Source organism: Camelus dromedarius, chromosome 1, assembly GCF_036321535.1.
Source record: "Camelus dromedarius isolate mCamDro1 chromosome 1, mCamDro1.pat, whole genome shotgun sequence".
NCBI lineage: Eukaryota > Metazoa > Chordata > Mammalia > Artiodactyla > Camelidae > Camelus > Camelus dromedarius.
The window spans coordinates 68,911,107-68,983,195 of record NC_087436.1 but is presented as its reverse complement, the minus strand read 5'-3'; the positions used below and the strand labels follow the sequence as shown (position 1 = coordinate 68,983,195).

Here is a 72,089-nt window from a genome sequence, read left to right as displayed (position 1 = left end):
CTGAAGAGCACCCTTTAAACCAGCCTAATAAGAAGTTGAACTTTGATTTCAGGAAACTAATCAATTTCAGTTAGGGAGTGAAATGATGAAAGAATTTAAATGAAAAGACATAGGTATTCAACTGCTATTGCACACCACCCAGGGCAAAGGAGCATCAGGGCAAAGACGCCATCTTTGACAGAAAAGAAAATTAACCATATTTCTTTGCATATCTATATGTAGGGAGTAACTGTTGATCTCAGTACGTCTTCTAAAATAGATAAATGAAGAATGGAGGAAAATACCTAGAGCTGAATCTCAAGCCACAGTCTCTCCTTGCACCTGCCATCTCTATTCAATTATATTTATGACATATCTCTAAGTTAATACTAGCACCATCTACTAGATAGAACAAAATCAAGGACAATAATGAGTAGATACACATAGAACTCAATATTGTATAAGCATCATTTCTCAATGGGAAATTAGTCCACATCTTTTGATCATGAACACAGAAAAAACAAACTGAAAGAAATAATTTCAGATCTAAGAAAGCAAGCATCTAAAATATGAATGAAGAGGATTAGTAACTATTTTGAACCATTTTTGATTTTTATTTTAATTTTTCATAAACATTAAAATAATTATAACAATATCACTTGATCATAAATTTTCTTTATAAACCCAAAAGTCTTGAGATAGCCATTTTACAAAACAAATATTATTTTGTAAATAAGGTTTTTTATATACTTAGAAAAAGCACAATTAATACCTGATTTAGACTAATTATTATTTTAGTATCTGTTTTATAGGTTATAGAATCTAAACTACTGAAGAAATAAAGAAGATAAATGATTTAACAGGATGTAAGGAAAATTGAAATAAGATTTTCAAACTTGCAGCTATAAGTTCTAGAAATCTAATATAGTTATTAACTAAATTATGAAATAGATATTTATCTGTAAGTATTAGCATAGCCAGAATTATCCAAGAATATTTATTATGTTCTAATAGACACAAAATTGTGCCAACTGCTATTTAAAGTTAATTTGAATAGACACAATTTCAACAAACCCAGCCAAGTGGATTCCTTTCCCTGAACTTCAGATGATTATCTGTCTTTCCTTTCTGTTACGGAAAATTATATGAGGACTGTGGTTTTCTCTCTGGTGTCACCTTCATCAGGATTTTATTTTCTCTTTTCTTTTAAAAAATATGTTCAAAATTAGAAGTTGCAAGAATATTAAAAGAACTTTCTTTTCTCTGTACCATTTGTAACATGCAGTCATCATGTCCAATCACCCCAATGTACGTACTGTAACGTGTACTTCCTACAAACCAGGGCATTGTTCTGGTACAGTAAAACCACCAACATCAGGAAACTAACATCAATACATTACTACCTCTCAATCCAAATATCCCATTCAAGTCTCAATTATCCTAACCACATTCATTATAGCCAAGGTACCCAGAATCACATGCTGCATTTAGTTATTTAGACTCATTCAATCTAGAAGAGTTCTCCAGTTTTCCTTTGACTTTCATGATCTTGATATTTTTGAAGACTATAGGTCACCTTTTTTCACAGGCTATTTCTCCATGTTAGCTTTTGCTTTTTTGAATATTATGAACAACTGATCACGCATCCACAAAAGGGGGAAGAGGGTAGAATGTGTGGATTCAGATGAAGGCAAGTTACTAGATAAGTGTGGAAAATTCACTTCTGATTCACTTCTATTTCTTCAGTAAAATAAGTAATAAGACCAACAGCTGAGTGAGAATGAGGAGGAGGTATTTGGAAAGAACAGGTCTGAAATAATTCTGAGAAGAGTGAATAGGAATTAAATAGAGGCATATAGTATGATTATTAAACAGCACTCTGGGGCCATGTGACGATAGCATCATGAATTTAAAGAGAGAAGAGAGTAGAGAATGTATGCAGGAGAGTGCTTATAAAGAAGGACCATGTAATCTAAATTGGGTGACAGAGGAAATGTGGACTTGATATGGGTGAGAAACCATGAAAAGGGAACAGAATCAATGGATTAGTGGGACGCTAGTGGGATCCAAGAAGTGTTGGACTCAAATAATTAGAGGGAGTGAACTGGACAGAGGTAGTAAATGCTTGATAATGTCTTCATTTCTCTCTCCTCCTTAAATAATCATATATATAGAAAATGGAGTCCTAGTTTCTACCTAATTTTCTTATATTCTTGAAGATATTGCTCTATTCTCTTTTTACAACCTCTGTTTAGAAAGGGTAAGCTGTATTTTTATATGTTTGATTTGTTAATTTTCCCCCTACTTATTGGTATTGAAATATTTGATAGATGAGGACTTTTAAAAACTCTTTATCCTATTTTAAACTCTTTAGGTCCTCCAAACTGCAGATTCATATCTTCAGTTCTTAGAAATTCTTGGTTATTATTTATTCCAATGTTGTCTCATTCCATTATTTTCTTTTAAGACTCCTGTGGAGTATGTTTTTCATCTTTTTCTGTGCTTTTATAGGTGTTTCATAAGAGCATAAAGATAATAATCTTGCCATTTGTAAATAAGAAATCCTTGGACAGAGAACTTTATCATTGTTAAATGAGCCTGTTTGTTCTAGGTATTTATCAGTAGCAATAGATGGAGGTATTCTTTAGGGATGTTTTAAAGACACAAAAATTACTTAATAAGGCTAGTTTTTTAAATTACTATTATAAAATATTTTTATAATATATAATGAATTATATTTAGCTCATTAAAAGTTACCTAGTCAGAGGTTCAATATACAAACAGGCAATGGCTAGATCATATATGAAGGTGTAACTCTGACCCATTGCCTTCAGGAACTATCCCAGAAAGCCAACGCACTATCTATAACAACCAGTCCGAGAGTCCAAACAACAAGTAATCAGCCCCAAATGACTAGGACTTGATTAATAATTTGATTATTAACTGATAACTTTCTTAATATTTCCCTCCGCTTTCAATTTAGGACTAATCAGAGAAACCTAAATATATGCATGCCCTATCCAACCAAATATTATGCTTTGCTTCTAGCTAGCCCTCCTACAGCTTTCCCATGCTAACAGCCTCCAATCAGGGTATACCTGAAGACTTTTTTTTTTTTTAACTATAAAGCTTTCCCCCATTCTGCCTACCTTTGAGTTCCTGCCAAATACAAATGATAGTGGCTAACTCCCTTGCTATATAGCAAGCTTTGAATAAACAGCCATTATTTGTTGTCACTTGGTTGGCCTTTGTTTAATTGTATACTAGAGTTTTATATATACATATATATATATATGTATATATACACACATATATATATAAAAATATAAATTTACAAATATTATGTAGTATAGTTCCAGCAGTAAATTCCACTGCTTTATTATTAAAGAATTGCTTAAACATTGGTCACTAATAGAGCTAGTGAAACTGTCTCAAAAATTAGATATTATATGCAGTGTTTATGTACAAGATCTTTATGAATGAATAATTGATTAACTCATTACATCAACAATATTCACAAGTATATGCTAAGGACTGTTGTTAGCACTAGAAAGGCAATAATCTACATTTTCATTCTACTAATAAATTGATAATTTAATATATATGTATGTACACATATGTATAATACATACATAGAGGGAAACATAGATAACAAGCTATAAATGCTAAGAAAAAGAAGTAGAGGTTGAAGATAGAAGGTGATGGGGTCACTATTTTAGACAACATGGTCAGAGAAGGCCCTTCTGAGCAGAAATGTGAAAGAAATGAAAGAGCAAAACTTGAAAGTATTTGCAGCAAGAGTTTCAAAGGGGAGAGAATAGAAATTACAAACATTGAGGACAACATGGCTGGAACTGAGTGAAGGTGCAGTTGGAAATATCAGAGAAGTGCAAGATTGCATATGATCTGTATGCCAAGATAAGACTTTGAATTTAATTCTGACTGTGCTGAAAAGGCATTTGAGGTTTTTATGCAGCAACATAATCTGACTAATATTTCCATAATACCACTCTGATTGTTGTATACAGAATGGGGTCAGTTATGGAACCAGTGATGAAGTTAGGAGATAATGCAGTATTTCAGATGACTGATTATCTGATCATTGATTAGGTGGTATTAGTGAAGATGGTGACAAGTGGTTAGATGTGAATATATATTTTCATGGTAGAGACTGTAGGATTTTCTAATGGATTGGATGTAAAGTGGAGTCTAGGGTGACTTCAAGGTTTTTGTCATGACCAACTGGGTGGAGAATGGTGCAACTTACTGAGATTAGGAAGACTTAGAAGAAGCAGCTATGAGGGTTAGGGAGATTAACTGTTAAATTTTGAACATGTTAAGCATAAAATGCTTACGTGAAATACAAGTGAGTATGCTGAGTAGAGATTTAGATATGTAAGTCTGGTGTTCAGAGAAGAGGTAAGGATTGGAAGTGTAAGTTTGAGAATTATGAACATACAGTGTATCTGAAATGAAGTAGCTGAGTCAGAAAGTAAGTGAGATAGCGAAGATATCTGAGGGCTGAGCCCTGAGAACGTGCAAAATTTAGTAGCTGGGAAGAGGCAGAGGATTCAGCAAACAGTTTCTGAGTTGTTGTCCTCTAATGAGCATTTTTAAGGAGTCATGTAACTCTTGGTTGACTCATGTTTCAAGTATTAGATACAATCTACTACTACCGAATTGCACTAGTAGCTGCACTATTAGCGTAGTACACAGTAGTTTGAACATATCTCCTTTGTTAATTAGCAACAGTGTAAAGCCAAATGTAGCTACAAATTAATTACTTGGAGGTATTTACTCAATAACCTTTTGAATTAGATGTTTTAATCAAGTACTAAAGATACTATGAATAATTTAATTTATGTAATGATAAATGTCTGCTCAATCCTTTAATTCTTGAGTGCCTAAAAGCATGTCCTGCAAAAGTAGGAACTGAATAAATATTAGTTCCATGCTGTAATGTTTTATCAGTAGATACTTAATAATCACAAAGCCACTTTATGTACTAGCAAAGGACATAAAATTATTACTAAAAATATTACTAAAAACTATCTAAAAATTATTACTGTAGGGTATATTTTCCATTCATTTTCTCCAGCAGCATAAAGTGATACACATGATTAAAAACAGGTATTTCTTGAAATAAGGGTCCCATGTCCAAGCTCTTTCATCAGTATTTTTAGTTCTGACTTACTATAAGGCTTTGGTCAAACTGCATTATCCTTGTATAGAGTAGGCACAATATTTTCTTTCTACATGTTGGAAGCTGTAGGACCTGATGGGATATATGCTGTCCTCAGAGCTCTCTGGAAGAGAGTCAGGGATAATGATAGTGATGATTATAGGTGTGTTAGAAAATACCTCAATTGACCAACTGTTGTTTTTAGCATCACCTTATGATTGGCTAAAGAAAGATGGCACGTGATTAGCTTCAGACTGTCAAGAACTCTTTTGAAACCGTGGCCCATGCCTGAGTCAGATTTAAAAGCCAGGTCCTGGGAAAAGGAGGTTAACTCTGCACTGTCTGTCATGTATTTTGGATTTCAGAAGAAAGATTCCAGAGTTTCATTCTCAAATCATTTTCAATAGCTGCTAGCCAAAGAAGCAGATGCCAGTGATCACTTCAAGATCATAAACTACAAGGTATGGAAGACAATATTTAGTGGGATTAATGCATACTTTAAAATCTATGTTTTCCTCCTTATGCTCTGTTATAGTTTCCTATGCATGATCTTTCTTAAATTTACTTCTGTGTTTACATCTTAAATCTGTCCTGTTCAAATTTTATTTTCTCTACTTGAAACTTGAATGTTGAGGCATTTTCAATGTATTGCTTAGAAGTGTACTTCTAGTCAATTAAAAAATATCTTTGGAGGTTTATAATGACATCTGTTTGGTTTGAAAAGGTTAATTCAGTGTTTCTTAAAGTGCATACCAAGGATTCTTGGGTATCCCTGAGATTCTAATGGACTATTGACTTCAAAATTAAGTATCACTGTGGTTTCTCTGTGTTGACATTCGTACTGATAAAGTAAAAGCAATAATGATTAAAACTATTAACACCTTAGTGCTAATCAAGGCACTGGCACCAAACTGTACCAGGACACATTATAATTTTTGCTTTTAAGCACTCTGGAAAAAAAAATTTCCAGTTTCACTTAAGAATGTTCTTGATAAAACAATAAAAATTAATTTTATTATATCTTGACCATTGGGTATAGATGCTCCTTAATATGCTAGGTAACAAAATGAAAAGCATACATAAACACATGCTGCATACTAAAGGACAATGGTGGTCTTGAGGAAAGTTCTTGGACATTTGAGTTGAAAGCTGAAATAGCTGCTATCTAACACATGGCACCATTTTTACTTGAAAGAGCAAGTGACATACAAAATCATGGTTATTTAGACTTAGTTCTTTTGCAGACAATTTATTAAAATTAGTAAAGTAAGCCTGTTACTTCAAGGAAAATAATAATGTGTTTGTGATAAAATTCAAACTCTCAAGTGAAAATTAGAATTTTGGAAAACTTACATAATCCCCTAAAAACTGAGTTTCACAATACTTAATACTTTTTATAATGAAGTTGGTATTGATATTGTATAATGGAATATGTCAGCATTTGGGAGATCTGCATGACTAGGTGAACTAAGTGAATCAATACTTTATAAATAGCCAACGCATGATATTACAAAATCATACACATGAAAAGATCCACTTGTCAGGTGACAGAGATAGATGGATTTTAACATCACAAAGTACAACAATTTCATCCATATGGCTTCAGATTCTACATTGCAACAACTAACCTCTAAGAAACTACCACTTTTCCAGATTTGGTGTAGAATCAAAGAATATCCACAATTATTTGAAAAGGCTATCAAAATACTCCTCCTTCTTTCCAACTATATCTCTGTGTGAGACAGAATTTTCCTAAAACACTTCAATCAAAACAATCCATTGCAATGCAGCAAGTTCAAAGCAGATAGACATGAGAGTCACAATTTTTAAAATATAATTTAAAAAATTAAAATTTTATTTTAAATAGCTGGTTATTTTTATTTTATATTAATAAATAAATATTTTAATTTTCTTAGTTTTAATTTTAATACAGCAAATACTGATAGACCGCCCAGATAAACAGTATCTGTTTAGCATTCTCAGTCATTTTAAAGGGTATTTAGGGGTCATGAGAACAAAATGTCTTGAGTACCTTTGGTTTAATTCCTTGCAAGGGAGAAGTCAGCCATAACAGAACCATGTAATGATAGGGTGTTAATTTACTAGCCTTGAAGCTAGATTTTAAAAATATATAAACCCGTAAAAAATGTTATCTGCTATTTTACTAGTTTAGTGACTCAGTACATCACACATTTAACATAGTGATTATGCATCTGATGACTGTGCAGGTCAGAAGCTTTAAAAGTATAATGCTAGTGCTCTAGGTAGTATTTTTTGTTTGTTTGTTTGTTTTAATGCTTATCTCCTGGTCCCAGGCATGTAACACAATCATTTCCACAATCACACTGAGGATCTCTAAAATACACATGTATTTTGATGATCCGAACTCTGTGTGACCCTGCTACAAATCCTCTTAGGTTTGTCATAGGTCACATGATTGAAATCATGGAAGCATAATTGTTTTGGAATATAAAGAGACATCAAAGATGATATAGTTCAAACTTTTTTTGGCAGAGATGGAAACAGGCCCCGAGATGGTTAGATAGCAAACAAGGTTATAATGTGACTAATTCTGGAACTAAAATCTGGTTTCCTAGTTGAATACTCTTTTCACTATATTGCTATTTATTCTATCCAGATCTACACTTTCTGATATGTGAAATCTTTGATCTTGAGTACAAAATATTGAATTACAATGCTGCAACAATTTCATAGACCTAAACTGGTGACCTTTGAAACTTTCACCCATTCCTTCAGTCCACTAGGAGGACTCAATTTTATTATTACTGTTTCAAGATATTAAGTGTGGTGGTGGAAGGTTCAAAGTTGAAAATTCAATTTGGAACTTCAGCTTAATTTTCCAGGTAGTACTGTCCTAGTTGCTGCTACCCTATCTGTTTAAAAAAAAATTTTTTTTTTCACTGTGCTTATTTGGGTAACATTGCTAAACTGGAGCGTCTAAGAGCTATAGATAAAAAGTATTTGAAGAGCTGTGATCTGAGGACATTCTGAAGTTTATACCTAAAGGAACATTTGAGCATTGTAATCTTCAGAATTTCCTATTTTCCTTCTCTCATTTTCTTTCTTTTTTTTATTGTTTTCTGCCCATTTTTTTCTCTTCTCTACTCCTTCCCTTCCCCATCCACAAACCTAAAATGAATTAACAATTTAAAAAATTGTTACATTTATTCAATAGCTGTATGTTGCCAGTTTTCACATATTAAAATCATCTTAGTCTGATATAAATGTATCTCTTTTGTAATATTTTTGTGCATATCTTTGCAGTAATTTTTCTTTAAAATGTATATAGCTTTCTCTACAAGGATCTTGCACATTTCTTAAGCCTATTACTAGTTATATTGCAGAATCTTTGCTTTTGTAAAAGAAATAATTTTATTATTATTTACAGGTGACTAATACTGATAGATGGATTTATTAATTTTGGTATATTTATGTTTTGAATCAAGTCACTTTGAAATCTTTTATTAATTTAGCAATTTTCCACAGCCTTAGCTTAGATTTTTCTACATAGAAATGGTATTCTTACCTACTAGCCTTTCAATAGTTAAATGTCCTTTTACAATTTCCTGCCATATTATATCATGAACATATAGAAAACTGTCAAATAATATTTAAATCCTTCATTTTAACAATAAGAAAAATCCTGACTCATAGGAAATAATAACCTATGTTAATACTAGCTCATAAAGTAGTATGCATGTTAATCTGTAATCAGTTCCTGTAATTTCTATTGAAATAGGTTTAAGGTCATCTTCTCACTTGCTACAAAATAACTGAATTCATGTAGAACTAAGAATAAATCATCCTCTTTTAAATCTTTATCAGTATATTTGATAAAATTTTAGTTATTTATAACACACTTCTGGAAATGTATAATAATGATTAAATCCTCATTTACAACTGGTCTCTATCCTAAACCAGGGTAGATAAGAAAGAATAATTTGTAATCTTTGAGATATGTCATTAAGCATAAACTTCTAATCTTGCAGTTAATGAGGCATCTAATTATAGATTTCATGAGGAAATCCTGGCCAGTCAATATTGCATCATGACTGATTGCATTCATAAATTATAGGCATAAAGAAGCTCTTCCAGTAAGAAGTACCTGAATAATGCATAGTGAGAGAGATAACTAAGGGAGTAGTACACTCACTAGAAAGGAATGAAGCAAAACACATGGTTTAGAAAGATGTGGAGGTTAATAAGCTTCAGTATTCTGTGAATTTGGAATGAAATAAGAAATTGGCCAGAGCTGAATGAGAATAATTAGGGTATATTATTAGATGAGGAGTAAGAGTTGGGCAGAAATTGAGAAATGTTACTCAGATCAGGGCCAGACTTGGGAATAGAATCTTCAAGGAGAAAAAGTGAGGAGTCTTTAGGTGATACCCACCCCTCAGCCTGGATACTGGCTTTGATGTACCATTATCCCTGTTCTCTGTGACTAATAGTGTAGAGGCCAAAAAAGGTAAATCAGCTCCTTAAATTTTATTTTCACCCATCAATGTCACAAGTCTAGTTTAGCTCCAATTTTATATTATATCTAGTTCACAGGACCCCAGGGGAGCTACTGAATTCATTCTAAAACAGTTCCTTGGTAGTTCTAATTTGGATAGCTAAGGATCAAATTGGAGAGATATTTTTCAAAATCAGTGCCATTACCTGTTAGTAGTAAAGTTGACTGTTTAGTGAAACATATGTATGTGTGTGGGTACTTTGCTGTCATATAAAATGTATTTTTACTATAGAACATATTAAAAATTTGGCAAGGGGGAAGCTGCACTAAAATGTATCAGAATCCTCACTATTGACCAGGAAAAAATTTAATGTCTACAAAGATAACTTTAGAACATAATGTAAGAGGTACAGTAGGGTGGAGGCATTAGTGGGAGTAGTCAACCCTCCAGTAGGGAGGAATATTTTTATCAATGATGTTGCTTAGATTTTGTGGTGCATGGTGACAATAATAACCACACCAACTTTAATCAGTTTTCTATTGTTTTAAAATTCATTATTAGACAATGCACCCCCCCTCATTTCCTGTATGCAGAATAGACAGCTTCTACAACCCTGATTCCAACCTTGCTGTACCACTGCTCAAGCAGCAATGGAAGTTCCAAGTTATTATATACCAGAGTCAGAGTCTTACCAAGTTATCAATAAAAATTATAAGCCTCTTATGAATAAGATGTATTCACTGCAAAACCTAAATCAGCCAAGAAAGTGTTTAGAGGAAATGGCTATCTGGATTTTCTCTTAAGTATAACTTATTAGAATATTCCAGTTAAGGAAGACAGGGAGTTATTAGAGTTCTGGAAAGCTAACATTTTTCACGCACACAGTATTTTTTACTTTCACCTTCGAAGTAAAAAGAGAAAAATGATCGCAGTTCCAACTCCCAGGAGTAATGTAGAAGGTAAAAACGAATTGTAGTTTGGAATGGAATGAGACAAATCAGTCAGTGAGTGTTAACTGACCACCTACTATGGGCCTATACCAAAGACTAGAAGATATCACAGAAGCAAAAGATCCAGGTTTTGGTCTTTAGGGGTTAATATCCAAAATATATCAACAGCTTATATAACTCAGTATCAAAAAAACAAACAACCCAATTAAAAAATGAGCAGAAGATCTCAGTAGCAGATCTCAGTAGACATTTTTCCAAAGAAGACATACATATGGCCACAGGCACATGAAAATATGCTCAGCATTGCAAATCCTCAGGGAGATGCAAATCAAAACCTCAATGAATAGCACAGCTAACTATATTCAGTATCTTGTAGTAACTTATGGTGAAAAAGAAAATGAAAATGAATAAATGTTATGTTCATGTATGACTGAAGCATTATGCTGTACACCAGAAATTGACACATTATAAACTGACTATACTGCAATAAAAAAGTGTGTGTGTGTCTATATATATATATATATATATATATATATATTATACTACAATAAAAAAGTGTGTGTGTCTATATTTATATATATATAAAAAACCTTAATGAGATATCATCTCACACCTGTCAGAATGGCTATCATCAAAAAGAACAAATAACAAATGGTGAAGAAAGGCAGAGAGGGGCAAAATAGGGGTAGGGGATTAAGAGGTACAAATTACTATGTATAAAATAAATAAGCTACAATAAGCTACAAGAATATATCGTACAGCACAGGAAATATATAGCCAATACTTTATAATAACTTTAAATAGAATATAACCTATAAAATATTGAATCATTCTGCTGTAATCTGAAACTAGTATTATAATTCAATTATACTACAATAAAAATAAAATAACATGAAAGTTAGAGGCTATTTTCATTTCTCTTTTATAGGTGAAGAAATTGAGGCACAAGAGAGAATAAGTGCCTTAATCAAGGTCACAAAGTTAGTGGTAGAACAAAATTCAGAATCAAAGTAGTCAGCACCCAGGAACTGCATCTTAAACTATCTTAAACTGTTAGAGATTTGATTAAGGAGGTAGTAATTGGGCTGGGCTTTTACAAGGTGTTCATCTTTAAGTCAGAGACAAGAATAGGGTGAACACCCCAGTGGGAAGGATGGTGTGATGATAGAAGAGAAACTACAAAGTCATGATGTGATATATTACAGAAATAAAGTTGGGATGAATTTGATTCTTAGAGGATTTTGAATTTCATTGAGTAAATTCTTCATGAGATGGAAAATAGGGAGCCATTAAAAGATTTTTTTTAATAGTCACATGATGAAAGCCATATTTATAGACAATTAGTCTTTAATGAGCATGAAGGTGAACTGAAAGGTGAAAAGACTAAGAGTCATGGAGTTCAGTTGGAAAGCTGTTGTAACAGTCTAAGTAAGCTAGGCTAGGAAGAGAAAGGAATATACAGGCCAAAGAAACAATTTGAAAGAATAATTTTCAAAATCATTAGCTGGATACAGAGAATGGAATTGAGTCAAGGATACATTTCAAATTTTTAGTGTAGATTATTGAGGCATTGTGTTATGTCACTGAAAAAGACAAAGAAGTTTGGAGGCACAAAGATTTGTTGAGTTTGAGATGACTGACTAGACTGTAAAACTCTCTGAGAGCAAGATAGTGTTAATTATTTTGTCTTAGTCTTACCAACATGATAGGCACAGTGCCTAGCACATAGCAGATTGTTAATAAGTATTTTTTAAATATATGATTGCATGTGGTCATGTAAGATAATGAAACAAAACTTAGTAGGCATCTATAAGACTACAATTTCAGCAAGGGAATAAAGTGGAGATACAGATTTAGGTGTTGACTGAATAGAGGAGAGTTCTATAAAGTCATGAGAATAGACTAATTCTTGAAAGAGAGATTTTTTTTTTGAAAAACAAAATTCAGAAGACCTAGTATAGGAACCTTCTACTTGAGGTCTTAAAGGACTTCCTTCAACTTAAAAATTAAGGAAAAAAATGCTTATTTATTGTTTGTGTCACAAGTCTTTTTGGATTAAATTCTGCCTGTGGAGCTTATGGTATGTTGATTAGTTTGACACATTTTTTCTTTCAGTGTAAGCCACTGAGGTACAGCTAATATGTAAGAATGTAAAGTGGGCTAGTCTGTCTTACTCAGATCCAGTATCATTTGATAAAAAACATCTCAGCCTGCTTTGTTTCAAATGAGAAACACCTAATGATTACTTCATTATACTATTACATAGCTGGAAAACAGAAACCTCCAAAACCATGAGGAGACCACCTATAGAATGCTCTGTAAGGTAGTTTTTGAAGTCTCACTGCACTACTTAAAACTGATCAATTGTTTTAGCTACCAACAGAATATTTATCAGCAAGCACAGTATTGTGGTAATTTATATCTGAATGATAATAGACTATGTATACAACTTTGAAGCTGGTTATAATGAAGTAATTAAACTATTTGTATTGAAATACAATAATTTATCCTATTTCTAAAATATGTATTTTGCCTAAAAGTTTTTCAAACAAAACAATTAGGATCTGAGAAAAAAAAATTACTGACTTGAACACTGGTGTGAACAACTCTAAGATCTACTCTTTGAGATTAAAAAAATAAACATATATTATGTTTTGATCTTCTCAGTTCCATAATTTAACGAGTACATGGAAATGATCCATGGAGATGAGTTGATCTTAGAGTGAGTGTTCCCAGTTTTTGTCCTAAGTTGTCTGGATAAATAATGTCTACTAATTCTTATGCTGTATTAGAGAAAGGCTACTGAATTTGGTCTCCTTTTCCTTCAGCCAGTGATGCATTTATTCTAACCCACAGGACTTGTTATCTCCCTTGAGGTGGTCTCTTTCTTCCATGTTATCACTCTTTGGTAGTGCTTGCACTTGGCAAGGTGTGATCCTCCACTAAATCCCCTTTATGCTCTTTCTTCAATGGTAAAGTAATACATTGATTGCCTTAGTAAGTGCAAGGTAAAACTTAAGGTCAGCCCTCAAACCCTAGGCTATTAGTAAGTATGAGGTTAAATTATTTATTTGCAATGACTTTATTTATTAAGTTCATAAATTTAATTAATTTATTTTAAAATCTGAAATTACAGAGAAATGTACACAAATCTTTTATAGAATCTATTCTAAATCTAATCTATTTTTTTATTTTTTTATTTTGGACACTGAAGAAACATGATCAATTTGGGAGTATCTTAACTTTCTCCTTGATGTCTTGGTGTAATATCCTATTGTTAATTTTTCCTGTTGATGCTTTGCCTCATACACTCGTTGTCTTTTGACTGATAATAAATCAATCAACAGCACAGTAATAGAAACAAGTGTGGTGCCTGCCCACATGAAGCAACGTGCACTAAGGTGCTGAGAAAGCAATGAGATCAAATTCATATGTAGTAATTCACTTTTATAGTGCATGTTACTAATGCCTGCCAGCCTTCCGAATTAGCTGATAGAGTTATTCAGCCTTAGAATGAACATTCATTGAAAAATCTTCATATGCTACATTAATTAGAACCTAATACATAAATGTCTTTATTTAATACAATTAAAGCAAAGAACTAGAGAATTATGTTGCTAAAATGAGAACCATACAGACAAAAGAGTTTGGAAAACACCCCTTTTGAACTCTATTGAAAACAATTAGCAATACAGTGCTAATCCTAGGGAAAAAAATGGATTTGAGAGAAAGTACAATACTTAATACTTCTGGGCTTTATTATGGGCCAGACACTTTGTTCAGTCCCTTATACTTATTATCTTGTTTAAACTATGTACAAGTATTATCCTAATTTTCTGGGGTGGGAGGGGGTGGGGACTGGGATATAGAAAGGTTAAGAATGTTCCCAAGTTCACATGGTTAGTTGATAGACACAGCATACTGGTGTACCGCCATCCACCATGAGAAAGTCATTACCTCAGAGAATAAAGGGATTATTTTACATATTCACTAAAAGCAGAAGGGAAAAAATAAAAATAATCAAAGAAACAGAACTTTTAAAATCAAACAGATGATAATTTGAGAGAATGGTGTAGCAGGAAAGGTTCCTGAGAAAGACAATTAAATGTCTATTTTTGAGCTTTTAAAAATAAGATAGCTTCTATTGTGATCTCTGACTGTTTAAATATTACTCTATCTCTTAATTCTCACCCCCAAGTCCTATAATTCAATATGAAAATGCTGATTTTCTTAAAATAAGAAATATGTACATACTGCATGTTTCATTCCAGAACCCTCAAAGCTGGTTCTTAACTTACTTGGACATGCTTTTTGTAAGGCAAAATTTCCTCCACTTAAGCCAAAGAGTTTATTTTCTACTGTATTATTAATTATAAATATAAAGAGCTGAGAATATTTTTATGAATTTAAACAAATATCAATTATTAAAATATTAATTCATTAGTGAGAAATATTTTAATGTAAACATTAAAATCATTTAAAAGCATATTTGTACAATGTTAATTTCAAGTTAGCACAGTATTACCATATAGAAAATCAAAATAATAATGTTATAGCAGATACTAAAATTAAGAAAATTTTTCTATACCAGTTTTGTTAGATTTAAAAAATTTTTCCTTTTGGAAAAAATCACATCCCCAGAGAATGAAAGTTATTATTCCTAAGTTAAGCTATAATTTTCAATATAGTTAAAGTGACTTGATAAGTTCCTGTGAACTATTTATTCAGAATTCTTTATTCCTTCTCAAAATTATATTGTCACATGTCTCTTTGTCACATTGTTTATAACTATACAAACTGACAATCTACCTCAGTTCTTCTATTTGTAAAATGTCATGGGAAATGTATTTTATATTAATACTTTATATAATTAATATAATTAATACATTAATTATATTAATGTCTTAGTGGAATATTATAATGATAGTGTTAAGATAAGATTCATATTGTTATTTGTAGCATCTTAGATAAACGTATTCTGTATGAATAACAAAGATGCATGTTTAAATCTTTTTTTTCCCCTTTAATATCTCCTGGCTCTGATCCTTTAAAAACAGCTCTTAAAATTGTAATATTCTTCCTGCAACTTTACTTATCTTCATTACAAGTTCATGTATTCAGATTAAAAGCTCTGTGGATGAATTATCTAAAGTGACTATTTATAAATATTGAGGAATTCACATGCACTAAAATAGACTAAACTATTCCTAATGATAAGAAAGGAGAAAAAGTTTTTTAAAAATTTTTTTGGATCTTTTTGGTGGTAAATAAATTATATCAATAAAATCTGTTATCTTTAGAGCTCAAATGGACAGTATTAGAAAAGGTAATGCAGTCCCAACACTTTACTTATGAGGAAAATAAATCCCAATGAGCTAAACAGCAAGCCCATTATCATACCACCGAAGCAAAGACAAGCATCTTGGCACAGAGCCCAGGTCTGTTCCACATCGCCACACCTGATGATTCCCTCAAAGGGGAGAAGATATAATCATTTTAATGAAGTACAGAGCACCCAATGTACTCTAATGTTTTGCTGGTTTATTTTTTTTAAAACAAATTGAGGCCACACCTCAATGCTGATCATACCTTCCCAATCGGAAAAGTGTGGCCCTCTGAATCATCACCAGTTGCATGTGGTCTGCCCTCTCTGCTTGGAGCTTCTCTACAAAGGTATTGACAATTCCTCCACCTGCGGAACCAGCAGGCACAAAGTTGATCATATTCGTATCAGGCTATTTCCAGGCTGCAGACCTCGGTCATTAAACCAGTCAGACTTGTTTCTTTTCTTGTTGCCAATGACTCTCATTATTTTCCAGCCTCCCAGCTCTGACCTGGCTGATAAAGATCAGATGGTGCCTGAATAGAAGGTGCCCCAGTTCTGGGTCCATGATGTACGGGTAAGTACTCAGCTTTTCTTGGTCAAAGTTATCAGTGGTGATAGAGGTTTATGATTCCTGAGACAGGCAGGACAGATGTTGGCAGGTGGAGACTGCTTTAAAAATAAGAATTTCTCATGTGTGTTATTGTATTTTGTGTTAAAGTTTTCTTTTGTTGTTGTCTTTAAACGTAAGAATTTTTTTAAACAAAGGTGGTCTTTTCTTTCTAAATGGTAGAAATAGAAATAACGTGCAGTAATATATTATATTACACATAAACATTTAGAAAAATCTATGCTTCAAAATTAAAATATTTAATATGGTTTATTTAGTTTCTTTAGAATGATCAATAGCTTGGTATAAATTTTTGTCTTACTTTGCTCATTGAAGTATATTCTGGAAAAAGTTGAAATATAAATGTAAGAGGAGAGTCTATTAGAGTTTTTATTTCTTTAACTCTAAATAATATAAAGTATCATAGCAATAGGATTATTGCATCTATCATATGAATGAAATGATGAAATTAAAAATTATTGAATTAACAAAATCCAGACTCTATATGACATTTGAAATAATTGAACTCCAAAATAATTAATTAATGAATTTAAGGTAAATAAATTGTATTTATATTTATGTTTAGGTAACTTCAGGCTATTGTTTTTTACAGACTCAGAAATGAATAACTGATATTTGATGAGAGTGATTTAGTTCAAATTCCTATTTAGTCTAACCTTGCTTCTCAGAGGTTCTTAATCTCTCTACAGACACCAATTTCCTAAATGTTCTGCACTGACTAATGTTTCAAACTTAATCATGATTTTGTGATAATTATAATTGTGCAATCATTTGATTTTTGTCTTCAATTAAATATAGTACTTTAAGCCTGTAGGCATTAATACTGAAACAATGAGTGTTCTTGCCCTCCCTAATTTACTGTTAAATAATAGCACGAGCCTGAGGAAGACTGTCCATTTCATTCATTTAGCTTATCCCCGTGGACCCTTTCACAACAGCATGATGTAGCATATCCTCTGTATTTCTTATTAAATATGAAAAAGTGTATTTCTTATTTACCAAGATAAAGTTAGGATAAGACAAAATGTACAGGAGAAAAAACTTACTTTGATATTTAACAAGCTTCCTATAAATATATGTTAACAATTTCAGTTTTAAAAAATTAGCAAAGGGCTTGAAGTTCTCTCATTCTTTTTTTTTTTTTTTTTCCAGAAGTCTGTGGTATAGCTTTTCTATCAGCCTGGTTCTCTTCTTCCCAATTTTTGGCCTTGTTCTACTCACTCACTTTTCCAATCTGAAAGTATTGTTGCAGACATGAAACTTCTGTATTGAAGCCTCATCAGCTTTGATCCAGAGCTTATTGTTCTGGGGATTTAAAGTATCTTTCTAATTGGGATCCCAGATCAGTATTATTTTTAACACAGATATTTTAGACAGAATTCTAAAAATACAAATTGTGCCATAGAAGTAAGATAAGAAGGTTAGGCAGTGGTTCATTTAATTCATTTGTAAAGGTATTTTGTGCAAGGGATCTAGTCTCTCAAAGAGTGAATAAGCTAAATATATGATGGCTTCTTAGCAGAAGTTCTTTGTCATTGATGTGGTGGAAAGAATACTAGCATGAACTTTAGATGTGTTCTAGATCCAGCTTTGTGCTTATTTGTCTGGAAAAGTCACTTACCTCTCAAGACCTCACTTTTATCCATAAACTATAGGGAGAGTTTACACTAAAATAGATGGGTAGAGTGCTATCACTATTAATGGGACTTGAAATATTTTTTGTGGATAAGCATGAAGCTATTTTTGGTTTATTGATTCATAATTTGAGTATTTTGGTAGTAAGTTCACTTTGATTTTTTTCTTTGTTGTATTAAAAAATAAATAATATCTGATATATTGTTTTACTATATCATATATAGTAAGTGTATTATATTGTGGAGCTGTTATTTTAAATATATGATTGTGTATCACACCCCATTGTGATGTAGAACATTTCTTACATGGGTCATGGTCAAAAATATTTTTAAAAACACCCCATTACATAGCCGTAAAGTCTTTTTGAATACTTAAATTCTATGATTTCAAAAAGTTAATAGCTAATTAATATGGAGAATGTTAACCTTCTGAAGGCCTTAGAGAACCACTTAAATTATCCTAGAGTGCTGATTATTTTTTCCCTAGTCCCTATATCCGGTGTGTCTACAAGTGAGACAGGGATAAGAGATGTTACTGGCAAGTAGGCTTAGAGGCAAGAGGCAAATCAACATGCCACACAGTGATGGCGTAATCTGATAAATGTTTTTTAAAAAAGTATAAACAAGGTATTATGGGGGTTCCCACTCAACCTCATAAAAGCTTCTCTGAGTATACAGTGATTGAGTTTTCTTTTTAAAATCAAGTAAGAATTAGCTGTAGGAGAAAGAAGGAGGTATTTCTGGGATGAGAGAACACAACCCTTGTAAAAACCCAAGACTTGACATACACTCACAAATAGATGCTGGAAGTTATCAAATGAAACTGATTAGTCAGACTATGAAGGGCCTTTTATACCAGATTAAAATCTTTGAACTTTATTGAAGAGTTGAGTAAAGATTGAAATAAGAGAAAGAAATGATGACATTTGCAATTTAGAAATGTTACAGTAGAACACCAAAGCAGTGTGGTTCTACTATCTTTTTGGTACAGTTGCAGAACTAAATGAAAGGAGTGCCAAGGAGACCATCTATGGGCATGTTGTTTCTCCTGCCAATAATCAGTGTTCCTTCTCACATTAGGTGAGACCCTATAGCCTTCCTGCCATTGTGTCTTACACCTTATTTACTCCTGAAGCACAGCAATCCTATCTAAACTTGCATAATATATGGTATATACTTCCTCCTTTTGCACTTCTCTGTATGATTATTTGTTTACAATCATGTCTCCTTAGTTAAACAGAGCTGTCTGTATTCCCAGTGACAAACACATTGCTTGGCCCATTGTAGACTGTTAATAGTCTACAATGTGGTGACTTACATACATCTAAAGTCAAAGAACAGATACTAAGAATGTAGGAAAGGCCAGGAGTAAACAAAAATTTCAAATTTGCTTTTCATTATATATTTATTCAAGAAGAGCTATGAGATACTTGAGATATACTAATTCAGAAGGTAAATAAAAAGCTGAACAATAAAAAGAATTCATTCCAAGAAAACTTACGTTGTTGGTGCTAATGAGGATTTACTGTTGAAGACGGGAAAGCATCAGACACATGCTTATGGAATAGATTTTATAGTTGCATTTATTTGGTAATTCAACAAATACTTATGATTTTAGCTTATAGTGTACTAGTAGTACACTATATATACATGCTGTATGTGCATATCTGCATACACTATTTACATTATATATACATGATATGTGTTGTGCATATGTATCATGTGTAGATACATACACATACCACATGCACATAAACAAATGCACACATAGACACATATATGAATGAAACAAACATATTCTCTCCTTTTATGGTGTTCACAATCTAAAAGAGGAGACCGGATAAAGTTGAAGTAAAGGTTTTGTATTTTTTTCCAATAATTTTCTCTAATCACTTCATTTATCTTATAATTCCTGGATTTGATGATAATGCTGATGATAATAATTGCCAGCTCTTTTAAAAAATAGATTTTCAATTCATACGATAACACTCTACAGTCGACTTTTGTGTATATTTATATAAATGAAAGCTAAATTTGTGAAGTACATTTTGAAAACAATAAATATTGAAAAAAAATTCCTATTGTGCTTAAAGAAGCCTTGTAAAGATCTAAATTGGATCTCTCAACATTATTCAACAAATGTAGGAAGACAACACGGAAACCAATATCTTGACCAAGAAGACAAGTCTGTGTTGCATTGGGCAGTTATTTGCAGTAGTCTTTGAAAAGGATATTGTGTCATTGGAATTCTATGGGTTTGGGTTAGAGTAATGGGTAAATATTTAGGAATGAGAAAGTTTTTCACACTCTTGAATCATGTAATCATTATATGGTCTCATTATTTATTGTAAGGCATTTGAACCTTTAGCATTTCAGGAAGCTTAATATTCAAAATCCAGCTTCAAAAGCCAATTCAAAGACAAATCAGAAATGTTTGCGTTTGTTGTTTTAGATTCTGTACAATATATTTTCTTCTAATAGTGTATAAGACTAAACTCTGACTCTTAACTGATTTCCTGTAGTTGCCAGTATTTAAAATGTACTGACTTTTCTTTAAATTATTTTATAAAGTTCTTAAGACTTTATAATTAATTGTTTATTACTGCTCAGAATTGAAAACAGGGCACTTTGAGTCATTCAACAATTTGTATTATCATTGGGTGAAGAGAGCAGCCCACATTTTAGGTATTTTATACAAAATAAAAAATGAATTAATCTAAAATATAAATTAGAAAATGTACAGTAGTATGATCTACTAGTGGAAACCATATGAAATTGCCCTTTTTATAGGTTAAAAATGACTGAATACCAGAAATTTCTTATGGTTAAAATTTGTCTAATCTATTCCAGGTCTTGTTTTACTTATCCTAGAATGTAATAAATGGAATGACTAAATGCAACTTTAAAAGCTTTTATAAACTATCACGGCAATGTTTGAAAAATCCTTCATACTACCTAAAAAATACTGGCTTAAATACTAGAATGTCAAATACTCTTGAGCCACACATCTCCACAGGTGAGATAAAATGAGCAAGTTGGCAAGAATTAAGGTCTGAAAATAGAAAAAGTAAAATCTAGTGCAAAACAGAGTGTAAGGTTTGTCTAGAACCTATGGTAAACAAAAAAGGGAAAATAGCCCAGATAATCATTTAATCTACAAAATGTGAAATAGTTGCCTTAAGTCTTGTATCTCCCCTTCTCACACCTATTGAGAAATTTTTGTACTTGCTCTGCCCTGCTTCTTCTCATAATCAACTAAACTTGAATAGGCAGAAGGACCTAAAGTGAATGAGGCCTTTGTATAATATGGCAGTGTCAAATCATAAGAGAAGCTATACAAAGTAAGAACTGACAGTTGCATCTTTGTTAAATGTTTTTAAAAATAGATTTAACAATCAAGTCAGTTATGTTACTCCCATACTGAACTCACTGGTACTTTCACACATACTTTCACACTGAACTCATGATTTCAGCCATATGCATAGACCTGAATAAGTTGTAGGGGCCTGTTAGGATTGAGCTTGAAATATTAGCATAGATACCACCTTGAAAGGTATCTTAGCTCTCCTGTCTACTAAGTCAGTGAGGCATTATGACCCTACTACCTCTTTTCCCTTTTATCATTCATCCTTCCATAGTCATCTTTCTTCTTGGTGGTTACTACCCTCTGTTTATACCTTTATTTCTAATCTCAAACTTCAGTTGCTTTAGGTGGTACTGTTCACCATTTCTGTTATTGGTAAGGTAGAGGAAAGATCAATTCATTTTTTCTTTACTTATGTATCATATCACTTTTAAGAACATATTAACTCATGGGATAAAATGCTTGAGACAAGTACCTTCACCTTTTCACATTTTCAGTAAAGTTAACTCAAGAAATATGTCCTAAATTTTTTTTTCTCTTTGAAGGAAAGCAGACTTAGATCCCTTGCCTTTTATGACTATCTTTTTGGGGGCAACTGCTTCTTGCTTAGGACTGTTCCTATGTTCTTTACCCTTTGGCCCAATAAGAACAGCAAAAATTAAGTGAGTATTTAATATTTCTTTTAAGTTGGTAAAACCATTCATTTCTCTTTGTTTGAATTTATTTAGCTGGTCAACTGCCATCTCCTTCTCACTGACAACAGCTTTTAAAAGAATATTAAATATTCCTCATAACTGCTCTATGTCAATATGGAAGATATGACTTATTAGCCAAGAGCTTACTCATTCACAAATCTATGGACTTCAGATTTTTTAATAGTGTTATGTATATCTATTTGTGTTGTGGGGATCTCTTTGTCTTGACTCTCTCAGGACCCTCCATTAGTTGGAAATTTGGATGGCTGATGTAGAGCTGCAGTTTATTATCAAGGGACATAGTAAGGCCAGCTGTTAGTATATTCTTACCTTACTCGAATAAGCTGAGCCAGGTACTACTGCTGATATTTGTAAGCCAGAGTTCAGATTTAAGCATCAATCTACATTCCCTCAAATTTAAAAAAAAAAAAGTTTAATTCTTCCCAATTTTTTAAGTGGATTAGTAATCAAGAGTACTAATGTGCATATCTCTAAACTAATGAGGATAAAAGTTACTCTATACAACATTGTCTTTCTGGAAGTGATCTAATAAATTTTAAATGAGATTAACTTTCATTCAACAGGCTATGTACTAAGATTTGTTCTAGATGCTTGAAACCGGATTATCTACTTTAATTACATGTTTTCCATTCATTAGAATAAGTGAAATAAACATTATTTAAAATGGATTCTCCATAGTAGAATTGTATTTTCTTTGATTCATGTTGCATTTGCTAATGCTAATGTTACATTTATAATGCATAACTGCTTAATTACATAGGAGAAACTACATGGAAACTAGATTTCAAATGCTGCAGATATACTTAATGAAATATGACTATTATTATGCATACAGCTATGCAATAAGCTTTTTTTCCCTGGATATAATTCCTTTTCAGAGTTTTCTCTATAGTCAGATATAATATTATAATAAGTTAATTAATGAATTTTTATGCAAATATAGAAGCAAATCTATTTATGAAAATAAAAGTAGGATCTATCAGCATATGAAATTCAACAACAGAACTCTGATCATTCTTACAAAGACAAAATTTGGTACTTACATTGTTTAAGTTATACACACAGTTTGTCAGTTTTCTTTAAAAGCTCAGAAGATAAAATTTAATCATTCTTTGTAATTTCATAGCTATGAAGTATATCTTTTTAAACTTCTGGGTATTATATGAATTTTCTATGGCAAATAATTATCAATTAACCACTTAATATATTCCTAGAACTTAAAAAAATTAAAAATAGCTACTTGAAAAAATTATATCTAATGAAATAGCATTTGGGTTGTATATTTTTAGGTCATTTGTCAATGATAAGGCAGCTCAGCATTTGAGGGGAAAATTCCAAGAATGAGAAGCTCTAAAATGTCTTCGTATGCAACACTCTAACCTACCCATTACCTCTTTCACAGATGACCTTTCAGAAATGTGACAGAAAGATTCTGGGGCATGTTAATTTTGTTTATTTAACATGCAGATTATATTAGTTGTAGATGAGAACACTGTTGATCTTCCTTATCTAGGACATTTATATCTTAATCACAGCTCCTCCCTCTGAACTGGATTGCAAAATACCACTGAAATACAGACCTTTACACCAGTCAATCAAACAGAAAGCTAAGTAAAGAACACTGGCTGCTCACTATTTATAATAGACAAGACATGGAAACAACCTAAATGTCCATCAACAGATGACTGGATAAAGAAGATGTGATAGATAGATAGATAGATAGATAGATAGATAGATAGATAGATAAGATATTATACTTATATATAATGGGAAATTACTCAGCCATAAAAAAGAATGAAATAATGCCACTTGCAGCAACATGGATGGACCTGGAGATTATCATAGAGTGAAGTAAGTCAAACAGAGAAAGATAGATATCATATGGTATCACATACGTGGAATCTAAAAAAAAAAAAGAAACACATTCTATTTACAAACCAAAAACAGACTCATGGACATAGAAAACAAACTATGGTTACCAAAGGGGAAAGGGTGAGGAGAGAGAAATTAAGAGCTTGGGGATTAAGATACACATTACTATATATAAAATAGATAAACAACAAGGACCTACTGTATAGCACAGAGAACTGTATTCCGTTTCTTGTGATAACATATAATGAAAGAGAATCTGAAAAGAAAATATAAATATGTATCTGTATGTATAACTGAATCACTTTGCTGTATATCTGAAACTAACATTGTAAATCAACTACACTTCAATAAAAAATTTTTAAAAAAAGAACACTGGTTGCTTATTGACTTGACCTTCCCTGATTCCCTACTCTACTGTTTTCATTTAAAATTTTTATTGAAGTATATACTTGGTTGACAATATTATATTAGTTTCTGATGTACAGCATAGTGATTCAGTATTTTTACAAATTATATCTCATTAAAAGTTATTACAAGATAATGGCTATAATTTTCATGGCTGTTAATGCTATTATATATAGTACAGGCATATCTCATTTTATTTCACTTCATTATATTGTGTTTGGCAGATACCGTTTTACAAATTGAAGCTTTGTGGCAATCTTGATTCTAGCAAGTCTATTGGTGCCATGTTCCAACAGCATTTGCTCACTTCATGTCTCACTGTCACACTGCTAGTACCCACAATATTTCAAACTTTTCATTATTATTATATGTGTCACGGTGGTTTGTGATCAGTGACCTTGGATGTTACTATTGTAATTGTTCTGAGGCACCATGAACTGTGCCCATGTAAGACAGAGAGCTTGGCTGATAAATGCTTTGTGTGTTCTGACTGCTCCATTGACTGGCTGTTTCCCCTTCTCTCTCCTTTTCCTCAGGCTTCCCTATTCCCTGAAACACAACAATATTGAAATTAGGCCAGTTAGTAACCCTACAATAGCTTCTAAGTATTCAAGTAAAGGGAAGAGTTGCATGTCTCTCATTTTAAATAAAAAGCTAGAAATAATGAAGCTTAGTGAGGAAGGCATGTCGAAAGCTGAGACATGCTGAAACCTAGGCCTCTTACACCAGCTAGCCAAGTTGTGAATGTAAAGGAACAGTTCTTGGAGGAAACTTAAAGTGCTATTCCAGTGAACACACAAACGATAAGAAAGCAAAACAGCCTTATCGCTGATACAAAGAAAGCTTTACTGGTCTGGATAGAAGATCAAACCAGCCACAACATTCCCTTAGGCCAAAGTCTAATCCAGGACAAGGCCCTAACTCTCTTTAATTCTATGAAGGCTGGAGAGAGGTGAGGAAGCTACAGAAGAAAAGTTTGAAGCTAGCAGATGTTGACTTATGAGGTTTAAGAAAAGAATCTGTCTCTAGAACATAAAGGTGCAGAGTGAAGCAGCAAGTGCTGATGTAGAAGCTGTAGCAGATTACCTAGAGGCTCTAAAATAATTCATGAAGGTGACTACACTAAACCACAGATTTTCAATATAGATGCAATTGCCTTATACTGGAACAAGATGGCATCTAGAACTTTCATAGCTAGAGAGAAGTCAATTCCTGACTTCAAAGATTCGGAGGACAGACTGAGTCTCTTTTTAGGGACTAATGCAGCTGGTGACTCTAAATTGAAGCCAATGCTCATTAACCATTCCAAAAATTCTAGAGCCCTTAAGAATCATGCTATATCTTCTCTGTCTGTGCTCTATAAATGAAAGAACAAAGCCGGGGTAACAGCATATCTGTTTACAATATGGTTTACTGAATATTTTAAGCCCACTGTTGAGATCTACTGCTCAGAAAAAAGATCCCTTTCAAAATATTACTGCTCATTGACAAGGCATCAGTCATTCAAGAGCACTGATGAGTAAAATTTATTATTATTAACACATTTTATTTTATTATCATTTATTAACACAGTATCCATTCTTCAGCTCATGGATCAAGGAGTAATTTCAACTTTCAAGCCTTATTATTTAAGAAATCCATTTTGTAAGGCTATCACTGCCATAGATAGTGATTCCTCTGATAACAAAGTAAATTAAAAACCTTCTGGAAAGGATTCACCATTCTAGATACTATTAAGAATATTTGTGATTCATGAAAAGAGGTCATAATACCAACATTAATGGGAGCTTTGAAGAACTGATTCCAAACCACATGGATCACTTTGAGGGGTTCAAGACCTCACTGGAGGAAGGAACTGCAGATGCGGTGGAAACAGCAAAGAGAACTAGAATCATAAGTGGATCCTGAAGATGTGATTGAATTGCGGCAATCTCAGGATAAAACTTTAACAGACGAAGAGTTCCTTTTTATGGAGGGGTAAAGAAAGTGGTTTCTTGACATGGAAACTACACCTGTTGAAGATGCCATGAAGATTGTTGAAATGACAACAAAGGACTTACAATGTTACACAAACAGGTGATAGAGCAAAGGCAGGGTTTGAGAGGACTGACTCCAGCTTTGAAAGATCTACTGTGAGTAAAATGCTATCAAACCACATTGCATAATACAGAGAAATCATTTGTCAAAGAAAGAGTCAGTGTGACAAACTTCATTGTTGTCTTATTTTAAGACATGGCCTCAGCCACCCCAGCCTTCAGCAACCACTACCCTGATCAGTCAGCAGTCATCAATACCAAGGCAAAATGATGTGTCAGCAAAAAGATTACAACTCACTGAAGGTTAATATGATGGTTAGCATTTTTTAGCAATAAAATATTTTTCAATTAAGATATGTTATTTTTTTCGTCACAATACTATTGCATACTTAATAGACTACAGTATAGTGTCAACATAGCTTTCATATGCACTGAGAAACCAAAAAAGTTGTGTGACTTTACTGCGATATTTGCTTTATTGCAGTCATCTGGAACTGAACCTGTAATATCTCCAAGGTATAACTGTACTGTTTATAATTTCAATATTCATTTGTTCAATGCTAATATATGGAAATGCACGTTGATTTTCACATGTAATGTGCTATCCTGTGGCCTCTGTAAGTTTACATCATAGTACCTTTCAGATTGATAGAGATTTTCTATATAATATGTTAATAAAGGCAGTTTATTCCTTTTCATTCTATATGTTCTTAATTTCTTTTTCTTGCTTTACTGAACTGTTTAGGACTTCCAGTATGAATGGAAGTGATGATAGCAGACATCTTTGCTTTGATCCAAATCTTAGGAGAAAGCATTCAGGTCAATACTCAAATGTGTGTGTGCTTTGTTAAATATGTAATTTCTAGGTACACAGACTTCTTTTAAATATCAAAAGTTGCTACAACATCTGATCATTACATTGCCATGACTCTGTTTTTAATAATGAAATGGAAGTGTTTCTGAAACAGACTGAAGTGACATTACCCCTTTAATAATTATTCTAAGTCTATAGAATAGGTTTTGAAAGAATGAGTTTTCAATATTTTCAATGTTATTTCAAACTAATAATTTACTGTATCAGAAATTTTACTAAAATGCTCATCAATGCAATAGTTTTATTACCAGTCTTATTTACCCTTTACACTAGATTTTTAAAAATTTAAATGCAAATGAATGGTGACCAAAGCTATGTTGGAAAGGTCTCCCTGTGAAGGAGCCTTTCATGTGTTGTGACTACCACTCATTGGGATCATTCCAGTGCCAACTAAAGGTTGTGATGTAGGTACTCTATGAACTGCTTCCAGTTAAATTTTTAGAGGTAAAATATATGTCTGTGTAAATTTAGTAGGGCAGTTATTTCCCTTGGATGCTGATTCACTGTGTTCAACAACAAAAACAATGAGTTTTAAGTCAATGAGACAGAATGTCTTACCTTAAGAAATTCATACTATGCAGCTACGTGTCTCTTGTTTAGCTGTATGAATATTTGAAAAATAATTGCAAACAACTTAACGTATCTTTGACACAAATTTGCTGTTCAACCTGATAAACAGGTTTATGTTATAAAATACTGGAAGAGCAATAAATGATTCTTTATAGGAAGCAACTGTTAAGTTAAATGTTAAGTTCACTTATTCATCAAATAGTTAATTGATGTCTATCATTGTCTGGTATCAATATATTTTAATGGAGGATATGGAAATTAAGCAAATATATATCATAATTTTGGTAATGATTAAATGCAACAAAGACTAATGAAAAAGAATAAAAGGATAGAAAGTGAGATGGGCTATTTTAATATAATCAGAGAGTCCTTAAAGTGAGACCTGTAAATATCTGGGGAGGACTATTTCAAGCAAATAAGCAAAAGAAGAACTCTTCAATGCAAAAATGTAGACAAAGTTTTTTAATTATCAGAGTAGAATATTGCCAGGCCAACATAACTGAGAAATAAGATAGCTTGAATTATGTAATTTTTGAAAATGTAATTATACATATACATAATATCTAGAACTAGGCCACCAAGATAGCTCTCATGCATGTAAATTTAACGTAGTGGTAAGGATGGGACTAAATTATTTCTTAACTGTTTAAGAAAACAAACTTCTTAATTTAAAAAAAAGTTTATTCAAAGTAAAACTTCAGCAAGATTAGAAGAATTTGACTGAGACTTTCTGAGTTGGTTTTTATACAAATCAACATGCTTATGCAACTGCAAACCTTTATTCCATTATGGTCTAATTCTTGGGATTATCTGTTATTCCTATTGGCATTTGTAAATTCGCAGCAAACAGTATTTCATAAAATATTGACCGGTGCAACCCCAGTTTATTATCTAGAAGCAGTCATCTAGGTTAATTTTCTTTAAAGTATAAGAATATAGCTGTATAATATTTAACTTAGTGCATAGTATTAAAAATATAAATATTCTGAAATTTTATTTTCTATAGAGCAAACTTTGTAAAGGGAAGATTTATTAATGCACTTAGCACATATTTATGAACTCAGTGAGTGATATAAAGAAGAATGTCACAGTATCTGCTCTTAGAAAATCATAACCTAGGAGAGGATGCAGATAATTAAATAAAGTAGAATGTAGTATATACATACCTACTCAAAAATGTTTATTGAACAACTATTGTATACGGCACTGTGCTAGACACAGGAGCTACAACAATGAACAAGATAGGTACTATTCATGCCTTACAAGATTTTCAGCCTAGCAGGGTGAAAAAGACATTAAAATCGATACAAATAATATTTGATTGTTTATTATTAACTTAAAGTTGGAGAAGTATAGGACACTATGGAAACAAACGTGCAGTAGGGAGAGCACAACGTGTAATAGAGAACTATTAACCCTGAAGACGTTTGGAAGTATGAAAATAGGGATCACTTTTAGCTAGAGATTCAGAAAACTTCCATGGAAACAAAATAGTTGAGTTGGATCTTGAAGGGTGGATAGGATTTGGGTGTGGCGAAGAGGTAGGAAAGAGTATCACTGATGGAGGCCACAGCTTGAGCAGAGTCATTAAAGTGTGGGAGCATGTTCAAGGGATCAAAGTTAGTCCAGTAGGCAAACTACTGGGAACTTTAATGAAAATAGCCATCAACTGGCTGAAAAGGTAGGTTTAGACCTATGAGTGAATGTCTAGCCTTGATTCAGTGGACAGCAGGCAGCTGAAGACATTTAAGCAAAAGAAACACCATCAGAAAAGGGCTTTCCAAAATATTTCTGTTCACTGGTGTTAGATTGCTGGGGAGAAAAAGTGAAAACAAGGAGACTAGCTAAGACTCCACTGTGATAGTTCAGTTAGGACACACTGAAGTAGGACTTAACCCAAATCTTTGGGTTTATTTTTGGGTTAATTATCAAAGGACAAGATATGTAGGACACAGAAATGATTTAAGATTTAGAATCACAGTCCTAAATTTAAATTCTTGTCCCAATTCTTGTCAATCTTACCTTGCCCAAATTAATCTAAGTCTTAGTTAATTTTAATAATATGACAAAATTGTTGGATGAATTTGAGATAAAATGTATCAACTGTTCAGCACCATGATTGACGAGGAGAGGTTCCAAAGTGGAAATCACACAAATATGCTTCCCCGATGATGGCATTTGTGGTACCATTGAATAAATTACAGTTTCAAGTTGATAAATAATAATTATAATACCTTCCTTTCATTGACTGCTTATTATCTGTCAGGCACTATGCTCAGCACTTAATTTATATTTTCTCATAATACAGTCCAGAACATTAGAGTCATTAATGTCAGTAAAGCCCCTATTTTTTTAGATATGGAACTGAAAGTTATCAAAAAGTCTTAAAGCTAACAATAAATAGTAGAACCTACTGCCATGGGCAAGTTTTAGGCAATCTATTTCATGGCCTCGTAATATAGCAAGCAAGAATGTCTGAGTGGTTATAATAGTCATAAAAATTTTATAAAGAGAAAGTGTTTATTCAGAGAGTCAATGTAAGAGAAAGAATAATTTCAGAAATACTGAACTGAGATGAGTGAAAATTGTGATGGCAGATGTGTAAGCTTCAGCTGTAAGAAGCAGACTAGGCAAACAAGGTAAAATGAGGAGAAGAGCTGGGTTCTGGGGTTATGGTGCTGGGGTTCAATTATGTCAGCGTCATGCTTAATACAATACAGAATTTATATAGAAACCACCTCTAACTGGTGAGCTTCAACCTTAATAAGGCATAAAAGAAAAATGGGATCAAAATGCACAGTGGCCTTGATTATTCTGAGGGGGCTTAATACCATGTCTTTGACAAATGACTGAAGAGTTGTTAGTCTTCATTCCCATCGTTGGACTTCTACTAGAACCATTTTATTTTCAAGGCAAGAAAGTCAGATAAGAGTGGAAAATATATTCTATTGAAGTGAGAACCAGAATAAAATGGCTACACAGAAAAAGAGGAAAGACAATTGAATTCAGTTATTCCTGGGAAAACAATGGATTTTTATAAAGATCAGTTAGTGGCATTTTAATAACAGCAAAAACCTTTATAGTACTTATGGCATTTTACATACATTATCTCATTTTATTTTCATAAGAAACCTATGAATTAGATACAATTATATCCATTTTGCTGATTAAAAAAATTAAAGCACAGAGAAGTTACACATCATGCCTAAAGTCACACAGCTGTTAAGCATTACAGTGGGAATTTAAAAGGGATCAGCTGGACTCCTTAGGGTGCTTTTAATCACTATGGGATTATACTTCATCTCAACTCAAAACAAACTTTATGTCTTTCGACTGACCATAGAGCAGACCATAATAAAAGATAGTTCATTGCTGGTGATTTAATTCCACTGTGTCTCATATTCAAGGCAAAACACTGGGGAGGAAGTTTCTGAGTCTGTGGATATTGCTGAGGTTCAAAAAGGTTCCTTTGTGTACTCAAAATTTCATTTACAGTGAATGAATATTGTGTTAGTTTTCTGTTGCTGCTTCTCTACATTAACATGTGTGTGTCACTGTGTTTGTGTGTGTTTTAAGGAAGGCTGTTAACCTCAGGTAACCTGTGTCATTAAAGAAGTACTACTAAGCATCAGCATTCCCAGAAATGAATGCTTTTTGGCAAGAAGTAGAGAGGACTGTGCCCAGACAGAATATCTTATTTGTATCTATGCTGCAAGTTGAGTACAAGTGTGTTAAGACATGTGTAAAGTATAAAAAGAATTCCCCTTAGGGCTGCTGTCCTGAGAACACCTGATTAGCACATAAATATTGATGCTGTACATGGAGGAGTATAACTTAAGCTGGTTATTCACATTTCTTTGGTATCAAGAATAGTCATGTATTTAAATTCTCATCTTGATGGCATCAGCTATATAAATGGATTCACGTCATCAAGTTCAAATTAATTGTACAGCGTTTCCTGGTAACATTTTATAACGTTAAGGACAAACATAGAAATATGCCTAAAGAGAAGTCATAGAAGAGTGATTATAAAGATTTCAATAATATTGGTCACACTTTATTAAAAATGTTTATACAGTCTTCACAAAATAACTTATTTTGTACTTAAACCCTTGGCCAACTCATCCTCCTTTCCTTTGTGTTGCTGAGTCAAATTAATATACAACTTTATTTAACATAAACTCTTGGGTCTCTTTCTAATTTTGAGTTGGTTGATTTGAAAACAAGGCCAAAGCCTTCAATTCTGAATGTAAAAAGCATACTTAGAAAATTCTCAGGGAGCTGCGCTTTCATCATTTATATTCATCTGTTAAATGATTCCTATTAATATTTCTCAATTGTTGAAAGATGTTTGGGACATTTTTTCTCAATATGTCCCTAATTGTTTCCCCAAGGCAGTGAGGGGATTTGGCTCACTGGTGAAAAGAATTGGATATGTTTACCTGATTTTAATTCATGTGACAGCAGGGACCTAGGTTTGTTGATCAGTGAATACCAGTGCCTATAACAGTGCTGGGCACGCTCTAGGTTTTCAATCAGAACTTGTTGAATGAATTACATGTGACAGAAGGATTAGATCCATTTTGTGTGATCCTAAGGAAATATAACTAGCGTAATGGATATAAAGTTTAGGAATGCATTCTTTAAAACCACCATCAGGTTATTCAAAGGTGAAAGGAGTTTCCTTGGGAAGTTAGGAAGGAAGGATTTCAAGGATAGGCTGGCCAACATTATAGTAGTGATACGATAAAGGAGATTATAGCACTGGTGATTTAAGTGGGTTAATTATAACATGTTTAACTATGAATTTTGAGATTCTATTTGGCTTCCCGGATAAAACCAAGAAAGGAGTCTTCAAATTCCTACTCTCAGATGTATAAATGCACTTGTGTCTACAACAGTCTCAGAGAAAGGAGATCCCTCTAAGACTATTTCTTTAGATCCCAGACTTTCCTAGTTCTTCTAAGTCCTGGCACAGCAGGGAATAAATGGCTCATGTTTATATCTGCTACATGTCTACTGGTTCCTTTCTTATAGGATTTTCCTATGTTGAACAGACTTTATAGAGGTGACACTTGAAAAGTGATAAGGCCCTCCTGGGTGTATAGCAGGTAAAGGCTGGTGAATCAAATGTGAGATGAGAAGGTGCTGTATGGGAGATCAGGATGCCAAGGGCTCCATCAAGGTCACGCTAAAGAATTTGTGTGTCGCTTGGATCTATGAATGATTCCAGCCTTCACTTTGTGCATATCTCTGCTTAGATGTCACCTTTGCAAAAAGGTCTCCCCTGATCTCTAATCTCAACCCACCTGCATTCATTCTCTATCCTCTTACCTGACACTTTACATTTATGTATAGATTTATTTCTTGCTGTCTTCCCCTCAGGAGATGTGAAGGCAGAGAACATATTCTCAGTCCTGCTATATCCCTACTATATAAAATAGTGTCTGAAATAAGTAGGTGCTCAATGAACATACATTGAATCAACGAATAAAATCAGGTGTCTTATTAACAGTATGTTTGATAATCATAGTAATCAGAAAGTCTTCTTGAGGCAGAAAATGTGATCGTTCTAATGCAACTTTTGTAGTCAACCAGAAAATAAATGATCTTGAAATGTCTGCCATATTTTTTAAGGATATGGGGAAACCATAGAAATGTTACTCATATTTGCAAGAATTAAATTAAATTACTAAATATTGTTGTTTGTGGAGCTGCTTTCAGAGGCAGAGCTGACCTTGCTGATGTCATAGCATGGGAGGAGGTTGCTTCTGGGTGCTTACATGATAGCGATCATTATTTTGAAGGTCAGCTATAAAGGGGTAAAGATCTTATGCCAGATCTAGAACTCAAAGGTCTTAAAAGATGTTTAAGGAATTTTTGGAAAACACATGAAATTTTTGTCACTGATATCCTGAAATGTTTTACATACTTCCATATTATATTGTACTAGATAAATAAGAATTAACAAGACTAACATCCTGCCTCCCCCCACCCCCACCCCACCTATAGAGCTATTACACATTCTAGTAAAGGAACAGGATGCTGTGCAATTTCTGCCCACACTCTGCAGCTTTGCCTTCTCCAGTGCCTGCCAAACCAGTCATATCTGGCTGATAGGGAAGCAAATTTTGATGACTAACTCATGCTTGAAATTCCCCGATTTTTCCACCACTTCATCAGTTCCTTGTGCTTCTGCAGTCACTTATTATCATGGCATTTACAGAATATGACCATGTGTGTCTTATGGACAAAACTAAGGACAATTTCTTGCCAGAGTCTTTTGATTTGTTTATCTTTGAAAGTCTTATGAAGTCCAGAGCAGATTTTGCCTTGTCATGAATATACCAGTGTCACTACTTAGGTAGCTGGATCATTTAAGTGCTGCAACAATACAATCAGTTCTTCTTCTTCTTCTTTTTTTTTTTTTTTTTACTACCTATCATTTTGCCAATGTTTCTGACCCATGTTTTCTAGTATTGCCAACAGTCTTCCCATAGGAAGAAATCTCCCAAAGTATTGCATTGTTATAAGCCTAAGTAAATTAAACTGTTTAAACCATTAAAATGGCTTCCCAGATATTCTTAAACTCTTTTTACTTCTTCTCACCTTTTATCTGAAATAATGTGAATTATTTCTTTTGTCAATTTCATTAATTTTTCCTTGAAGTGGTAGTGGAAAATGCTACTAATCAGGGAGTTTTCTTTCACTTCCGAATAAATTCTATGGTCATATTTCTGTTTTAAAAGGTGCTTTCATGATAATGAGAAATTGTTCTGCTTGTAAGCAAGGAGTACAAGGGGCAGGATGTATTTAACCAGTATCCCATGCTGGAGAACTCCCTTTATTCTTCAAGGGCTGGCTCAGCTGTCATATTATCTGAGAACTCCTTCCTGTACCCATTTCTGTTCCTTTCTCAAACAACTTTTAGTGTTCAATCCTGTATGTTTTCTTATCACAATACTTGGTAACTTTATGATTTTCCTATGACACTAAATGATTTTATTATTTTATTCCTTTCTACTGTACCATAAACCCTTTGAATATAAAGTCTATATTGTTGTGATTTTGTTTTTAAATTTTTTTATCCCCAGTGTTTGGAATATATTAGGCACATAATAAAGGTTCTTAAAAAGAACTGAAATAACTGTAACAAAAGGACATGTAACAATCCTGCCAACCAGATCATGCCTCATGTGCCTTTGGATATATTCCAAGTTCAGTACTAGAGACCTTTACCTGAAAACACTTGACATATTTTACATGAATAAACCAAGTCTAATTATTAATATGTAGTTTGGGAGCCTTTACTATGAACTCATAGTCACGAAGTAAGACTTTGGGAGAGAAAAGTACTGGAAAAACTTATAACCTATTTGGAGTTCAGAGAAAGTAGACAATATTCGAGTTTAAAAGGCTTAGAACAAGCTTTTCCTCTAAATCCACAAATAAAATACTATAGTTTACATATCTTAAATGTCTCTATTATTACAAACTAAATGTGAAATATAAATGTATGTATTTTCCCTGGAAAGTCGTGTATTACAAGTAGCTCAGAGAAGATGAGAAGCAGTCAGTCGACACTAAACCAACAAATAATTACTCAGTAATAGCATAGATGTTTTCTGGTGATACAACCTTAGAAAATCATACACACACTGATTGTATTATTAAATCTAGAAATGGGAAAAGTGATGCCAGCACTTATATTTCAGTAAAGAGCTGGTTCATATCCCCATTTTTTAGCTGAATAAATTAAACCATGGGATTAAATTTTTTAAAGGGCAGAGTACTTTGCCAAACCACATGCTATAAAGTATCTCAAATTAGTGGCTGAGGTCATATCAAGAAAAAAAAGACAGGTACAAAAGCAATCCTAAATATAAATGTTAAATGTAACCCTTTTGTCATCTGACAAATCTTTACCATCCAGAGAACACCTGGCAGTGATGTTAGTGATTAATGAAGTTTTACTCTAGCCTGGGGATATCTCTCTCATCGTGAGTGTCCTCTTGCGACTTGCACAATCCACCTGAACCTTGTATGCTTACAAATATTTCAATTTAACTCTTTAAAAGGAAACAAATGGATTAACTTTGAAAAATTCTGAAATAATAACTTAGGCACTAATAGGCTATCTTACACATCTTCATTATCATGACTTATTTGTAACTCATTGTTCTTTAATCTGGTCAAAATTACTATGACTTTTCCATGTAACTTCATATTTCATTGGATTTTGAACAACTTTTATTCCATGGATTCTCACATTAAATCAAGAATCTAAAAGATTTACCTACGTTGAGACTTGAGGGGCTAGAATATGTCTTACTTATATAACAATTGTCCCAATGTGCCTGACATAAAAGACACGCCGTTTAATGTAATATATAATGAAGGTGGCCTACTTCTGCACAGTGCTACTTGAATAACTCGTTAGAAAATCAATTAATTTTGTCATAAAAGCATCCATTTTGAGAAAAGTTCTATAAAGGAAACTATGGAAAAGCAGGTCTGTTTCAATTGCTTAAATAAACTTCTTAAAAGTTCAAGACTGAACTAGCTATAAGCTCTCTCTAATAAGCAACTGTCATACATCCAATCATCAGCTATCTCTGATACACTAATTATACAGCTTGTTACAACTGGTGATTGGGAAGGGGCAAGCTTTCTCACCTGTTTATTTAGGCATGATTATAGTGATTATCACCCAAGAGCTGCCTCTAAAACAGGATATAACTCTTGGGCTTAATTGCTAATCTACACAGGTGGCATTTTGGGGGGTGGTTGGCAGTCACAGAGGTTATATTTGCTCTCTTGATCAAAACATTTCTGAGACTGTCTAGAAAGAAAGGTGTAAGACACAGTTTTTTTTTTTCTACATGTTATCTTTTAGCTCTCTGATAATGTAGCTTGTCTACTATATCTAGCTGAGTTAAGTCATAAGAATGAAATAGCAGCATAGGCTAAGACAGGAAAATATAAACAGGGGTTACCTCTGCAGTAATATAAAAGGAATTTCTTCTGCTAAAGAAACTGAAATGTTTCTTTTATTAACAATATTTTAAGCCAGGAAATGTTCATTGGTTTATAATTGCTTCTCCATAATAATTTTAATGGCCAATAATTCCAACTCCAAGTTATTTTCTAATGCAGGCACTTCGCACACTTTCTATCCACCAGAAACAGACTTGCAACAATTCTACACGTGGAAGATCTCCTCGTAGTCACGTCTCAGCATAAATACTATCTTCCCAAAGAGGTCTCCCTTACTCCCTCTTTCAAGTAGTTTCCCTCTCCCCGCCCCGTCTATATACTCTTATTTTCAGTCACAGTCATCTTATTCATATTCTTCTTAGCTATTATCACAACTTTAAGGCTCTCTATGCTTACTAGTTTTATCTTTCTCTCCTTCTAGACTACAAACACTACAACAGCAAGGATCATATATTTTCATTTTATTCACTGTGTATTCAATAATTATTAGTGCCTAAAATATGGTTGGTGTTTATAAAATAATTGGTAAGTATTGATAATAATACTTTTATTTTAGAATTTTTTAGCTTTTGTATGCAAATTATTTTTCTAGATGTAGAATCTAAGAGTGTAATTCTTTCATTCATCATTCATTCATTCATTCAAAGAGCAACAATATTTATGTCAGTAATCATGCTAGTTATGGTTAGATACAGAGCAGTAGAATAATCTTATTTTTCTCAAAGAAGCTTATGGCTTCTGACAATTTCTATTCATATAGTTATTCAGAAATTATGAAATAGCTCATACATAACTTAAAGTCTTCACAACCTCTTTGAAAGTTGGGGGGGGATATTATCACCCTAATTTAATCAGCAAGGGATTCTTAAAATCAGATACATCAAGATAAAAAGGTTAATATATGACCAAAGACTTGAACTTTGGATTTCTGATGCTGAATTTCATGCTTTTTCTAATAATGTTTACATGGGTACTTCATTTGTGTAACCACTCTAGTTTTATTTTTATTCAAATTACTGAAAGACTTTAGTTCCTTTATTTTGTTCATTTTAATGGACTTTTTTTAAAGAACAAGTTTACGCTTAATTCTCTCTTTTAAACAGATGCAATACTAGTTAGCATAAAAGGCTTTTATCAAAAGTTCCATTTATCATTAGACTCATATTCAGATTAAATGAATAAATAATTATAATGTACAAATCAGAAGAAACATATAGAAATATATAAAGGGATTTTAAGTGTGATCAAATTAAAATAATCTTTTTTCAAAGTCTGAATCAATTGTACATTAAAAAGATATTTCTAATCTATCATAGCCAAGTTCTCAAAGTTCATTGCACACTTAACACTGCTTTGAATGTGTTTTATCTATTATGCTCATCACAGACATTTCACAACAGCCTAACTAACAAATTACTTTAAATTTTCTGAGTACTTTGTTAGGTTTTTATGACCTTTTTTCCCCTCTAAGGGAAACATCACTTCCTTTGCAGTTAGCTGGTACCTGCATATTGTTCCCTACAACTCTACTTCAAGATACAGAAATGAGTTTTTGGCAAAACTTATTTCAACTTTGACATGAGATAAAGTCAATATTACAGTTATATCAGACTGAGAGTAGCAGATTACCAGACAAAACTCATTTTAAAATTAAATATGGCTATGATTTTTAAAAATCTCCTTTACCCTGATACAGTGTTATCATGATGTAATATAACATCCTTCCCATAAATGTGAGAGAATTTGATTTTTGTCATTTCTTGCTTATTGAAGGGCTCAGGATACTGAAACCAAACTGACGAAACTTAGGGGGAAAGGAAGTGAATTAAAAAGAAAAAACCTACAGCAACCAAAATATCCATACACTAAATAATCAAGACTACTTAATGCCTGGATTTTGGAAATGGAGACTTCAGTTGTGAATTAGGAGGAGGGCATTGTACATGGGAATATAAGTAACTTTTTTTTGTTTTTTTCTGGGTTGTGTGGTACCAACTTGAATAGCTACTTTTATTAGAGTCATGCAAACAGGTGTTAGTGACACAATTAAAATAAAATGAGTCAACGGGAAGATATAAAAAATGGATACTTTCCACTTGGCTCAGACCAAGTGTGAAGACAGCACACTGCTCATTATTAACAACTTTGACGTCTATGTTGGAAACATTTTCTCTTCATTTAATTTTCAGCATCTTAACTGGAGACACATTACATGAACATGGAAACAAAGGAGCCATTAATCTTTTCCTTGTCTCACAGCTAAGCTGGGAACAAAGCTCCAGGACTAGAGCTAAATCATCTCCTCCTCTCCACCCCACTGCCTCAGCCTTAGTTCAGGCCCTCACCCTGTCTCTCCTGGACCTTCAAAATTACTTCTAAACTGGTCTTCCTAGCTGCACTCTTGCTCTAATTCTCATTCACACCTCTGTGATTGTTCTAAATTCTAGCCTAATTAAAACTTTCATTGGTTGCCCACCCCCTGCAGAGTCAATTTCAAGCTCTTTCCTTTGGGTTATAAGACTCCTCATAAGCTTGTCCAGCCCACCAGCCTTACCATATCCTCTTTCTAGCATAGCAATACTGTGAAAGACTTGCAATCATGGATATACTTTGGGAGACCATAAATTCTTTGAGGGCAAAAGCCGCATTTTACGTGTATATTTTTCCCAGTATTAATTATTAGGGATAAATGCTGTTTCACACTTTTAGATTTTTTGAGGTTTTTTGTTTGTTTGTTTGCACATGCTATTTTTCTGTTCTTTTCTCCTTTTTTATACCTGGAGAACTTCTCTCACTCAAAGTTTTAATTGTGTTGTTTTCTTGATAAAATTCCTGACACAGCCTTCCAAGAGGTTAATTGTTTTCTCTTCTTGTACAAAGTTCTATTTTGGCACATTTCACACTATATTAATTACTTGTTTCTGTGTCTGTATCCCCTTTTAAAGTGTGAGTGTCCTGGAGGCAAAGAGTGTATTTTAGAATCTTTATACCTCTTTGGCTCTAGGATAGTTTCTGAAGCATTATCATAATATGGTAGATACTATGCTCAAGATTATCTCATTTAATGAGTAAAATTTAAATAAATATTTGCTAGATAAAATTAAAACGTAAAAACTTTTACAAAAATATCTCATTTGCAAATATTAAATATTGAATCCTATTTGGGGATTCAGAAAATGAAGTAAATAAATACCAGCTCTCAGATTGGAGGAAGATAATTTAAATGGTTTAAGATATTTTACGTGGGGAGGTAGTACATGAGTTGGGACAGGTAAGTGTCACATGGAAAAGCATCCAGTCATGGGGACTGGAGTCTTATCAAGTACAGTTCACAATTTGTGGTTTCACTGGGAGGTGCTAATAAAAATGTGAGGAATCAGTTCAGGACTTTAAGATTAATGTTGCTACTTTAAGAACAAGCCATTAAGAAATTTTTAAGGTCTTTAAAAAATTATACATATTAAAATCTTCTACATTTAATCAAGTAAAACTGATGAATTATATAACTTTATTGCTAAAAAGTCCCTTATTAAAATACGAAAATGTTATTTATAAATTACCTTTTTATTAAGTGAGTCTTTATACCTCACCACTCAAAATTCACGTTGCCTATATGTCAGACAAAATGTAGCAGGAAGATATCCTCACTTGAATGTCAACATCAGGAGAGTTTTAACTAAAACTTACACTGTGATTAAGGTGTTGGGGGAAGGTATACACATTAAAACCTTGTGTTCTTTAAAAATCTAAGTATCTTATTATTAATTAACAGTAAAAACTATTCTCATAGAGGAAAAGAGCAAGTGAACACAGAGTAGAACCATACTGAAATTTGTCTTAATGTTTTTCTTTCCATTATCACAGACCAGTTGAATTTTCAGAAGCTGATTACCCACAAGTTGAATATCAAAGAAAACAACAATTTTGGGACCCAATAAGGCTAGCTCTTTACACTGTGGCAATTGTAGCAATCATAGGAATCGCAACTGGCATTGTTACTCATTTTGTTGTTGAGGGTAAGTATCCAGGTCACATTTCTATTGCCTGAGTGCTCCATGACTTAACATCGTAAAAATCTCTGTTGTATAAAAAATGTTATTTGCATGCTATTAGCATTCTAATGACTAACTCTTTATTGATGTTAAATTTTAGTTTGCTCATATATTGAGCCCTGTGGTGCTTATTTCCAGCCACTGAATCTTGCAATATGCATTATATAGATAGACACATGTAAAAGAGATGTATATTTAAAAAGAGAAAGAATGAAAAGATTATCTTTAGAATAAAGATGTCATTGTTGAGTTTAATATACTTTTTTTAAAATCAATATATTAATAAATTTCCCCAAGAAAAGCTGATATGAGAAAAGTTATCTTAAAAGAAATCTTTAAAGGGCTAAAGATTAAACATTATTTTTGAAGGAAAAAGAGATTGTTTCATGACTGGGGGGAGAAGAGAAAACTCAGAATTAATTCAGCATTATGTGCAAAAATGGATAGTCAGGACCACAGTTCAACCAAATGACAACCAACCAAGGTCAGTTACCTTTGTCATTGGTATGTGTATTTATAATCACATGTGACTGAGACTTTTCTTAGAATTTTATAGAATCCCATGACTCAACAGTAAAACCATACTTGAAAGACTTCCCAGGAAAAAATGAAATATTGTCCAACATGCTCAGTTTACCTTCCTATCCACTTTACCGGGGGATTGATGATACCTATTTCTTAGACTCTCATGAAATAAAAGGATAAACCACATTAACCCCTGCAGGTGTATCTTTCTTGTTAATATTTTCTTTGGGTTAAAAGGTAGTGAAGTAGTTTTGTGTTTAAAATCCCTTTATCTTCAATACTGCGTGTGTTCAAAAAAGAAAAAAGTAAACTGATATTAAAAATAATGGTTTAAAAATACTTTTAAAATATCATAGAGGTTGTGTTAGGCTGAATAACGTTCCCACACTCCCAAGACATGTGCCTGCATCTTTGTAACCTATGAGTTTTCCCTTATATGTCAAAAGGGACTTTCCAGGCGTGATTACATTAAAGATTTCGAAGAGAGATCTTTCTGGATTTTCCAGGTAGGCCCTAAATGTAATCCCAGTGTCTATAAAAGAGAGGCAAAAAGGTCAAAGGAAGAAGACTACATAGTGACAAGAAGCAAGCAAACAATGTGATGCCTCAGCATAGGCTAAGGATGAGGACAGCCTCTAGAAGCCAAAAAAGGCCAGGAAAAATATTCTCCCCTTAGATCCTTCAGAAAAAACAGGTCTTGATTTTAGCCCTATAAAACTCATTTCAGACTTTTAACCTTCAGAACTGTGAGAGAATAAATTTCTGTTGTTTTAATGCACTGAATTGGTGGTGATTGGTTATAGCAACAAAAGGAAACTAATACAGAGGTTAACAATCAAGAACTTAATAAATTGATCACATGGACTTTTCATGAAGCTCATTGAGATTAGCCTGAAAAGGATGGCAATTTAGTAAAACAAAAGAGAAGATAGTCTCTCTCAGATGATAAACAAGTAGAAGAGGTAAGACAGAAGCAACTAAGATGACACACATTTCAGAAAAGTAATGTACTTTTTTTATAGCATAAAGAAATAAAGTCAGCAAACAAAACAGAACAAAAAAACACACATGGTAGTAACTAGAATAACACCAAGAAGAAGAAAATTTATTTTTAAAATACTAATATTAAAGAACAGAAATAAATGGATCTGAAAAGGAGGAAGTTAAAAAGAATGAAATATGTGAAATAACCAAAACAGAAGTAAGGATTTTAGCAAACTTAAGGGTAAAATTTACATCTCCAGGATTGAAGTGTGTTTGATGAAGTTATTTTTATCCTAAGGATTTCAATAATTATAAGTGACCAGTTTTTACTTTATTATAAACCTGACTAGTTATCTCCCCTAGCTCCTGTTGGTGAAGTGCTCCTAACCCACTTTTGGTTTGGTGCTGCCAGATCTGAATCTATGTATGCTCAAATAAAGTCTTGAAAATCCAAACATGCCTCAGTTTACCTTTTAACATCAACAAAAGTTGATGGTTGAGGGCATTATAGTTAGGATAAACCTAAGAAATTATTTAACATGACCAGGCCAACTTTAGGTCATTGAATGGCTAAGGATAGATGTAGAAATAAAGAGTCCTCCAAAGTAACTGAGGAGTGACCAGGAGGAAGGAAGAAAATTATAAAATGGCTTCATAAAACTAAAGACTAGATTTCAAGGAACATGATTAAGACCACAAAGAAATCAAGATGATTTAAAAAAAAAAAAAAGCAAAGCAAAGGTGGCTATTAGTTATGACAACCGTTGTTGTTGACAATGGCAGCTTCAGTAGTGTGTTAGGAGTAAATTACAGAGACTTGAGAACTGAATGGGCAAAAAGAAAGTGAAAACAATAAATACAGGTTTCTATCTAACTAAGCTTATCAGTAGCATAGAAAAAAGTGATATCTTGTTCAATGTACCTTCATAATACAGTTTAACTATGATATATCTATATTATAATTCTTTAAGGAAACTGATCATTTTTACATGACTGTAAGCAATTGCCTTCAATATGTGACTTTTCATTGTATGTTGTTTATCTAATTCTATAAAAATTTCTATGTGGGTAAGCACTATAAATGAGTGTTCTGAAAGTATACTTTGAGATCTGAATTTTCTACTTTAGCTGGGTGCAATAATGAAATCATAAAATATTTGAAAACTGACTATAATGTATTTTGTACTAAGAAGAAATAAGCTGCATTATAGTAAACCTATTTCCTGGAGATGGGGGACAAGTACTGATAATATCTAAGCATAGATATTTTATTTTTACCTTTCAGATGATAAGTCATTCTATTATCTTGCCTCTTTTAAAGTTACAAATATAAAATACAAAGAAAATTATGGAATGAGAACCTCAAGAGAGTTTATGGAAAGAAGTCATCAGATTGAGAGAATGGTAAGTCCAATAGAAACTTTGAAAGTTTATGAATGTTATTTTTCTGCCTTACTTTGTGGTTGTTGTAGGAACTTAGCTGCTCCAAGCTCGATTTCTTCTTCTGTAAAATGAGGATAATAATATAGTATGTAGGTCATATGGCTGTGAGGATGAAATAACTTAATGTATGTAAAATATTTAGGATAATGTCATGTACATTTAATGTATGTAGATTAGAGTAGGCAACTAATTAGTACCGGAGGAAATTACTGGCTGAAACAGATATTCTTTCTATTTTTAAACTCTTGATTTTCTTTCTTGGTTCATTTTCCTGAAACATTTTAACATAAGAATATATGATTGCTATCTTTGCCTTATCATTTTGTTTATTTTACTTTTAAAAGCACATAAAGGGTCACATACAAGGATGTGTGCTCTGATTCTTATCAATCTCAAACTTAGTCATGCCCCTCAAATATTTTGGTTTTCCTTGAAAACTGAGGCACTTATCAAGGCATTTCTAATTTTTAAAAGTATATTAGGCAAGTTAAATCCTTACGTATCATAGCAGAAACTCAACTAGAACAGTCTTTCATTTTCTGTTCAATGAAAATCATGTCTATGGAGACCACAGATTTCTTTAGCAGAACCCAGGGTGTTAGCCTAGAGTGTACTTTTTTAAGCTTAGGAGTTATTCTGGAACAAAGAAGAAATGGGTCTATAGAAAAGGGAGTGAATTAGTGTGATTCTTTATGATTAGCTACTGACACTACCTCAATTAAAGGATGAGGAGCTAAGCACTCCCACTCTTTACTCACTGCACTCTCCTTTCTCTGAATTATTAACAACGTAGAAGGGCATATGCATTTTATTTGGCTATTTATCACTATACAAGTTGATTCTAAATGTTGAAAACCAGCAGAGTATTTTCATTTCCTTAGCTATTTAAATGGTGTTTGTCATTTAACAGAATAGTATTTTTTACAAGTCTGTTGCCATAGTTCTTTCCTTTTTTTCTTTTTATTGGGAGGTAGCTTTATTCAGAATTGTTTAGATTATTTTATTTTTAAATTGAAATATAATTGATAGATAACATTATATTAGTTTCAGTTTTACAACATAATGTTCAATATTTTTATGTACTGAAAAATGATCACCACCATAAGTCTAGTTAATATGCAACAACACATAGTTTTATATAATTTTTTGTGTAGTGAAAACTTTTAAGATTACTCCCTTGACAACTTTCAAATGTACAATAGAGTATTATTAACTATAGTCATTATGTTATACATTACATCCCAGGTCTCATTTACTCCATAATTGGAAGTTAGTACCTTTTGACCACCTTCACCCTTTTGCCTATCTCCCACCCCTCATCTCTGGCAACCACCAACCAATCTGTTCTCTATCTGTGAGTTTGGGTTTTTTCCTTTGTTTGTTTGCTCATTAAGGTTCCAAACAAGTGAGATTAAATGGTATTTATCTTTCTCTGTCTGACTTACTTCACTTAGCATAATGCCCTCATGGTCCATCAATGTTGTCACAAATGACAAGATTTCATTCTTTTTATGGCTGAATAATATTCCACTGTATGTATATGTCACACTTTCTTTACCCATTCATTCATCAGTGAACACTTAGGTTTGCTTGCATGTCATGGCTGTTGTAAATACTGCAGCAGTGAGCATGGGGGTAAAGATATCTTTTTGAGTTAATGTTTTCATTTTTTTCAAATAAATACCAGAAGTGGAATTGCTAGATCATATGGTAGCTCTAGTTTTAATTTTTTGAGGAACCTCTGTACTATTTTCTAGAGTGTAGAGGATCAATTCACATTCCCACCAACAATGTATGAAAGTTCCCTTTTCTCCACGTCTTCACCAACATTTTTTATTTGTTACTGCACTTCTTGGGCCATTCAAGGAATAATGCGCCAAGAAACAAGTTTGAATAGATAGACTCACTCTTTTTTTAAGCCATTTTATAGTATCTTCAGATATTTCCAAGGTCTCAATATTTCTTTATTTTTTGAATTCTTCTTTCTTAAAACTTTGTGCTCCCTGCTTTAGTTTGAATTGGTTGCTTTCTACCCCTTCACAGAGATAAATGTGGGTCATAACAGGACTGCTCTGGTGTGTGAGACCCAGTACTTCTTGCATCCCATGTTTTCCTTGATGTTGTTGGTGGGTTATGTACTCAAGTACCTTCCATAAGAAAAAGAGCATGAGAAGTAATATTTCTGACTTACTTATGCCAAGAGAATCCTTTATTCTGTATTCCATTCAGCTGATAGTTTGAATGTAAAACTTCAAATTAAAAATAATTTCTCATCAGACCATCCAAGGCCTTGCTTCATTTTTATTACTCTGTTACATGTGGCTGAGGAGAAAGTATGTTTTTAGGTGATCTGTTCTTTCTCTAGACACTTTATACTCTACTTTTTAGTCTTCTAAAATTTTGTAATGATGTGTCTTGGTATTTTGTATTTTTTCCTTTCGTTCATTTTTTAAATCCTTACTTTCTGTTTAATTTGTTTTGCCAAACACAGTGAAAACTTCAGTTTGACTAATTGTACAGAAAATAGTATATTGTGCAATTTGACTCTCTTTATGTAAATGGAAATATATTATATCCTTCTATGAATTTATTCTTTCACTCAACATTGTGTTTTTCACGAATTTTTCATTTTGTTGCATGCAGCTCTAGGCTCATTTATTTTCACTTCTGTGTAGAATGCCCTAGAAAGAATATACCACTTAATTCATTTTATGATTGCAAACATTTGGAATGTTTTTACTTCTTATACTTATGAACAATGCAGGTAATGCATATCCTTACATGCCTCCTATTCCATGTGCTAGAGCCTCTCTAGATCATAAACCAAGCACAGAGTTTCCTGGGTCACAGGCTATACTCAGACTCAACTTTAGATTATGATCAGTGGTTTTCCAAGGGGTTTGTAGACATCTGCATGACCACCAGTCGTGATAGTGTTTTTGAGTTAGGCATTTAATTTCATTTTTTCCCCTATGCAAATAAGCATTTCTTTGAGCACCACTGATTGAACAGTCAGTCCTTTCCTGGCTAGTCTGCCATGCCATCACCGCCCAAATTCCAATTTCCATGTACAACGTGGGATGTTACTGGGCTCTCTAATCTGTTCCATTGCTCAGCTTGCTTTTCACTGTGTCGATATCACAAGTCTTCAACCTCTACAGTTTGAAATGTGTTGATACATGTTGTATTAGTTTCCTAGTGCTTCTGTAGCAAATTACCAAAAATTAGCAAGCTAAAACAACAGAAATTTATTTCCTCACAGTTATGGAGACCAGAAATCTGAAATCAAGATGTTAGCAGCCTTGGGAGGCTCTAGGGAAGAACCCCTCTTTGCCTCTTCCAGCTTCCAGTAGCTTCAGGCATTTCATGACAGTGACTACATAAATCTAATCTCTGTCTCCATCTTCATCTGGCCTCCTCCTCTGTGTTTTTGTGCTTCTCTGCTCTGAGGAGGGCACTTATAATTGGATTCAGGGTGTTTCTGGATGATTTCTCCACAATGTTTTCATCTTAACTACATCTGCAAAGACCCTCTGTCAAATAAGGACACATTTACGTATTTCCAGAGTTAGACATATCTTTGGGGGCCACCATTCAACCCATACACCTGGATTTATCATCATCTTCTTCAGGAATATAGTGATTATTCTTGTTCTTTTTCTTTTCCATACCAAGTAACACACACACACACGCACACACACACCCTTCATATTGAGATTTTGACTTAACTAAATAATTGACATCACTTACTTATACTTATTTACTGTATTTCAATAATACCACAGTGTTTTTCTAAAAGGTCCAGTTAACCTTTCTTTAGATTTATTGTTGTCGTTATTTGGTTTTTTTTGGTGTTCGTGTGTGTATGTACTCAGTCATTGTTAACTGATATCTTTTCAAAGTACACTTTTTTAACTGGTTTTTACTAGTGTATAGAAATGTGACTAGCTTTTGTAATTTCTCTTTTCACCCCTTCTTCTTTTTTGTATTTAATGTTTCCAAGTGCTGAGTCTCTCCTGGAGTTTTTTTAGAGCAGATGGACTCCCCTTCTGGCTGAGTTCTCTTGATCCATAATCTGGCCCAGTGGTTCTCAATTGAGGGCAATCTTGTTTCCCAAAAGATATTTGGCAATTCCTGGGGACACTTTTTGGTTGTCACACTGAGAGGAGGAGTGCTATGGCATCTAGTATCTAGAGGCTCTGACTATTTCTCCAACTTCTATACTCCCCTCCTTGCTTACTGTCCTCTGCCCACAACAGTCCTCTTTGGGATTATCTACAAATTCTCTTCCTTCTGCCTGGAATTTCCTCATGATCCTACTTTTTGTTGCTTACTTCTTATGATCCTTCAGATGTCATGTTACCCCCCTGGAAGTAATTATAGACCCCTGGCCATTATCCTATAATACCTTCCCATACTAGTTGCATTTTGTATTTAATTCTTTTTATTCATCACCATCTGTCTCTCTATTCTATGAGCCCAAGGACCACAACTTTTTGTTCATACTCTTTATCAGGTATTGTCACAGTGCCTGAAACATAGGACATTCCTAATCAATTGTGTTGAATGAATAAATACATGAGAAAAAGGGGAGGTGACAGGATACAGTCAAAAAGTCTTGAAGCAATGCAAAAGCCAGCATTTTTTTCTTCACACCATTGTTTAAGATTAACCATAGCTGGAGAGTTAATCAGTTTATCAAAATATTGTTGTGCACCTCCTTTGTGCAAAACTGTGAAAAATGCCAAGGTCTACATAATACAGTCCTTTCCCTATCTGGAGTCTATAATATGATTTACACATGGAAATTTATGCATGTAAAATAATACAAAAAGAAACTTGAGATAACAAGATGACATGACATATGAGATTTTATAAATATAAGTGTTGCCACATTGCAGAATATAATTGTCAAATATATGACTCAAACAATAAGTATTTTAGGGGGTTTGAGGAAGTAAAAATCCCTTTGAGCTAGCAGGAAGCCTTCTTGGAGAGAAAAGAGAAAAGCAATCTGGTTTTTTCAGGTATATTTGCCCGCTGCTGGTACATATTCCCGACAGGAGCAGGAAATCTGCAGAACTTGTCTGGCTTACTTTCTTGGGTGGACCCAGAAGGGATTTCTTAGCTGTCATCCAGTAACTACTGATCCTCCATGAGGGCTTAATTTGCATGCAGTTCCCAGCCAGAGGGAACATACAAGCTCAAATTTGCCAAAGACAGTAACTGGGTGTACTATTAGTTAGAGCCATACATATTGTTTCAAATGTGTTATTTTGTTTTTTGATGCTGGAGTTCAAGCCAAGGACTGCAACTGGTATCTGATTTTAAAGTGAACCTTTAATTTTTCATTTTACCATGGGCTTAGTCGCAATCTTGTTTTAAATGGAATAATCTCTAGTAAAATAATCTATTCTTAGATTTGGGCTATAAAATGGGAAGGGTACAATTAATTTTTGTAATCTGGATGAACTATAACATTACTGAGATCCCAGTAGAAAAATATAAACACGAATTAAACTTCTCCAGAAACTGGTTACAACAAGGATTATGTGTCTGAAGAGAAGTAGTCCCCTCAGCCCTATTTAGCTAGAAGCAAAAAGGAAGCAACCTCCCAAGTGGTTATCTTTTATGAGGTTTAGATTCAGGAAATAAAAGGTATTTGGAGGCCTTCTTTAAGAGTTTCCTGCCCCAAGACCTGTCTACCCTCAACAATCTAAACATCTGTCATCAGGCATGTAAGTAACTCAGGGCTGTCATTGTCACTTAATGTACTTAGGAACACAAGCTCTAGAGCCAAGTATCCACCACTTCCTATGCCACCTTAGACGAGTTAAGTTTCTGAGCCTCAGTTTCTTCATCTATAAAATGGAACTGATGATAATAAAGAAAATACTCTCTTCATGAGATGGTATGAAGTTGACAAAGGAATTGGTCCAATGCTTACCATGTAGTATGGGCTTAACACGTGTAAGCTGTTATTAGTGGTTACACCAATACTGTAGTGTATCAGAATCTACCCATTTTTTAAATAGAGGTTGACTCCTCAGGGAAGCATGGTCTTATTAATATCATATTTTGGTTTGAATAGACTCTTGATTTTTTTTATACTCTGATATGACAGAATCCTGATCCTTTCCCAAAGTGCTATTATGTACACAGAATTTCAGGGGACATTTATATTAAGTGCTGGAGATCTTAAAAACAGATTTTCTCCTTGTTCCTTGAGAAATGGAAATAAAATGAACTCAGAAAAGCTTAGTGAAATCATAAGTGACTTAACTCAGAACTGATCCAAACCCCTGGAATGACCATCCATGGTGGGGGGGTCACCACTGAGGTCACCTCCAGGCTTCCATCTTGCTTTAGATTCCCATGGATTTCTAGTTACCCTTGGCAACATGATTTACAGACAAAACAAAAACAATGCGTCATTATCTTCTTCCCTTTACCGTATTGTTGATTCTTAATTACTCATTAATTCATTCATGTATTTATCTGTCAAACATGCACTGAGTGTTGCCTATGGAAGGCAATATGCTAAACACTGAGGATACAAAGATGAATCAGACACACTCCCTGCTGTCACACAGCTCACAGTCCAGAGTGGGAACGACAACTGTACACCAGTGTGATAATCGCTACAACAGAATCATGTGCAAGATGCAGGGGTGGCCCAAATAAAGAAGTGTTCAACTCTGAGGAAGGCAAGTCAAAGATAACTTTAGCTGTCATTGGAGAATAAGAGAATTGTCATTGAAGAAATTTGCCCAAGAAAAAAGTGTACTGTAGGAAGAGGGAAATGAATGTACAAAGTTGTAGAGGTGTCAACCAATCCAGCAGGGTTAGGAAAGAGTAGATAATTTAGAAGATAAGATAATTAGCCTTGAAGGTAGGGGTGAGGTGAGGCCAATGAAGGGATAAAATTGTGGAATTCACACAGAGAGAGACATTGGGTTTGAAGCAGGAGTGTAATATACTCAGATTTGTACTTTAGAGCTACCATCCTGACTGCTTGTGTTGTGGGGAAGCACGTAAGGGGAGGAAAGATAGAGTAGAACCACATACACGTGCCAGGGAGGGGACCACTGCAAAGGCCCAGGCACAAGTTTTGAAGGAGCCGATTTTCAACCATAGCAGTGGGACTGAAGGATGGGAGGTAGATTCAGTATTTAGGAGCTAAAATCTACTGAGCATTGTCACTAGAGGGGTCAGGGAGAGGGAGGCAATATTCCGTCTTCCCAGAGGATGTAGTAATTTGGGGGCAAGATATACTATGGAAGTAAACCTGTATGGACCTGCAGTTTCTGACTTCTGACTCTCAGTCCAGTGCTTTCTCTTTTCTTTTCTTTTCTTTTTTTTTTTTTCTTTTGTCTCTTAAGACTGTGCCTCAGCAGTCTTCTTGGAATCAGGTCCCTTTAGGAAATCAGTTCTCTGGACATTCAAAATCCTTCAGTGATTCAGACTGGAAAAGCTGAGTAATAGAATGATGACAGTGTGGAGTGTGGTGAAACATTCTGCCTGCCAGAGAGATGACTACCAAGTGAGGGTGTCAGAGTCACAGATGTTTACACAGTGTGTCAAGTGCTCTCACAATGGAATAATCACTTAAGACGTCAACAAGTTGATAGCAATAGTGGACTAGATGCCATATTCAAGAATAAGGCAAATGTAGGATGGGTTTTCTGAAAAGTGAGGAATGCTGCCTTAAAAAACAGCACAGATAAACCGAAAGGAACATTATCAATAGTTTTTAACATGCCAGGCAGGGTGTGAAATGTATGACATCCATTATTTCACTTATTCTTTAAAACAACTCTGAAGCAGTTAATGCCACTATCCCATTTTACAGAGGTTTAGGAGAATCAAACAATTTTGGTAAGGTTGTTCATTTTATAAGGATTAGAACCCAGTTTAGTCTTACCAATGCAAATAACCATTTCACAAGCCTGTGAATAAACCGAAATCCTTGTCTTTGCCTCAAGACTCTAGCTAAGATGAGAAGAAACACTTTTCTTAAGACTAATATTTACTTTTAAAATGTTTTCTATCCAGATGTCTAGGATATTTCGACGTTCTGGAGACGGTCGGTTTATCAAGTCTCATGTTATCAAATTACGGTATGTAAATTTGGTTTGCAACTTCAAGTCAGTACAGCAAAGAGGCATTTGATCATCACGATTGCTCTGCATCCCTGAGCAAATCTCTGCAAGAACACAAAGGTTTCATAAATCCTCAGCAGCCCAGCTTATGCTGCCTAGCCACTTCCCACTCACGACAGAAGTGCTCTATGACAAGAGACAATGTCAGTTATTAGATTTTTAAAAAGGGTACTCTCCAAGAGAAAAAAATACAGGAAGAGGAGGGATGGTGCTGCTGACACACCCTGCTCCTTAAACTCGGGGCTAAGTAGAACTTAGGCCAGTTATTTTTGATTGTCCTCACATTAAGCCTGCCCGAGAATCAGACTATGACTTTTTCTGCAGTAAGGTTTTCCTTTAATGCTACTGCATTTTTATTATCAATTCTAATTCCTTCTCGTGTTTATGCTCTGATAAAGGGCAATATACATAAATTGAACATACACTTGTTGTCAGAGACTAAAATAAACTACTAGCATTCATCCTGAATATGCTGTTTATAGAATGTCCAAAAGGCTTGGCATTTATTGGAGTAATATATCTTGTTTTCTATTTTGATGGAAGTTTTAAAACTTTTTTGGATATCATTCAATATACAGATATACATATATCTATAATATTTATTTGTCTGCTTTACTTCTTGATGGTAAAGTAAATATATACAGATATATGATTAAGGAGCCCGTGCCTCTTCTTTCCCTCTCTTCCTGCCTACTTTTGTTTCTTCCTTCTTTTCCTTCCTCCTACCCTTCTTCCCTTCCTCTCTTCCTTCCTCCTTTCTTTTTTTCCTTCCTTCCTTCCTTCTCTTTATATATTTCAAATTAAATTCATTCTCAAAAGGCAACTAGACCTACACATTACAGTGTGACTTTATATATCTGAACTTATCAAATGATTTCCCTTTACAACTGCTTTCTCCAATCATCCATGTATCAAACACATATTAACTGACTACCAAACCCCAAAATACCAATTGCTTGACACAATAAAAGTCGACTTTATTTCTGTGGTACAGTCCAAGGAGTTGGAAGTGACAGTGGGGGATGTGAGTGCTGGCTGGAGTTGTGGAAAGGAACTGCCCACCAGGTCTTCTGCATCCGGTTGGCAAATAAAGGAAGAGTACAAGTGTAGAGTTTGGCACAGAAGGTCTTCAGGGGCAAGGCCAGAAAGTGGGGTACATCATTTATGCCCACATTCTGCTGTCCAGAATTCACTAGAGAGTTTCAATAAACCTCATGGGAGGATAGGAAGTAAAATCTAGCTCTTGTTCAGGAGGCAAAGGCAACCGGGTTTGGTGAACACAAATCTTGTCTCAGCCTTAGCACAACTGAAGAATAATGACCTTGGTTACAACACTGGCTCAGAATGCCTTAAAAAGCAAATCGTTTAAGTGCATGTAAAGCATGATTTCATGAACAGCTCCTCCTCCCACAGCCTCCTCTGGACTATGAGCTAAGTAAGAGGAGAGAACAATTTTTTCTAGCTGTGAATCTTAGCCAATATTTCTAGAGATAATTTAGAAATTTGATATATATATGCCATTCATTATGTTTCTTTAAATTTAGTGTGAATCTTAGTATGTAAAAGTAGTTAATGGTTGGAAACTGGCTTTATTGTGATTATCTTTATTTATCTGCGTTTTTTGCTCTTCAGACCAGATGAAAATGGTGTGAATATTCTTATAGTGCTCATGTTTCGATACCCATCTACTGATAGTGCTGAGCGAATCAAGAAAAAAATTGAAAGGATTTTATATCAAAGTCTGAAGACAAAACAGTTGCCTTTGACTATAAACAAACCATCATTTACACTCACATGTAAGTCCTTTTACATCTTTGTGGCTCCCTCCCTTTGCAGTCCTCTTTATTTTTCATAAGAATTTAGGTCGATGTGTTCTTTCATTTCAAGAATTCACCCCTGATGTACATGTACCAGTGTGGAATAAAACTAAATTGAAAATTCACATAAGGCAAAGTTTAGTTTTATAATTTTTTTTCATATTTGACTTGAGGATTGCTATGGTTTTAAAAATTTCCCCCATCTATTAATTATCATGTTGGATCTTTCCAAAGCATGAAAGGGTAGGTATTGTTTTCACCATTTTAAGGAAGCTAGACTCAAGGAAGATGTCAGACAAGGGACTAGCAAGCACTGGGGTCAGAACTAAAGCACAGGTACCCTGACTCCCAGGGTCTTTACAGGTCAGTTCTGGGGGTTAGTTTCTATAGTATCAAAGAAACAGACGTCTTTATGAAGGTTGACCCCTGTTGGAAGAACCACTGACATGAACTATAAAGAGGTTTTCTAGATTATTTCCAATTTAAAACAGGTTTTTTTTTTCCATCTCCTCATTGATTCCTCACAACATAAACTCAGGAAAGTTGTCATTTTATTTTCCCCTCAAAGTGGAAGAAAATGAAGTTTAAAAAGGTTATGAAACTAAAACTACCTGACAGCTACTTGGAATACAAACTGAGAGGCCTTTCTATTTTTCTGTGCCAACACACAATTAGAGAAAGTAAAATAATGTGTTTCAAGTAAGACTTCAAGTGCCAAGGTCAGGGATTGTGTCTTTTTATTTTCTTACACCTCTCCCTAAACTCTAGCATGTGTCTCACAGGCAATAGGTGTTCCAGCTCTATTCACTGCTCCCAATTAAGTATTTCCAAGTGCAGTTACTTCTGACTTAACATCAAAAAATGAGGCTTGCCCTTTGGACCTAGAGTCTTTTCCCCTCCCAGCCGCCATGAATTTAAGAAACAGATTGTCTAAAGTTAATTTCTCTGTCATTAGAAATCAGGAATATCCTTTGAATACATTTTGAGATAGAATCCCCACACACAATAGTCTTCTTCAATGAAGGAATCCGAAATAGTGAAGAGTATGGTATCCACCTTTATTATTAATCAATTATATTCCAAAGGAAAATGTGATATTTTCCAGCACTCTATAAATGGTAATCTCAAACTAAATCTCGATCCTGAGAATATAATTGCCCCTAAGGCAATTACATAAGCTAAATATAAGCATGATTATGTGAGCTAAAGTAAAATATTCACTATAAAAAAGACATTAAAATTGTAGAGTTCCTTATTTTATAATTGTTAAAAGTAATTTTTCAGCATTTTTAGTGATGTATACTGACTTTTTATTATAAAGGTTGTTTTAATATCAAAAAAAACCTGTATTTTCTGACTCTCCCCAATAACTAAAATTCTACTGCATATATTTTCTTCTGTCTCATACATAGCTCTTACTAAATAAAGAGAAGTGAAATGTCCAGGAAACTTCTTATAGGATTTGGGGCTCATATCCCTCTCATGGGAAAGTCAGTATTCTTGAGAAAATCATTATATATTTTTCTACTTTCTTTCTAACAAATAAAACAAAGCAAACACCAAACCACCCAACATCCAATGAAACTGAGCTTAAACGAACTCTAAGATATGTTTGAAGGGAAAAAGATGTCACACAGGGAGGCATAAAATGGAGGGAGAGACTGTGGGCTTGGCTGTATATGAGAGTTTCAAGCCTCCAGTGCCTGCTGCCTGAGCTACAGCCTTCTCGTATTCACCATGAGGAAGAGTCCTCCATGAGAGAAGGCCATCGACCTGCAGTTACTGAATTCCCACCCTTTGTAGACAAGGGCCTGGAAATTGGGCTGGGAGGGGTCTGGGATGCCTTTAGCTCCCTACAGTTACCCTATCAACAATGGCTGCCAGGCATATGCCTAGCACACATAGGCCAGTACACCTGATACAGTGAACACGGATTATGACGGGAATTGGAGATTGCTTCCTTGAGTTATACTGGAGCTCCCAAAGAATGAAATCAGGGACATTTATGTTTATCATTCTTTCCTAATCCTAATTTCTTTCTCTGATTTCTTAGCAAAAATCAGAAAATAAAATGCTCTCTTTTTATTTTAAAGTAAAATTATACATTTTGGACCAAATCAGAGAAGAGGGATATTTATATGTTACTTGGTTATGAAAAATACCTTGAAATTTGGATGCTATGGATAATAAGTATTTCTTATAGTAACCATTTGAACATCACATGAAAATAAGAACATATTCTTCTACCAACTGATTTATGCTTTGTTTATTCCAGCTATTGACAGCAAAAAGATGCAAAATCTTCTCAACAGCCGTAAGTCGCAAAGCTCACACTTAACTGACCATTTCACAGCCAAGAAAATGAATAAAAGCCACAGAAAGTTAGAAGTAGAATTTACCAAGTTTTTTTGAGGAAGTATAATGGGTTTAACATTATATAAGTTTCAGATGTACAACATAATGATTTGATATTTGTTTATGTTGCAAAATAATCACCACAGTAATACCAAGCTTTTAATTCTGTTTCTAAACCACTTAGTCTTTTAATTCTTTTATTATTGTTAATATTTAAGACATATAATTTATAAATTTACATCAAATACAATTTTTAGTTTTGTGACTTACAGAATGTAAGTCGTAAAATGATTGCATAGTATTCTTGATATTATGACACATTTTTAACATTCTATTTTAATATTTTATTCAAATATTTATATTTGCATATCTCTCATAATTCAGGAGTGTATTTAAGGTGTTAATCGGTTAGACTTCTTCCTTTTAGACTTTTCAATTTTCTTGTATTTTTGTTGAAATGTCTGGTATGTACATTTTCTGCACTCTTTCCAACCCCACTTTTGTACATATTTATGGTCTTTTGTGGACAAATATATGTCTATTAAAAATGTAAGGACACTGGAAAACAATGAATATTCTCTATATGTAACATGCAGCATTTAACATATTTCCCAATATAGTTAACGCTCATATATTTGTTATTTTCATTTGTTTTCTGGTTTTTGGTAAATATTTTTCTTCCATTGCACCTGTCTTTTTCTGTAATACACATTTTGTTGTTTATATCTTCTTGCTTGCCTTTATGTTTGTTAAATCCACAAATGAACTTTTATTTCTTAGTTATCAAACTAAAGGTTAAAGTAAGAACTATGCATAATTAAGAATTCACATTCTAAATTTTTCTTCTCAACTTCACTAGATCTTCCAGTCTTTATTAAATAACTTCACAATTTTACTTATCACTGATTTTTACCTACTCTAGTAATATTCTTTTTCAAAATATCATGTTCCATTTTATCCCAAGTTATAATTATTTACCCACCACTAAAGTCTCCTGTTATACTTTTACTATTTCTCATTCTTGAGCCTTGATTTAGAGACACCTTTTTGCTTGTTAACCTATCTTCAAGTTATTTTTGAACAAGAAAATCATACAGATGGTATATTTTCTGAGAAATTGCAGGAATCTTTCCATTCCTTTATCTCAATGTTTTATAGGATTATTGGACCATAAACTTTCCTGAATAATTGTAAACACATTAGTCCACTTTCTTCTAGTGTTTTTGTTATAGAGCAGAAGTCTAGGGCTGGTGTGACTTTTCTTCTTATGTAGGTTATCTTTTTGGTTCTTGGATAAAGGTAGGAAATCTTTATTCTGTAAGTTTTTTTGTTTTTGTTTTTTTTGTGAAGAGCTCTAGATATGGTTGCATTTGCCACTGAATTTTGGCTGGGACAGTGAGCATTTTCAATCTGTACATTATTTTTTTCTCATTCTGGAAAAAAGTTCTTCCACTGTAAATTTGATGACTGATTCTGTTCTTATTTTTTCCCCTTCCTCAGGAACATGAACAATATCATAGACTAAAATTTTTCATCTGCAATATGAAGTTAATAACACCTAGCATAGAGAATTGTTGTGAAAATTAGGGAAAATATATGTAACACTGTACAGAGCCTGGCTCATAACTAATAGATATTATTTTTATTATTATTATTACCTTTATTCTTATCTTAAGGAGAAGTTTGGAGAGGAAGTATTACACATTATTGTTATGGCACCATATTAACCTAGAAACTCTGTTCAATTTGATGGCCACTTTAAGCTGAATCTATTAAATTAACTCTGAGGGAATTATGATTAATTTGTAAATACAGTTTCAGGCAATTATTTTTTAACCTGTTTCTGAAAAAACTCCTTTATTAGAAGAATCTTATATTATTAATAAAAATATACATAATTAAAAGGTATATTAATAAAGTGTACTGATATACTTTCAAGTCTTATTTAAGACTTGATTTGAAGTCTAATAAATTGAGGATTTGTTATCAGGGAATCAGAACTTTTTTAAAAACTAGTCTGTAAAATTTTAGAAAGGCAAAAAAGTCATTATTGTTTAAGACTTAAAATTCAAAGCTTTTCAAATATAGTGTACAGATCTATGTCAGTGCAGAATCATGACCTACATACAGTTCTGGGCTTATTCTCGGTAGTAAGAATACAAGCTTTGACGTCGATCCTTCTAATTTTATGTTCAACTCTTTCACTTACCAGCTGGCTGGCCTCCAGCAATTTATGTTCTCACTACAAGGCTGAGTTTTCCCATATGAAAAATGTTTTGATGTAAATGTATCTAAAACTCTTAGCAGAGGATCTATACATTTTTGATGCTCAATCAATTATCTATCTATTCATTCATCTATATATGCTTTATGTAGAGACAGAAGTTAATTCTTGGATTGGATGACTTGAAATATTAGTAAATATTTCTTCTGAATCTCAGTAGGAGAATTAGGACCCCTACAGCATAACCCCAGAGACTGAGTGCTTGGAATGGGTTAAAGAATAGCAGGTGCAATGGATAGTCCAAGCATCTGTACCCAGTGCAAGACAGGATGTGCTTTTCTCCCTCCTCCTTTTCATGAAAATAACCTAACATATATTTCTGTGACAGGCTGTGGAATAAGGATGACCTCTTCATACATGCCATTACCAGCATCCTCTTCTACTGAAAGGATTGTCCAAGGAATGGAAACAGCTATGGAAGGGGAGTGGCCATGGCAGGCCAGCCTGCAGCTCAAAGGGGCGGGACATCAGTGTGGAGCCAGCCTCATCAGTAACACTTGGCTGCTCACAGCAGCTCACTGCTTCCGCAAGTAAGTTTACTAGAGCTGTTGTGTGTCTTCTTTTCTCAGCTGGTATTACCATCAATTTAATGCTTGAGAAGAGTCCAATCTCACCAGCTTATCCTCTGCTCCATTCTGGATGGACTCTGTCCCCTAAATGCATTGTGGTTGCTCTATGACCCCATCATCCCCTCACCCTTCTCTCACTATCTATCATGTTTGGTTTGCATTAATCTTGTGCCTCTTAGCATATATTTTCTTGTAGCATCGTGATACTAATGTGGTCTTTCCTACTATATCATAAATTATTTTAGTATAAAGACTGCCTGTTATATATGTAACATGTTTAAACTCCTCCATATATTCAAGGAGAAAATTCAGCCACTTCCATTCTGATTTTTTAAAAAAAAGTTAATCTCTCTATCCTCCAGCTATCAACATCCACCATCACTTTATAAATAAGAAAAAGAAATCAGAAGGATCACTCTTAAGGCTCTCCCTTCCAACTGCATTATCCAAGAACCAGGTGGGCTTATACGGACCAGAGAGGTGTGTGGATGGTGGGAGAGACCTGCCGGCCTATCTCACTGCCCTCACAGAGTGGAAAACTGGTCATACGCACAATGCAACAAGTGATTTCTGCTTGGGCTTTCACAGTTACTGCTCTTAAAACTCAGCTGCATCACTTCACATTCACAGACATGCACAAGCGTGCTACTGCCCCAGGAGATCAGGCATACACTATCTTTCCTCCTTGAGGTTTCACCAGCAAGATACAGAAAGTTTCTCCTTTTAAATCCAAAAAGACCAAAAGCTCTGAATAAAGCCCTGGCCAGTGGCACTGCTCACAAACCCTTTCAGAGGAAGCTATCCTTGGTGAGTCTAGGAGGCACTTGATCATCCTTGTAAGGGTAACACCCAAATGGTTCCAATATGCCTACACCTGTATTTGTGGAGTAGATGTGTAATGAGAATGACCTAATGAATTTAAGGTGATTGTCACTCTCTCATCAAAGAAGAGAAAAGGAACTCAGTTATACCTATTTACAACCCTCCCAAATACCCAGCATCATGCATTAGGTGAACTCGAGTCACACTAATTTTTCATGACTTTCTGATTTTTTTCATGTTCATAGTCCACCAGTCTTCATACTTATTTTGAGGAGTGTCGTCTATTTTAGTTTATAACTCATATTAGCTCATATAAATTAAAAATAAGTAAGCCTAGAATGTCAACACATTAATATTTAGTGAAGATAAGCTATAATGATTGAGATACATGTTTTGGCAGGTCCAGTGCAATCTCTGTGTGCTGACAGACCTATATGGGGATTGGTCATTAAATCTGATAAAACAGAGATAACTTATGAACTTGATAAAAGAAATTGTGACATGATGGGGATGGGAATGAATTGAAGGGATAAAAGGAGAAGGACTGGATGCAGTGAGTTTAAATGCCACTTTCAAGGAGTTTTTTTAATGAATGGAAGGAGAGAAATTTGCCGGTTGTGGGTGGCTGTAGACTCAAAGGAAGAGTTTTTTTTTTTAATCTGAGAGATGTAATAGCATATTTTATGCCAATAAAAATAGTAATACTAATATAAAAGAGTTGGGAAGGGTAATAATCCTGGAGAGAAAGGGTTCAATTTTGGGGGTGATATAATTTCATGTAATTGCATAATGCAGTGTACTGTTCTGAAGGGAAAATACAGGTACTTTGAAACAATATTACAGTTATCCAGTGGTTTTAAAATGTTTGTGTTTTTTCCCCTATAGAAATAGTGTATTTTAAAAAATCATGTTTAAGACAAATCTTATACCTTTATGTCTATGAAAAGTTATTCTAGTCTTTATGGAACAAGTGTGAGTGGGGGGAGGTGAGGAATCATGAGACCAGGGCCATCTCTCTGACACTAACCAGCTGGATCTGTCACTTATCTGCGAAAGCCATTCAACTTCTGAGTCAGTGTTCTTATCGACAAAGCATGCTGAACTAAACCTATTACTTGAGTCTTCCTTTCTGGTTGAAAATACATAAAGCAATGGGTATTTCTGTTTTGTCTACTCGGTTACACTCCTTAAAGACTGAAGTCACATATGTCTTCATAGCTCCCAGAATTCTAGTATTCAAATGAGTACTTCAGCCCTAAGATTTCTATTTTGAATCAAACCTTTCTTTAAAGTGTAAATAAGTAAAACAATTGAGGTTGGAGCCCTCCCCCACCACCTCCTGGTCCCTCCACCCGGAGGCTCTGACTGCTTATCCCTGGGGCAGTGCAGAGTACTTTGAAAACCACTAATCTTTCAGGTTTTTCAATACATGTAAAAGTTTATGATTCACCAACATACTAATCCTACATGAACAAGGAAATTATCTTTTGAATTCCCTTCTGTGTGATTTCCTTCTACATAATTTTCCTCTACAAAGAGAATTTCAGGTTTCTATATTTTTCTAGGCATTCTTGATGGGGATGATTAGATAAAGAGGGAACTGGGCTTTGGAGAATAGGGAGGTAAAAAGATAGTAAGAGTAAACAGAACTTGCTTGTGATGTAACTTTGTGGTAGAGAAAAGCATTTGCGTGAAGGGAGAACCTCAAAAATAGCAAAAGGGACTGACCAGGCCAGATTAAAAGGCAGTGGGAGCTTTAACAACATGACATTGAGTTAGGGCTGCTTAGTCCTTGAGTACTGGGGAAGGGCATGGGCATTTCGTGGAAAAACAATCCTGTGTGCACATGAGGGTTTGTGAACAGACAAGTTACACTTTGTCTCAAAGATCAAGGTAAGACTCAGTAAACAAGAGCCAAAAGGTAAGTGATAAAATAAGAATGGATGGAGTGTCTGATATACAGGAAAAATGCCTCTTAGGGTGCATAATATCCAAAACAAATCAAGATTAATTTCTACATATTTCATTGAAGTTACAGAAGAAATGAAATTTGAAGAGTTTCTAATAAATAAGGAATTAAAATACTACAAATTAATTGTATAGCACACATTACTATTATTATTGCAAATACAGCATGGAATTCCACTTAGTTACTGTAATCTTTTTAATTTTAAGAGTATGTAAAATACTTTAAGGGCTTTCATACTCTCTCTTGTATCATCAATATTTTTAACTTACTTTTTCCGTAAGGTCATCAATTGCAAATTCTCTCACCATAGGGATTTTTCAGGAGCATAATCCCAGTAGTTGGGGAGAATCTAGCATCAATTTTTTTTAAAGGATAAAGTTAAGCATCACAAATATGACCTTTTCATTTTTTTGCAGAAATAAAGACCCAAGTCAATGGATTGTTACTTTTGGTACAACTATAACACCACCTGCAGTGCAACGAAATCTGGGGAAAATTATCATCCATGAAAATTACCATAGAGAAACAAATGACAATGACATTGCTTTGGCTCAGCTTGCTACTCAAGTTGAGTTTTCAAATACAGTTCAGAGAGTTTGCCTCCCAGATTCATCCATAAAGTTGCCACCTAAAACAAGTGTATTTGTCACAGGATTTGGATCCACTGTAGATGATGGTGAGTTGTTCAACCTAATTTACATAGTACAAATTTATCTTGGAATCTAACAAGCTGTCTTGGAGAACATCTCTTTGGACTTTTCATAAAAATAATGTTGATGCTTCTAATGTGTACAGATCTGAGGAGGACAGTAGATTAAAAAGTAAAAGGAATCAGATCCTTATTCTAGAGCAGTACACAAGTAATTGAAGCAGTGGTGAGAAAGAGGAGAGGCTAACAATAAAAAAGAACAGACTGTTTCAGGTACTATAAGAAGGAATAAAATGCTGCAGGAGTACAAGGGAGTAAATGATTACAAATTGTATATTTGCCCAATGTAAATACACCTGGTTAGCATATGCTTCATATACTTTTTTTTGTCTAAGTTCTTCCTAATTTTAATGAGGATGTATGATGATCACAAACAGGAAAGTGTTTTGTGAATGTTTTGGGACTCAGTTGTGAAGTATTCTGTCTTCCTAATCCCCACCTTGCCCTCTGCTGGTGTCATACTGTTGCTGTATCTTGGGCATTTGTTTTATTTCCCATGCTTCGAGATACCCCAAAATAACACACTACAGCACAGAGCAGGACAAAGAGACCTGTGCAGCTCGTATCCTGGTTTCCACCTGAACAGCATTTGGAAAATTGATGACCTTCTCTGAGCCTCAATTTCTTTGTATGGAAGAATGTGAAGTTGGACAAGATCAGCATGGTGAACCCTCTCCTCATGAAAAAAAAGGCATCCACACACACAAAATACTGCATGTAGTTTTGAAGGTTCTAATAGCTTTTAAAGATCCACAAATATAATACTGGCTTAGATACAGTTATATTTGAAGAACGTTTGTTTGTTTGTGTAATAGGACCTACACAAAATAGACTTCGGCAAGCCAGGGTGGAAACCATAAGCACAGCTGTGTGCAACAGAAAGGATGTGTATGATGGCCTGATAACCTCAGGAATGTTATGTGCAGGGTTCATGGATGGAAAAGTAGATGCATGTAAGGTAAGTCCAAAGTCAAAGTCAAAATTCTAAAAGGAAAGTTTCCATTAATTATTTCTAACTTTGGCATATATTTTACCTGGGAGAAAAAAAAAATGGCATCTATTTTACCAAAGACTCAGTTTACTTAAATATAACATAATCACAAAATTATTGTATTGAGTGTTCACTATGCCAAGACAATGCTAAGCACTTTCTATACATTATTTCATTTAATGTAATGAGACTGAAGCAGTACCATAATTATTCCTATTTCACAACTTGGGAAATTAAAGTCCGATGCTCCCTATTTCTTGTTCAGGCAATCACTCTTATGCTCTATTGTTATTTTCTTAAACACAATTGTAATCAAAAGATAGAGAACCTCTCCTCTGAAGACCACTTTATTTAGCTCTATCATCATCTCTCCTGTAGCTTGTTTTCATCCTCCAGCCTCTAAGTCTCTCTGCTTTGTCCCTTTTATTCTTTCATGACACTGACACCTGAAATAGATTTCATCTCCATCCCAAGCCCTGCAATATTAACACCGACTCATTTAAATGCTGGATTCTTAGTTCCTAGACCCCCTCACCTCTGGTGATCTTCACTCCTCCTCAGCCACTTATTTCTAGGGCCACAACTTGAACCCTATCACCAAAACTGTTCCGTCTCCAACAACACTAATTCCCCAAATACTTCTTTTTAACAAGCATCCTCAGTCCTTTCTGGCTGCTTTTCAACCACTTCTGTTTGTTTAGCCACACTCTTCTGTTACACCTCAGCTTACCAACCCTCACCCACCAACATACACAACCTACACATACATTCTTTGTGTCCCTTCTCGGTTTCATTTTTATCTCTAGCTCTTACATCATCCAATACACAGTATGTTATTTAACTGGTTTACTGTCTATCTCTCTCACTAAAATAGAATGTAAGCTCCAAGCAGGGACACACTTTGGAGCGCTCCTTTGTATTAGCAGCTCCTAAAACAATACCTGCACAAATATTTGTTGCCTAAATATCATCTTTATTCAGTTTTGTAGAGACCTGTAGACCATTGCTTCTCTGCTATCTCACATTCCGTTAATCCTTTCCTTTCTTCCATCATCGACTTGTCCAGCTCAGATCTCAATGGGATCTAAGAGATCTTAGACCTCACTTTTGCTAAGACCACTAGATGCTCTCTCTTTCCAGTGTTTCTGACAAAGTCCCAAACCTGGAAGAACTCAATCATCCAGTTGCTCTCTTTACCTGCATCTGAGAAGTCAAATGCTCCTGGAAAAAATACAACAGAACATGTGGTTCCACTGAAGGTTCCAAATAACAAAACTGACAACCTTACTATTTTTGTTAGTTTGTTCCTATGTCTACATTTTTCTGCATCTGTCAACATTTTCCACTTTCCTTTTTCCTTAACTTCTGGTTTTTCCTGCCCCTTGATTCTCAACTGATGATCTTGTTTCCCAATATTCAAAGAAAAATAGTCCTAAGAGGGGAATTTCCTCATCTTCCCAGTACCAAGCATACAGATCTGCCTTCATGCATTTTATATGCCTTCAGCTTAGGTCACACAGAGAAGCTGCCTCCTTGCTAAAGCTGATCTGTCTCCACTGCTCAAATTCCTCTGGTTGTCAGCCCTCTGGGGAAGTTTACACTAGCAACTAGGTCCTCTGTCTCTTTTCAGAGTCAACATTTTTCTTGTAACTAGATCCTGTCCTACTCAGATCTCTCAAGTTAGGGATAAAAAGAAAAAGCCAATTCTTTCTTGACCCATTTTGCCTCCAGCTAGCATCTTGTCTTATATCTTTACCATCAAATGTTCGGGAAAATGTCTATACCAATTGTCTTAACTTTCTCACCTACCACTAACTCCGCAAACCATTTCAGTATGGTTTCTATTGCTTCATCAAAATCTCTATTGCTTCATCAAAATCTCTCTTCCTAATGTTTTCAGTGAACAGCTAGTGACCTTCAACAAAATTTTTTTGTCTTTTTTTTTTTTCTTCTTAGCAGCATTTAATAATGCTTACCTCTCCCTCTTTCCTGAAACAGTCTTCCCTTGGCTTGTAATGATTTTCATCCTACACCTCTCTCTACTCCTTCTCTGTGTCCTTTTCAGATTCATTCTCTTAATCACAGCCATCACACGTTAATCTATCCTATGCCTGTTTCTCTTTTTACTCTATACTTTCTCTCCAGAGAATCTAATTCTCTTTCATAACTTCAATTATCATCTTTTTGTAGATGTATTATAAATTTATACTTTTGATCCCAATCTTAGTTTTGATCTCCAGACATATATTCTATTCCTACTTGGCTGCTCCACTTGGATATTTCAAAGGCATTTCAAATTCATCTATTGCACCTGATTCTACTCTATTCCCCTCCCCACCTGATCTTCTTCCTATGTTTTGTATCTCTGTAAATGGCATCCCCTTTGATTCTGTTAAACAAGCCAGAAGGCTAGAAACATTCTAGTTTCTCTCTTTATTCCATATCCAATTGATATGGGATCCCATGGATTTTACCTCCTTAACTCTCTCTCCACCATCTCTTACCTTTCTCTCCTCTCTCAACCTCTCTCTCCTCCTCCTTCCACTCCCTCAACTGCATTAGCCATCTAGTTTGTTTTCTTATATTCACCCTTAAGCTCCTTTGGTGCATTCGTCAAATGAATGCCAGGATGGTTTCTAACAAGATGTAATCTGATCATTTCAACTCCTTCCTTAAAACACTTAAAACTTTAATGGTTTACCTTTGTTGTTCTTAAGATAAAAACCAAAAACGTCTTAAAAAGACCCACAGGGCTCCACATGGACTGACTAGTCACTTCCAACCTCCTACTACCAGTCATTATGTATCATTTGCCCCTTGCTGTCTTCTCTCCAGTACCTCCCCCCCCCCCTTTTTTAACAGGCCCTTGCATATACCAAGCTCCTTCATGCCATGGGGCATTTGTCATGCTGTTCATTCTGTCTAGAACACATTTCATGTACACCTTTCTTTTCATGATTTACTCCTCTTCTTTAGATATTAGCTCAATTACATCTCACCAAGGGAAACATTCCTGACCTCCTTCACCAGTTGAATTCCCCCATTTTATGTTTCCATAGCACTTACCACAGTTGTCATTTTGCATTTATTTGCAGGCTTATTTAATATTTTTTAACCTACCCGTCAATCTCTATGAGCATAAGGACTGTACATTTTTGGTCATCATTTTATTCTCAGTGCCCATCAAAATGCCAGGGACAGATAGTAGGAACTAAACAAAGAGTTGATAAAAGAAAAAAATTAATAAATGAAGAAGGTGGAAGCGGTGCAAAGAGGTTACCCTGTGTATCTCACCCTGGGTCACACAACCACTAATTATTAGAGCTGGACCTGAAAGTTGGGCATTTCAACTACTGAGACCACACTATTAACCTCTACATTTGTATCTGTTAATTTACTTAATCTTTCTTGTTCCAAAAGAGATTTAAGGGGGCTTATATAAAATTCAGAAAGCAAATCTAAATTAGAATTAAGTGAGTAAAAGTAACAGAGGCCAAATGTAGGTCCATAAAATACAGTAAGCTAACACATTCAGAAGAGATCATAGGATATTTTCACCAATGCATAAATACTAACCTCACATTAAGTATTTTATATAAATGCTTAGTAAACCATGCATAAAGTGTCTAATCAAACTAGCGAGAAAAAAATCCAGGGATGCTGAACCAGAAATAGTTCATATGAGTGAGTGTTAATCTTTCTAGAAAACAATTCACTTTAAAGTTTAGCACAACATTTTAACTCAGCTGATAGAAACATTTTATAATCTATCTCTAGTCTGGCTGTATATTCTATGTATTGATTTCCTTTTTTTTCCCTGTGGAAGAGAGATGATTGTAATGACCCTCCTATTGAATTAAATTAGAGTTAATTTTAATTTTCTTTTTCTCTAGGGAGATTCTGGTGGACCTCTGGTTTATGATAATCATGACATCTGGTACCTTGTCGGTATAGTAAGCTGGGGACAATCATGTGCACTTCCCAAAAAACCTGGAGTCTACACAAGAGTGACTCAGTATCGAGACTGGATCGCCTCAAAGACTGGTATCTAGTGTGAACTGTCCATGAATTATATCCATGGCACATAGAGCTAAAGCTCCTGCATATTGTATATTTATATTCTTGGGGTTTGGATCAATGCTTTTGCTGGATGTCAAGAAGTCCTTCAGACTTGAACTAATCTCATATCATTAGGTGGACTTTGTGTACATGTGACAGAACTCTTCCCTACCCTAAGGGAAGAAGACAGCGAATGACAAGTAGCACTGACTCCTCACTCACACGGTAAACTGTGATCTTATTCATCAGATGCATGTTTACAATTGGTTTCCCCCAAGTGAAGATGGGAAACATCATTTTCCACAGGATATAAAGAGCTGCCAGGGCTGCCAAAATCTTACCACATATAGTACCAGGAGCACTTGGGATTCTTCTAGTAAAAAATCAAACAGCAATCCTCTCTAAGGATTCAAGGCTTCAACCTTCCAGGACTGATGACTGAACACTCAATGGCTAGAATGGAGAAGCATGGGATTTGCAATGTACCTTGAACTCTAACTTGGGTTTATAAATAATAATACAGAGCATTATCACTAACCACAAGAGTTGCCACTTAAAAGATGTTGAAATGTATCTGAACTTGGTATTAACATTGTGTTATACACACAAGCACTAGCTTCAGGATGTATGTTGTACTGTTAATAAGCATTTCTGATTTATTCTTTAACAGCATCTTGCTATCCATACATCAGTTGGAGTTAGACCACAAGGGAGAATAAAGAAGAATCTTGGGAGCACTTTTCCATGGGTACAAGGAGAATAAAATAAACCAATGGGACCCAGGCTAGCAGAGTTGGTTTCAAATGATTAATGATAAAAGAAGCACACTTTAGATTTTTGGTAGAATGAGACATCCAGTTATTTATTTAGAAATATCTACATATGGTAACTGGTACTTTTGCAAGTCTTCAGTTCTCTGACAAATCAGATGTCTATCAGAATGTCAGGGTGGGAGAGCTGATCTGTGCAAAGCACTTAGGACAGGGCCTGGCATATATTATACACTACATAAATGTTTGCTATAATGGAAAGAAATGCCTCTGTGAGTTTTAAGGTAAATTAAGGTAAATTAACTTAAATTAGCCCTCAGGTCTGGTGGTGGAGAGCACAGTCTTTGGAACCAGGCTGCTCGAGCTTGACTGTTGGCTCTGCCACGTATCAACTGTGTGCCATTAACATCCCTGTGCCTTAGCTCTTTCATCTCTACAATGAGAATAAAAATGGTACCTACCTTGTATCATTATGAGGATTAAATACACTACTTTAGTAAAGCTCTTAGAAGAGTGGCCACAGTAGGCTCTCAATATGGACTAGCTGCTATTAATTATTATTGTGTTTTGGACTGAATACAGCAATCTATTTTTTAAAAACTGTACCTTCTTTAAAACCATGTAATTGATTTCAGAACACCTCAAATGACATTGTAATAAAATTAGGTGAATTACTAGATTTTCTGAAATCACTTCTTATGTCTCATGAATATATTTTGAATAAAGTCTGCTTTATACACAAGTCGTCATAGGATGCCTGGTCATCTGTCACCAGGATTATGACTACAGAAATGCAGCAGTATTCACATCTAGGCCTCACATGTGAGACCTCAAGTGCTAGATGTGTTGCTCTGATTTATTAGAGAAAAAATCTAGCCTCTTAGTTTCTCTGATGACTGAAAGTTTTAATTTACATGTATGTGTGTTTATATGTAATATATGTAAACAATATAACTAAAAAACTCCTAGTTATTATTTAATATCACAATATCATAAACAGAAAAGGGTCATCCAATGCACACCTTCCTCTGGAAAAGAAAATGTCCCCAAATTTCTGAGTTGATAATGACTACTAACAACTGAATATCAACAGAAAAAGCAGAATAAAAATGTAAAGCCCTGTACTTTTTTTTATACGTAGAGAAACAGCCAAAGCTTTCTGGAGATTTAGCATATTCCAGATGTGCCTGACAAAGGACATGCCTTTTTTACATAAAAGCCTACAGAGCCTTTGTAGAAATAAGAAAACAAACCTGTCTACAAGAAAATTATTTTCTACTATGTAAGTTATATAAAAATGGATATCTGCTTTTGTGTACCTATATTTATATTTCAGGAGACTGTGACACCTTTCTGCATATCAATGTCCGTGAAACTATATATACTCATTTAAATAATTATATGCTTGATTTAATTCAACTCAATGACATTTTAACACAAGTAAGAGAAATAAGTGCAAAAGGCTATAGAAAACTCTAAGAAATGGAAAAGTGGATTTTTCAAATAGGATTTACTTGTCCTATTTCTACTTTGATGTCTGACCTACTGAGTGGTGTTGCAGGAATCACGCAGTAGCTTTTGCCTCATATTTTCCATCTACCATATGAGATGTTAAGCTATCTATCTCATGGCATTGTGAGGCTTCCCTGTTCAATAATAAAGTTGAAAAGTCAAAGAATGTTTAAAAACTGTTCAAAAAATGCAAGGTATATTATTGCAAACTGATATCCATACATATGATGCTGTAAATGCATTAAGATTGAAAAGAAGGTGCTTTTTTTTTTCTTTACAGTGTTATTTATCAATAGTATTGCTTTGTGAAGTTTGCAAATATATTGTGGTTAAAAAAACTGGACTTTGTCTCTTCTGCTGTGAATGCTATAATAATGCTCACATCTTTTCACAGGAAAAAAGAAAACCCTACAGTTTGACTCATTTTAAAAGACAGGTCAAATCTATTAGGGTAACAGTAAACAATACAGCACATAATCCATGTGGAATCTGGATAGAATTTTGGGTGCCGTGAGGACAAAAGGGTTAGTTTTTAATACCAGCACAAAATTGAACCAACGTTTTTGCAGTGCTTAACCATCTCCCAGTGAAATCTTAATGATTCCATGACAAGAAGAACAAAAATATATTATTAGGAATCGCCCCTTTTCAACTGAATGAACTTGTTGCTTTGTTTGTATATTTATGTGACAGAGAGGGGATGTGTACAAGACATCCTTCATGTGATCATGGAAATAAAAAATAAACTTGTTACAAATGACTGAAATTAATGCTAGAATTATAGCTGTCAGAGCTGCGAAGGACCTACAAGATTGATTATCTAAATCAACCTTCTTTTTTGATTGATGTGAAATCAAAGCCAAGAGAATTTCCCCCAAGGAATATAGTAGTTTACAGCCAACAGAGGAACAGAATTCAGGAGCCCTTTCATCCAGCTCAGTCTTCTCTCCACTACTCTGATTTGAGTTATGCACGTTCACCACTAGCCAGGACTACTGCAGTTCTAGTGGTCACTGGAATTACATGATTATTACCAAACCAACGTTTCTCCTTGGAAAAAATGTAAGTTAAACTCCCATGGTGTTTAGCAAAGTATATTATTGGACCAAACCAATTTTATGGTTAAGACAAACAGTATCACTTAAAACTATATCCAACTATACCTAAGGAGATGAAGGATAATTTTAATGTAGGCAAAGATGCAGTCAGTTAAAACTGGCAGGTCAGAACACTCCACCGAAAGTTCATCCTCCAAATCTGTACCCTAACTCATTCTTTTCTCAGCCTCCACATTAAGCTTTATAATGTGAAGTAATTTGGAGCCTTAATACGTTATAAGTTAAAAATCTATACCATATTTTAGAATGAAGAACAGCAAAAGATTTCAAACCCTGCTATGCTAAAACAACAAAAGTTTATTTTGAAATTTGCTCATTTTAATGCCTCGCTAGAAAATCTGTTTTATAAACAAAACTACAGAAGTGTACTATGCAGCAAACTAAAAACTTTTGATTAATATTATTTTGTAATTGGTTACAATGAACATTCTTTCACAGGTTTCAATATTCTCCTTGCCAGAAAGTTTTAACTATGACTAATAAGAAGTGAGAGAAATGTAATCATTTCACACAATTAAGAAAAGAAATGTATCTTTGCTCCAAACTGCCCTTAACTAGTTAAATGGAATATTATTCTATCTATCTCATGATGTTGTGAGGATTTCTTGTTGAATAATAAAGTACAAAAGTCAATGTTTCAAACTGTTTGAAAAGTGCAAAGTACGTTATTGTAAACTGATATCAGCCCAGCTGGTGCTGAACATGCACTAAGATTATCATTAGGGTTTTACAGTGTCAGCATTTTCATTTATGATTACGTTGCTTTATGTATTTTGCAAATAACATTGTTTTGTTGAAATTATATTTAGCATTTCCTTAAAGAGAAATAATATATAATACAGCTCATGTGGTTAATATTACTTTATCAAAAAATAATAAGGCAAATTTGAGGCAAATCAAGTTAATTGTTCACTTGATATGAGGCAAATCAAGTTAA

The 72,089-nt window shown here is 34.1% G+C and overlaps 1 protein-coding gene across 1 annotated transcript; it reads left to right on the top strand.

Annotated features, from left to right (window-relative positions):
- Positions 1-16,481: 16,481 nt before the first annotated feature.
- Positions 16,482-68,598, top strand: TMPRSS11F (transmembrane serine protease 11F). The gene is made up of 10 exons (XM_010994708.3): positions 16,482-16,489; positions 40,876-41,027; positions 43,858-43,976; positions 52,071-52,135; positions 53,810-53,973; positions 56,270-56,308; positions 58,962-59,163; positions 62,410-62,669; positions 63,518-63,660; positions 67,587-68,598. Exons 1-10 carry the CDS (start codon positions 16,482-16,484, stop codon positions 67,743-67,745), a joined length of 1,311 nt encoding a protein of 436 aa, XP_010993010.3. The 3' UTR covers positions 67,746-68,598.
- Positions 68,599-72,089: the final 3,491 nt, after the last annotated feature.

Bases quoted from the DNA above. Each gene is read 5' to 3' on its own strand.
- TMPRSS11F (XM_010994708.3), top strand. The intron at 43,977-52,070 runs GTAAGTCCAATA...TTTTCTATCCAG, and splicing joins GTCATCAGATTGAGAGAATG to ATGTCTAGGATATTTCGACG. The intron at 62,670-63,517 runs GTGAGTTGTTCA...TTTGTGTAATAG, and splicing joins TGGATCCACTGTAGATGATG to GACCTACACAAAATAGACTT.